The sequence below is a fragment of the Condylura cristata genome, unplaced genomic scaffold (assembly GCF_000260355.1).
Source record: "Condylura cristata isolate star-nosed mole 26May11 unplaced genomic scaffold, ConCri1.0 scaffold00002, whole genome shotgun sequence".
In the NCBI taxonomy this organism is placed as follows: domain Eukaryota; kingdom Metazoa; phylum Chordata; class Mammalia; order Eulipotyphla; family Talpidae; genus Condylura; species Condylura cristata.
Window position 1 is genome coordinate 21129076 of NW_004567103.1, and position 62728 is coordinate 21191803.

Below are 62728 nucleotides of genomic sequence, written 5' to 3' on the forward strand. Positions count from 1 at the left end.
CACTGGTCACTGGGAAGGGCTGTGGTTCGCATTTACAATCACCGAGGGAGATTTGCTTTATTCTTATAAGAACTATCAGTTATCAAGCATCTACTACATGACAGACAGGTATAGTTGCCCTTTGAACAACGTGGGGGTAGGTGCTGACCCCCACCCCAAAACCAAAAATCCACTGTTGACTGCCTGTCTCACCCCCCCCCTCCAAATTTAATAGCCTCTGCTGACCAAAAGTCTTACCCATAACTGAGTCAATTAATAGATACTTTGTATTACTACTCATCAAGTAAAAATGAGCCATCAGTAAGCCTCCCCATTATCATCCTCCTCACACTGATACAGGAGGTGGGAGGAAGAGAATCTGGGTCTTGGTCTCTAGGGTGATGAGGTGGAGCAGTTGGGAAGGGCCTCAGGGGAGAGGTGGGCTTGTTTGGAATAACTTGACGGAAATATATCCAAATTCTGTTTTGCTTTTTTATTATTCTACAAACATTTCGATATGCTGCCATTTCTTCTTTTTGCCTAGTTTCCTTGCCCACATCCTAGAAGGATCCACGTGTGGAAGAAGTCAAAGCAGTGTGAATAATCAGAAACTCCTGCCAGAGCTCTACCATCCATTCGTCTTCTCCTCCACCTTCTTCCTCATCGCCTGGTATGGCTGGGAGGAACTCATTTCCATCACCTTCTGTTAATTCTTCTGGTAGGAGTCTAATCACATATAAGGGATCCACACAGTCCAAACTAGTGGTGTTCGATAGTCATCTACTTACCTCTAATATACACAACAGTCCTTTGAGCTGGATGTTAGTATCCTTGTTTTACTGATGAGTAAAACTAAGGTCTGAGATGCTAATAGGCTTACCAGAACCCCAAACCAGGACCTCTTACTCTTTCAGCTGCAAAATACTCTCTTTATTCTGTGTTAGTGGTGCCCACCTGGCAGTGAAGCTGCTCATTTTAATGATATAGCAGAACATTCAAATTAGCATTCTTTCAGAGAAGTCATTTTGAAGCCTGTGCCTCATTCCAGTGATTGATGCTTAGGACACCTGTCTCTTGTGGGAACAGCCAGCAGAGCGATCTGTGAGGGCACCATGGAGTCTCCTCACCTGAAGTTCATTTGATGAAAATTTGGTGGAAATACCATAACCACAGTGTGGTTTTGTTAGGTCCTCCTGTATGGGTTGTGATTCAGACTATCTGGATGAGACCCAGGCATTTCTATTTTTGTCAAGTGTGTAAATGATTGTAAACACCAGGAAAGTCTTTAAATCCTGGTTTTAATCACATATGCATGAGCTTTGGGGGGAGGACCTAGTTTGCAGACCTAGCTGTCTTTTTTCTAATTGTGAATGCCTCGAAAAGTCATTTAAGGCTCCTGAGTATCAGTTTCCTCATCTATACAATGAATATTAATATTTAAGATACATCAAACAAAGGCTGAATGTGTTTTGAGTGTGCTAATACAAATACCTAGGGTATACAGGATACTTAATGAATGATCATTATTATTGTATTTAATCACTCACTCAGTTCATTAAATTTACCTTGACTTTTTGCTATTTCTGAAAATTTACAGTGAAATTCCACATAACATGTACTACGGTATGTAGTACTTAAACATGAACAACTAAAGATTCTTATAAGAGGTGATGGTAGCTAATAAGTAGAGATCTATATAACTTTTAGGATAAGAAGATGCTGGAAATGAAAAACCAACATTTGAAGTGACTTGACTCTCAATAGATTAACAAGTTTCTGGAAGAAAAGATAGCACATTGATACAAAAGGTGAAAACCACCCAAGAGTCCTGGGGGGTATGAGTAAATAAACAAAATATGACATATACATACAATAGAGCATTATTCAGCCTCAAAAAGGAAGGAATCCTAATGCTACTATATGGAGAAACTGATGGAAGTTGTATGCTAAGGAAATAAGCAATCACACAAAGGACCAAAAATCTAATCCACAGCTTGTGAGGTACTTAAACCAATCAAACTGAGAGACAGAAAGCAAACAGTGGTTTCCAGGGCCTGGTGAGAAGGGGCCTTGGGGAGTTGCAATTTAATGGGTCAGAGCTTCAGTTTTACAGGCTGGAGTGCTGGATGTGGTGTTGAGGATGGCCACAGGGCATAGGGTGGGCACTTAATGCCACTGAGCACACTGTGCATACATATTAAATAGTAAAGAAAAATGGAAATGTTGATGTGCATCTTATCACAACGTTTTAAGATTCTAATAAAAATACTCACCTTGCTATCAAAAAATCACCATGAGACATGAGCTTGAGAAATGCCTTGTTGGGTTTGTGTTCCTAGGACATACTGTGTGACAGATCGTGGATCATTCATCCTTTTTACAAACAAGCAAGTACATTGCAAAGACGTTCACATCCATATTTTTAAAAATGTGAGCACTACTGCCTGGGTTTTCTCAACTTGTCTTTAAAGTGACATATTTGCCCAAGAAATATGGTTAGTGGGCAAAATAGGAGAGCAAGCTTATAAAACTCGTTGTACTTTAACTGCATTGGTCTGGGGAATGCTTTGAGAAAAATGGCTATCGAGTCTGAAAAAATGGCTATGGAACCTGGAGCACCCTGAAAACCCTGAGGGGATGGTAACCTGCTCTCACAAAACACTGTGACCTTGCAGAGCTGGGCAGAGGGTACAGAACTGGCTGATGAATCAGACAATGCAGACCCCACCTCAACCCCAGTCTGAGCAGCAGGGGCAACGGCATCGGCTGCTTTTGAACTCCAAACTCTTGAAGAAGGCATTACCCTTCTTTAACTGATGCTCTTTGAGACTAGCTTTGAAATAAAGTAGATGTAATATTTTCTGATGAAAATAAACCACACCCAAGTATCTCAGTTTCCAAAATAGGATGATAGCATTGACTTATCTCATTGAAATTAAAACTTGCAGCAAAGAGAAATTCTAAATTATATGTATTTTTAAAAATTCCACATCTTCCTCTACTCATTCCATTTCTTTAGCAAAGATAAACAGTGGGTTTCCTGAGACTATGGAACCACATGCGAAGCTACACTCCTTTCCACCTTCAGGATGATGTGTGTGGCCGTGACAGGACTAGCAGAGAAGCAGATGCAAAGTGGGGCAATGGCATGAACACTGGGTGCAAGCGGAGCAAGTAGAAAATAGCGGCACTGGGTTTCACCCTCACTGTGCCAGGGAAGCTTTACTGCTGCCTGGAGAGGGAGCGAGAGGTGCCTCTAACAGCTGGCGGTGTGCATGGATTTTCTGACTGGGTCTCAATAACATGATGAATGTCTCTAACCTTGAATGAAACTCTTCAGAGAAAAATTCAGGAAAGTTTAAAGAGAGACCCTAATTTAGGGCTCCCCAAGGCATATACACACATAATGTAATACTGATTTTTACCAATCAGTACTCAGCTGCTGATAAAGGAAGCCACGCTCTCTGGTTTAAACAGTGTGCTTGGATGCTAGCTTTTGACCATTCACAGAAATCTCTGCTTCCAAATGATGGCAAGGGCTGAAGAAGCAGCTTTTAGTCTAACTTCCAGGAATGACTCTCAGAACACCAGCACAGACTGGCTGTCAAAAAAAATCTGCTCTCTCTACTTATAGCCCGGAAGCTGAGAAATCACGAAGATGTCACATAGTTGCTCGCTCCAGAGCCACAGTACCTCAGCCACAACCTTCCCAGCCAAACGGCTGTCTCATATCCTACCACCATGCACCACAGGGATATTTCCAAAAAATTCAAACACGACTGTTGGCAAAAATTTGTTCTCCATCTCCTCTGGCCCTCTCCATCTTAAGGAGGCACATCTGATTGGAGGTAACTAGGTCATGTCTGGTATTCAAACTGTGAGGAATTTTGAGCACTGTATAGATTTCAGCTTAAGGGGTCCACCCGTGAGCCAAAGTATACCCACAGACCACAGACCAGTTTCATTGTCATTTTCAAGAGGTGTCATCTCCTGAGCCCTCTGCACAGCCACAAAGGAGCGGCCAAAGCCCTCTTGGTCAGGAACCTCCTCACCATCACTGCGGAGCTCTGGAGTATGTCCAGGCACCTGGACGGCTACCTAGGAAGCCTGCTGAGCGGTGCCCTGGCCACCCAGGATAGGAAGGAACATTACAACTGCTGCCTCATGGTCCTGTTAGATGCAGTCAGTTGGGTTTGGGGTAAATACAATTTCAGGCGGATGCCCCAAATCTTTGTCTTAGGTTTAGTTTGGTCCATTTGCTTTGAGATTTCCAAACTCGTTGCAGGATGACTGCTTTAACAACTCTCTTTCTATGTAAGTGTGTATGTAAATAGCTCTGTAAATCAGAACTCCATCATTACTTGGTAATACTTGATAGGGAAGAATTCAATTGCTCTTGAGATTCATTTGCGTTATCACAAAAAAAATAACATCACACATGTCAATTACAGAACAAGAGCTAGACTTTAGATATAATTTTCAATTATCACGTTTTTAAAAATAGCTTATAATTATTTTATCACTTAGGTAAACAATGTTTCTTGTCCATGGTGACCACAAGTTGGAGAACTCATCATTTAAATATCTTGATCAAGAACACATATATCCATATCAAGCATACGCCTTGATATTGAATATTTCTGTGAAGTTTCACATTAAGAAACTTAGCAGTGTATTTGGTATTTTACACACAATTAATTAAAAATGTTCCCAATTCTTTGATTTTACTGATCTTTGTTCTTGTTATTTCATATAAAGAAAATATAATATAGTGTTCTAAGCTTCAATAAATACTCTCCAGTTTAGTGCCAGGAAATATTCATTTTCTGTGTGCACCATAATATAAAATAGGGAAGGGTTGGAATGAAATAGAATGAGTCATTTTGCAATATACACAATATTACATCTACAAGATTTCTTAGTAAATTTAAGAAAATTTTTACTTGCTACTCTAACACTCTAATCAGGATAAAGCTTTGACTCGTCTTTTTTTTAATACTTAGGTATCAGATTTTACATGAACTAAGATCACCATTATTCCCTCTTCTAAAAATCCTAGAAGAAATAATTTTCAGATCATAAATGGCCTCCCTTTCTATGCTGCCGAATCTTGAGAGATCTCCTCTGTCAAGTCAGCACTGAAAACCTCACCCTGACCCCTTTCTCCTCGGATGGCGTCTCCTGTTTTGGGCTTGGGTTTGTCATCTATCAGTTTCTCTTTCAACATGTTAATTATGATCTCTTGTAAGCAACTTGAGGTTTCTGTTTAGCTTCTTTATATCCCCCCCACTGTTCTGGGCACATATTAAAATAGTGATTACCACTAATTGCTAAAATGCTGTTGGGAGGTCAAATATTAAAAATGGACTGTGAGGCATTCCTCGTGGCACAGGGGTTAACGTCTCAGCACTATCAAGCTATCCCCAGCCACTGAAGCATGAGTTCAATCCCAGGCCAGGGAGCTAATCCACATACCTCAGCAGACCTCTCCTGTCTCCCTGCTCCTCCCCTTGGCAGTGTATTTCAGTGGATCTGCCTGCTCTGCTTCCCACTGTCACTGGTGAATCCTCTCACCCCACACACCTCTGGCCTTTACACCAGCTCTTGTATGTACAAATAAAATAAGATTAATCTTTAAAAGAAAATGGATGTACTGGGCCATACCTGGTGGTGTAACAGGTTAAAGTACAGCATTATGATGCTAGTAGCATCCACTTCACGAGTTGATCCCCTGCCAGGGATGTGTCCCACCTGGCACGGCAGACCTCTCCTGACCTGCACACTGCTCCCCTCAGCAGTGTATTTCCTCCATCTGCCTGTTCTGCTCCCCACTCTGTTTCTGGTGAATCCTCTCACCATCCCTGCACCTCTCTCTGGCCTGTACTCCAGTTCTGTATACATAAAGAAATTTTAAGGGGGAAAAAAAGATGTGGCCCACTTTTTTTTCCTGATTTTAAGAGTAATATGTATTTGTTCTTGAAAATATAAAAAATGAAGCATAAGGAAAACCCAAAATTACTCAATTCTATTCAGAAATGCCATTTCAACATGTTTAATCCTTTCCTTCCCATCTCAATGCATTATTTAGTCTACATTTCCTAAGAAATGTTTTTTAATCTCCGGAGAGATGGGTGTTTTTCTATTTACTATATTTAATTGTAAAGTTTATTCCATGTTAGTGTGCAAATTATGGTGCATTCAGATAATATTTACAATATGAAAATAATGTTTTAGAATAGTACTTCTTGAATTTTAATGAGCATAAAATCACCTGGGGTATTGTTAAACCCAAAAGTTTCATTCAGTAGCTCTGAGATGGGTCTTAAAGATTCTGTATTTCTATCAGCCTCCCAGATGATGACACTGGTCTGTGGACCAACTCTGAGTAACAGGGGCTTAGAAGACGAGTGTGTTTATATACACCATATACATAATTTTAATGATTAACTTTTAAAATAGCTTCTAGAGTTTGGTTCATATGCAGTGAAATATCACATCAATGAGTAGTCTAACATCTAACCATTAATACAAATGTTAATAAATTATAAAATAATTATCAAATGTATACTTTGTGTGCAAATAGGCACAAAGATGATTAAAAATCTAGCTACTGGTTAAGGTCAATAGGGAACAATATTTTTTTTTCCTACTAGTCTTTTTTTCTCTAAGATTTATTTATTTATTCATACAGAACTGGGATACAAGCCAGAGGTGCAGGAGCGGTGAGAGGCTTCACCAGAGACAGAGTGGGGAGCAGAACAGGAAGAATGATGAAGTACACTGCTGAGGGGAGCAGAGGGCGGGTCAGGAGAGGTCTGCCGTGCCATGTGGATCACATCCAGGATTGGGGATGGAACTCGCACTGAGGCAGCTTGCAGTGCTGCATCCTAACCTGTTGCACCACCAGTGCCGGCCAGAGAACAATATTTTTAAGGCTCACACAAACAAAGGGCATTCCACAGTGACAGAGAGCAGATCTGCAGTGACCAAAGGGCAAGGGGAAAGAAGGACACAAAGGGGGCGCAACTTTCAGGGCTAGTGACATATTCATTATCTTGACCCTGGTGTTGTTTCCACAGAAATGTAAATATTTATGAATTGCTAATATATATTTTTAAAATTCTCAGGTTGTATTCTTAAGTAGATGCAGTTTACTGATGTCAGTTACACTCGTGTGAAGCTAAGGGGTAGGGGAAGGCGACTAACCTACATTTCATCAGGAGTGTGTTCAAGTGTCCACCCCACTGCACCTCTGTCAGCACTGTAACTCTTAAAAAAAAATCTGCTAATCTGAAAGGCAAAAATATCTGTTTCAATGTGATTACTTGGATTATGATACTTTTTTCATGTGGATCAGCTATTTGCTCAATTTTCTACTGTAATGTTAGTTTGGTTCTTACAGGAACTCTTTATTTAAGTACTTACCATAAACAGAACATGTATTTTCCACTGCACTCAATTTTTACCTTTGTGTATACTTGAGGTAATCAGATGTAGGCATTTTTTTTTTTTAAATCAAGAACTTTAAAAAAGGCATTTAATCTTAACAGTACTCCAAAAAGAAACAGGTAAAAAGCTCAGTCAGGACACAGAATTAGACATTAAAAATTCCTATCATTTTCATTCACCTAATTTCTTTCAAAGTGGCTCACCAACATTACAACAAAAGCATATAGAGCAACAGCTCAAAATACTTGATGTAATAAAATGCTAGTTTATCTTTTCTCTTTCAAAAAAAGGGCACAGTGGTATTAAGCTACTTTTGTGATTTGGTCAAGTGAGGTCAGAATTTGTGTTTCTAATATTACACATTTGTTTATTTATTGACCTTCTCTCATTGTGTGACACATGGATCCATAAAATCAAATGGGTTGTGTTTGGCTTTCCTGACAGTCAATTTAATAAATGCCAGAAAAGGAGACTATCAGCAAATCTGGCTAGAGTGGGTAATAAAATTTTTACATTGAGATACAAATAAAATATAACACTAGTTATAGGTAGACATTATGACTCTATATACCACTAGTTAACTCTAGCTAAAACACTCATAAACACACACTTACAAATTCTGTGTGATGTAAACTTTTAATAACTACTCTTTTAAGAAACTTTCAAATATCTCATACATTAGCCATTTACTACGGCCACCATCCTGCCTGACAGCCCATAACTTGCCTTGTAATGGGGAGAGGGCACCTTTCGAGCACCCCCACCATTTATTTCCACTCCCAAGCCCCACTTCTGGCAACCACCAAGATGTTCTGTGTCTGAGCTGGGCTTTTTTAGATTTGACAGATAAATGAAATCTACAGCATTTGTCTTTCTTGAACTCACTTCACTTGAAATAATGCCCTCAGGGTACCACCCATGATGTTGCAAATGGGAGATCTCATTCTTTTTGTGGCTGAGTAATACTCCATCCTCTGTGCACATACAGATGTACACACACACATTTTCTTCATCTGTTCATCTATAGACAGACACTGTGTGGCTCCCATGTCCTGGTTATTATCAACAGTGCTGCAATGAACATGGGAGGTGTTTCCCAACACTCTTTTAGCTATTCCTATGAATGTTTATAGCTTCCATATATTTCAGGATTATCTACTAAACTTATATGGAAAAATGTCACTGGAATTTGGTAAGGATCACATTGCTTTGGATAGTATGGGCATTTTAAACAGTATTATTCCATGCATAAAGAGTATCTTTGTGTGTCTATTTTCTTTATGTCTTTTAGTATCATGTCCTTGGTTAAATTTATTCCTAGACATTTTAGCCTTTTTGATGTAATTGTATATAGGATTGTCTTTCTCTCCATAGTTCATTATTAGTATAAAGAAATGCAGTAGATTTTTGTAAAGTAGGTGGGAGGGTAGGAAGGAAAGGGGAGAAGGCATGACCTCAGTAGTGGCAAGAATCATGGGTGCCACAATCTATAAGTTTTAGTAAATTTGGGCTCCTTGTCAGGAATTGGCTCAATTACGTTCCTCTTAGTATGGTCCACAAACCACCTCCATCTAGAGTGCAGTTGCTAGGTGCTTGCTCTCACCCATTTTCACATGCTACCTCACTGATTTTTATACATTCCACATTTTGAGTTCCTGGTCAAACTGCTACATGGCCAATGCCTGAAAATATGACCAATGCCTGAGTCCCAGAAGTCTGGAAAGACAATAAATATGCAGAGTCCAAGAAAAAGGACTGCCCACACCAACTTACCTGCAGCCCGTCGCCAGTAACACTCCAACTGCCAAAGCATCACAGCTAATGAGAAGTAAAACCTGTAGCTCTTTAATTCATCAAATATCTGGGTACTACAGAGAATAGAAGTGGTTGGAAAGATGAAACTTCTGGAATATTACATTTCTTCTAATTTTAAAGTTAATTTTAGCAGTGAAGCAAAGTAACAGCTTTCTTAGGTGAGTAGTCAAGTGAATCTTACCAACTGAACTAAGTCTTTTTTAAAGTTATTTGTACAAGTGTATGTCTTCTAAGGTTGCTTTTTACTTTCACATGTGCTTTGCAAATTTGCGTCAACAGTAGGAGAGGTTTTAGATGAATAGATTTCAGTCTTCAAAAATGTGACTGCATCCTTCATCTCTAGCTTTTCCATCTCCCAATTATTGACCTGATCAAAGAAAGAAGAAAACAATCAGTGTGCAACAAGGTGACACAGAAAATAAAAGCTAGCTTTAAGATCCAAAATATGAAAGTGACATCAGACCAACTGCTTTTTTAAAAGCAAATGCTACATTATAATTACTCATATTTTAAAGGCTAAGTAAGATTATTTGTTATGGTTTGAAGCTCTAACAATGAAAATTTTAAAACTTTAGAGGTCTTCTAAAGGGCACAACAATTCTTTTTTTGAATAATCTCCCTTAGAAGTGCCTCAGACAACATGAAAAAAACTCTCAAGTGGCAGCTCATAAAACAAAGGGGCATCTGAATCCATTTTTGGATTTGAATGTATTTTACATATATGCAGAACCAAGTGAGTGGCATTTAGGTAGAGCCCAACATTAACACAAATATGACTTTATTTGTAAGTTGCCTGCTTTATATAAAATATCTGGAAAAGCTGTGTGCTTGGAGTCAAAGTGATATAAAGAGAAATGAGGATGAACCCTGCTTTCATAACCATCTTATTTCCAACGATAAAAATCCTAGAGCAGCTTCACACAGGCTGATGAAATCAAGACTTACATTAACAACTCTTCTTCCCTATTCAAGATAATCTGGAAATTAAATATGGTTTCATGTGCCTTGAATAAGAAAGTATATTATCTACATGTTTCCTCTTCACAAAAGTAACAAGTTCACCAAATATAACATCTACCAAGCCCCTAGTAAATGATCGAAATCAGCTGAGTAGAAGCCAAGTCATGTACTAGACGCAGTCTTTTTCAAATAATACATAAGCTAAAAAACTTATTCTTATACTGTTGACACTTCTTTAGAGTTCCTATAACTAATTTCAATCACAACATTCCTAGCAGATATCAGAAAGTGAAAACTGTTTAATTTGCATTGTTGTCTTACCAAGATCACACGAAAACCCATAACTTTCAAATGCCTCATTTTGAGAGCAAAGAATCCTCGGGGGTGGGTGGAATCCAAACAGTAGACAGATCTAGGAACACATAGTACAGCTACTCTGAAAATGAAAATACACAATACGAGACTAGTTACTAATGAGATTAGCATTTACAATCTTGCTATATCCCTCACCTATCTCTGAAGATGGCCAAATCCCTGATGAGGAATATTTTCAGATATGAAAACACCCATTCGAAGGCTTCCCGTGCAGTGCTAAATCTTAATCTAAATATAATTATCTATGCTACTCAAAGTATTGATGTGGTTATTGCTGAATAGTAAATGCGCTGGTACAGTCTCCCACAGGAGCAGCATTTAAAGTGCAGAATAAGGAGACCGGATATAATAAAGAAAGCTCTAAGAAGGGAAATACTGTCAAAAAGATAAAAATCTGTATGTGTAACATAAATGTAGACGGTGTAATTTATTTTTTCATTTTTCTTAGCCTTTTGCAAATTAAATTCATAGGGGGAAAATGTATACCCTGATTTTCTCAAACTCACTCTGCTTGTTATCTAAGATAATATAGCTTTACATTTTTTAAGGAATGCTCAAATTCCTCATTTTTCAGCACTTTGGGTTATTTTGCTGCTGTTATGCCAGAGCAGTGGAGCACCCGAGTAATAAGAGATCTTTCAACAAGGATGGACAGAAGCCTTCCTTGAGGGCAGCCGGGTAACACGTACAACAGGGAAGACAGCAGCTGAAAGGGAGCCAAGGAAACTAGATGGATCCGAGCCAAAAGTGAATGACGAGGGATGGGTGGACTGGAGTTTGAATTTCCAGATTTTTCTGTGCTTCTTGCCACAGTATTTGTGTGTGTTCAGCAAGGCATGGGGCGGTATGAGTTCCTTGGGTTCTAGACCCACATCTGACTCATCTTTTTGTCTCCCACAGGCCCGGTGGAGCCTCTGCACGCCAGCTGACGGAACATGGGGTGTGCAGGATATTAAGGGACCTGGTACATCTGCATAAAAGGCAGCTCATGCTCACAGGCAGCATCCACCCACCCTCGCCCTTGTTCCTCCTACCCCACCCTACTTGCAGTATGTGAGTTCAAAAAACAACATGTGATTATCAATACCCTCTGACATATATACAATAAAGCTGACTTAAAAACTAAAATTCCTCTACATTTGGAAAGGTCTTAGTGACAAAGCACAGCATTTACTGGGTATTTGATTTTTATATAAGCCTTTATGCTTTATGCTATTTTATTATCTTATCAAAAGCTTACACTGACAGTTTCCATTACTTAACACTTTTTAAAAAATCATTAACTGTCGGCCCTCCCTGGTGGTGCAGCGGGTTAAAGCACAGCACTAAGAAGCTAAAGCCACTTCTGCATGAGTTCGATTCCCGCCTGCCCGGGAGGAGATCCACATGGCGCAGCAGACCTCTCCTGGCCTGCCCGCTGCTCCCCTCAGCAGTGCACTTCATCTATCTGCCTGTTCTGCTCCCCACTCTGTCTCCGGGGAAGCCTCTTGCCGCCCCTGAGCCTCTGGCCTGTACCCCAGTTCGGTATGCACAAATAAATCTTTTTTAAAAAAAAATTATGAACTGTAAAAACCTAACTTGCCTATTTCATTAGATGGCTCAACTTGAGTGGACTGTCTTCAATCACAGTGCCCACACTCACACCGAAAAGTGATACACAGAGAACAGTCTTTTGATGCATATCAAACCCCATTCAAGTATAAGGTCTTAGTACTATCACTACCATTTAATATGAAGTCTCTGAGCACCAAGATTTCAAACTCAGATGATTCAACAAATGAATATATGTAAGCAACCTTTGGATATTTGCAGCAGAAGTGACCACATCCATGTCAGAAAATGAAAGCACTTGATTCTTGTTAGTGTCCATTCTGATTTCAAAATCTGAAAGAAAAGAATTTATATGAATCTCTCAAACACTGCTCACAGATTTTGTTTCAAAATGTATAATTCTACCATCTGAGACATGGGAAGCTTAGAATGGAAGCACTGACCGTACCATGTGCCAGCACTAATCTGAGTTTTGTCACTATAATTTCATGTTTGTCAAGGAACCTTCTGAGGTGGGTCTTTTATTAGTGCCCTCTCGTACAGATGAGGAAACGGGGCTGGTAGGCCTCTAAGTCACAGCACTAACCGCAGCAGCTCTGGCATCCAAGCACCAACAGTGCAGCTCCAAGCAGAAGCTGTACCACAGGAAACTGACTCTGGGAACTCCCGGTCTTCTTCCAGAACAAGAGGGGAAACAAATAAAAGCAAATCACATGAATTCCCGTACCAATGTGGTAACTGTGGGGAAGCTGGACATTCTGTGAGAAGTATCCTTCTCCCAGAAGGTGACTGAGCACACTGGCAACCTTCACATTGAGATGCAGGGGTGAGGCCAGCAGCTGTGGCAGTTCTAGGTCTACGGCTTTGAGATAAGGCACCTCGCCAAGTTTTAGACAATTATCCAATATACGAAGCATCCGAACATTCCTCTCCATGTCATCTAAAAAAAAGGAGGACACATCACTAAGGAAAAATGTTAATGTCACACTTAAGAAATCATGTTAATACAACTGTATTTCTGATTGGTTTTCAGGAGAAAGCTGTCTCCTTAGTTCCCACAGTGCTCAGATCTATGATCTACACCCTTGGTTTAAATTATCTTTTTTTTTTTTAATTTTTATTTATTTATACATATAGAAATGGAATACAAGCCAGAGGTGCAGGGGCAGTGAGCGGATTCACCAGAGACAGAATGGGGAGCAAAACAGGCAGATGGAGTGAAGTCCCCTGCTAAGGGGAGCAGCAGGCAGGTCAAGAGAGGCCTGCCACACCATGTGGATCACCTCCAGGGCCGGGATCGAACTCACACTGAAGCAGTTATGGTTACTTACAGTGCTGCGTCCCTACCCATTGAGCCACCAAGGAGGGACCTAAATTATCTTTTAAGGTGATTTAGTCTAAATTCTTCACTGCCCAGGAATGTTAGTGAAAAAACCTCATGATTAACTAGGCAGAGCCAGGACTGGAATTCAGGTCTGCTGGGTTCATTTTCCCCACACTAGCCTGTTTAAATCAGCATATGGTGTTCCTTCCTCACAGCTCCACTGAAAAATTTCATGACATTAAAAGAGTTTAAACAACTCTGTTCTCACATCATCAAATTTTTTGTCTAGCCTGATACTGTTTTTTCTTTTTTAATAATATAGAACAAAAGTCAATAATAAACCTGATTCCAAGAGTAAATAAATCACTTCTTTGGCAACTATTTGGTGTCCTCATCACACACCATGCTGAAAACGTTGCTATTATTCAGCTTCTAAGTGACATGGAAGCATCAGGAAACAAACATCTCCAAGCAAGGCAGAAAGAACAACTTAACAATTTGAAAACTTGCCCTCTGAATAGGTGGATAAACTGAAAATAAAAGAAACCATTGTTCTTGCATTCTACATATAGCACCCATCATTAAAGGCGTCTCCGCCCGTTTGCAGGTGTGAAGCACCAACTTTTGACTTCACCATTATCAGTCCTTCCCTTAGTGGCATTGACTCTGCATGCTGAAATAATGTGGTCCATCTAAGACCCCGTTCAAAATCACAAAGCAGCCTTATCTTGAGCACCACTGAGCAATGACGTCCTACCTGACATCAGTAGTTCCTTGATGATGTCCTTTTTGAGAAGTTGATTAATAGGAGCCAGGGGGAAATGATTCATTGCGCAAAATGAACACACAGCATTCAACAGGTTTTCAGAAGAGATGTGATGAAGATAACCAGTGAGAGCATTAGTCATAACTTCCAGGAACCTTCAGGGGGACAGAGAAAAGTGACTTTCTAATATAAATAGAAGACAAGATCATGGCAGAGCTAATAAGGTGCCACAGAATCAACAGCTTCATGCATACACCTCCCAGGTCACAAATCTCCTCATAATAAACAATATTTAGTAAAGGTTGCTTTGTATGTGTCTTGTGAAGGGTAATGTTTTACAGGCTTTCACTTATCTAATTCCTATTAAAACTCAATGAGGTAGATATTATCCTCATAATTAAGATGAACAAACAGGCTCAGAGGGGTTGAGAAATCTGTGCAAGAGCAGACAGCTAGAAAGTAGCAGAGCTGGCACTGGAGCCCAAGTTGTCAGACTCCAGAGCCTTTTAGCCACTGTTCTAGATTTCTGTCATGAGTATGCCTGTAAGGTAGGCAGCACTATTACAGTTTCATAATGGTAACATTCTCCAACTATCAATACTCGGAGTTAACAGAACCACGTGCCTAATTCTGCACCAAGAGCTACTGCTATCCAATTAAATATGGATGAAGAGAGGAAAATCAAATTACATGAAGTCACTTAGCCAGGTCGACAGTGCTGACAAAGGGCACAGCCTCTGAATCAGGTCAGTCTGACTTTAGGACACAGTTATCTATCACTGTTATAAGGGGGGAAATGAAGTACCTATAAAGCATTGTACAGTTCAGAGGAAAGAAAGTTGACAGAGCAGCTTTGAGGGTTAGAATTCCAAGAGGTGGACAAAAGGGGAGAAATGATCCTCTGAAGCAGAGAAGAGCATTGGAGTCCTGCAAGTGCAGGCTGTCGGGCGAGTGAGGTCACAGCACTGCCAGGACTGACAGCACCGGGCACGTGTGCCCTGACAGCAGTGGGCATGTGTGCCCTGAGTAAGCCTGATTAGCAAGAAGGCTGCAAAGAAACAGAAGATGCAGCACACTGGGAGGTACCACGGGTAGGAGCAGAGATGCAGCAAAGCTGTGGTAGCTTAGATAGTACTGTAGGAGGGACAGAAAGAATATAGCAGGTTTGAGCGAAAACAGTGACGCAGCACTTGCCAAATGGAAAGCTGACTGAATTTGGAGTAAGAAGCAACAAGAAAGGAGCAGGGCTGCAGATGACTAAGTCTGGAGTTTGGGTGATCATCTCCCCTTAGTCCTCTCCGCTCCCTCTCCAGTGCTGCACCTCACACTTCGGCATACCGACCAACACGTTCCGTGCACATGCTGCAGTTTTTGTCCCTCACTTGAGTCTAGACTCCCTTCTCAGAATGTTCCTTCCTGCTTGTCTTCCCTTTGGTAACTCCGATCTTTTTAAACCTGCTCAGGCATGATCTCCACAGCATCACCTGGCACCCACCCTGACCCTGGTGGTCCACTTCACCACACCGGCATCCTACATATCCCGCCCACATTCCTATACATGCGGTATAAAACTCTACCCACCAATCTTCATGCTGCATTTGGCAATTATGTCTATCTTACCTATGATACAGAATCCTTTGGCAATAAGGACATGTCATATTTTCATCTTTATACTAAGTATCTGGAAAGTTAGTACAGTTAATGTTCATGTGATCAGAACATTAACAGAAAAAGGTGAGTCGAGAACAGCTGGAATCTCACCAAACTGTATACCTAAATATGTACAGCTTTCACTCAATACCTCCATGAGAGTTTCCTACACCTCAATAAAATGGTTTTCTAAAAAATGAAAAACAAAAATAATTTTGTCTGGAGTTTGCTAAACAGTAAATAACTGATTCCAAAAAGAATGACCTGACTTCAGAATCACTGAACTTGAGGCCTTGTGGAAACTTCTAAGCCCACCTGCATTCTGGAGCACTCTAATAACCAGAGATGCAAACATGAGATTATCAACTAGCTAAGTCTAGATCAAGAAGAACAGATACCAACTGACTGAAATGACAGAGTTTAAATGTTAAATGTTTCCTTCCTTGGGTTTTAAACCTAGGAAGACACTGTAAGTTTGACATATACTCTCTCCCAGAGGCCATCAGATAAATGAAATGACTAATGTGCATATCCACACTGCCAACGCCAACTTTGTACCACTCTTCTCCTTCCGAATTTACCTCTTTCCGCTCAACTCACTCCCCATCAAATCCGCCCCCTCACTTCCTCCTCCTTCATAAGGCACTCATTTCCTCCCTACTGTTTACCACTGCCTCTGGACTTTGGAGATCTGGCTCCTTAACTGCACCATCAAAATAACAAGGAGCAAACTTGGTTTTTTTTATTGTTCTCAGAGTACCAACTGAGGCAACTGCACATTTTTTGGGCATTTAAAAAATTCTGACTTATTAATCCTGGACCATCAGCCACACTCTCATTGTCCCATTTCTCCAGAGCAGAAACGTTAAGATGGGCTGCTTAGGGTCTGGGTAGGGTTTTCAGTTCGACACAACTGACTTTTGGGGCTGGTTACTTGTTTATTGTGGGCTATCCTGTGTAAAGGGGGATATTAGCCAACTAGTGTCCTTTGAACCACTGGTACTAGGAAAGTAGTACTCTCCTCTCTCCCCTCCCAGGCATAAAAACCAACGTCTTCAGACTTCCCAAATGTTCTCAGGGTGAAAACCAATGTGTTAGGAGAAAACAGAAAGACAACATTCAGAGCTTCCCGTCCATACTGATTCTCCCTTTGTATTTTTCTGGATGTCTAAGCCTTTATGAGCCCAGGTTATAGTTAGCTTTGTTACTCCTCCTCCACTTCCAGGATAACAAATCTATTGAACAAAATTATCCCCTGAAATACCTACAGTCAGCTGAGAACGCCCACAACCACTGAGTTCTCCCAATCACATAAAGCCTGTGGAGCTGTTTGTGCAGTATTAATCACCACTAAGACTGATGCATCTGTGAAGAAAGTGTAGCAGGTACACAGGAGTCAGCCTCATTTAAAAAACTAGGCCAGGAGAGTAAATTGAAATTGGGGAATACTTTTCAACTTTTATTAATGCTATCTGCCAGTCCTGTGGCACTTTCAGAATTAACAGGAATCTGGGTCTAGTTCCAGAGAATTTTGCAGTTCAGGAGAACAGAATTATGGACAAGTACTTGCAACTAAGTATCAAAAGCCTACTGATCTACAGGGAAAGGAAAGATATTCTGGAGAGAAAACAGGCATGAAAACAGTCTGGCACGTTTGAGGAATTGTTATACATGCTGGTGGAAATGCATGGGTGTGGTTTAAAAACAAAAAAAATAGAAAGTAGTAGTTTAGGGTCAACTGAATACTTAGGGTCAGAAGTGAACAATGAGCTCAAGTGCTAAGGGAATAGCCTGAAGACTATAGATCAAAATGCCTGTGCTGAATCAAAAGCTGTATCATAAAGAACAAAGAAACAAGAAGACACACAACAGCAAAAATAAAAAGAAATTCTGCTTAATTCATAAGTGAATGCTTTATGTCTTGACATGGACGAGGGGCATGAAAATGTTTACTTCTACTCCTAGCAGTGTTTATGATCTGTAATCAGAAAAGGTAAAGTACATACGCCTGGGTTTGGCATTTGTTGAAATGATTGAGAGACGAGTACACATGGAGAAGGGAGACGACATTTTTCATGGTTAGGAAGCCAGGCTCATCTACCACTTTCTTCATGACCAAATCCATCAAAGCAACAGGTCGAAAGCCAAGGTTTTCAAATGAAATGAGGAGAAAAATAACCTTATAAAGAGAATAAAGGGAAAACTTTTTAACAAATACTATATGCTAATGTCTCTTGAGCTCAATATTTTTAAACAGCAAAAGATATGTCCTGAATGAAGCTATTCCCCAAATAGGACAGTTATCTTTTCCTCACAATCTTTTCCATTAATTCTTCAATCAGGTATCTATTTAACAAGCAATCCCTTTTCATAAGCTGAGAATCACTGCCTATGCTGATTTACATATTTTTATTTTATTTAAAAATCAATCCTCCCCTACATGCTTTCCATTTAACAGACCTGAAAATTAAATATAACTTTCTAAGTTTTTCAAAATGACCAATTCAGTTTTGAACTGTTACATCTTCCACACTTAAGACACTTCCTAGAATACAGTATATGAAATAATTCAAAATTTTCTATATACAATGTTAATTTCTACAAACAAAAATAAAGTTGAAATATTATGACTAAACTAAATTTTTCAGTTGTCCTCACATTTGGTCATCATCATCATGATTAGTACTTCTCTTTCAAAACTGAGTTTCCATGGTAAGCTCAATATTCACCCTCACCTCCAAAGCAGCATTGTTACCATTACTTCATTGTAAAAAGAAGTTTCTACTAGCCACTTCACTTAGATCTTTATATTATTAACATGGGCCCTAAATTTGAAGGTTTTACTTTGTAGGAAATAACAGACCACACAGAAACAAAAAATAGATATAACAATTAAGTGTGATATCTTATTTGTCAAAACCATAAGCCTGCCATATCATCCATCTTTATTATTTTACTTCTAACCAAAAAAGTGGAAAAACTGGAAAAAAATACTAATTATTGAACCAACATAAAACCTTTTGAAAAACTAACAGAACCTTTTGAAAAATAAAAGGAACAAACACTAGACAACATAATTTTTATCCCTGATAGGTCAAAGATTTGAAATTATCTTAACAGGTAATCCCCCCACAGAAATAATAAAGAACTAATTTTTCAAGTCAATTTAGTATTGGAATATTTTGGCATATTAAATGCTATAAAGCCAGCAGAGAAATACTTAGAATGCTTATGTATTAATGTGCTTATGAATTAGTGTAAAACTTTCTGAGGTACGTTTTAAATGTGAACATACGTACTTGCTTCAACTTCCAAATGTCAAAAGTTGTAGTCACATAATCTGCTATTCCTCTGAAAAGATGTACATTATAGTATCGGAGGTCTCTGCAAGACTGCAATATGTTGAGAAGTATTTTTAAAGGACACCCATGGATATTACCTTTAAGAATAATTAAGAACAAATTAATGAGTTAAATACACAAAAAATTACCAGAAGGTTTTGAATATATAATCCTATACTCAGTATTTTTGTTTGTTTAGAAAACAAGGCACTATATTTTAATTAATAAATGTTGGACTAAAAGGATATTTTAGAGCTAACTGCATTGAAGATATTTTTCATATAGCAGCAATGTGTTTAGATCAAACAAAACACATGTCATCCCAAACAGTGTATCAGGTACTACAAATCATGAAATTAAAAAAAAAAAAAAAATGCCCCTTACCAATGACCAGTTTACTGCATTCATTCAGAAGTACAACTGAACGGTAGTTCATGGCAGCCAGTACCTCAAACATGCGCTGGCTATTCAAAAAAGAAAATTTGTCTAATTCTCTCAAGGCTTTCATCTAAAGAAAAAATAATAATAATATAGTTTTTGGTAAAATAAATAAAAATTAACACTTTGTTCTTAAAAACTTAATTTTAAATAAAAAAGATAATGTTTGAACAAAATGACCCAGAAATTCATAAATATTTTTATATACAGAAAACTATGAATCTAGTATTGCTTCACTTTAGCAAAGTCAAACCCAGTCCGCAACAATATATCCCTTAAAAAAACTGACTTTAGGAAGTTAGAGCAAGTCAGAAGAAAGATACATATGTATTTTTAAAACATGTATTTACCTTTATTTTTGTTCTGTATTTTTTACTGTGGTAATGTTGGTTTACAACACTGTATATGATGCAGGGGTACAGGACCACACCACATGTGTCTTCCCACACCGCGTGCCCAACGCCCTCTGCATAGTACCTGGGGTCCCCTCCCTTTACCTTACCCCCATTCTATCTCAATTGTAAGGTCAGATTTCTATGATTTGTTTGGTTTAGTTTTGTTTATGCCTTCATTTCTCTTTATGTTCCATGAGAATGATTCTTTTTTCAAATTCCAACAAGCAGAGAAATTTTGGAAAGTATTTACCTCCAGTTTCTTTTTAAGAGCAACTGGTGCATCTTTCCCAATACATTTCATCACAGCTTGTAATGTAAAAACGCGTTCTATATTCCAAACTTGATGATCAACTAGGATCCTGTCATCAAACACAATAAATACCATAATCCCAAGACCTTAAAACAGGATGAAAAATCTTAAAAGTCATTTGTTCTTCCAGTTCCTACGTCTAGGCAAGGAAGATGAAGCCCGTAAAAATGCTCTACCTGCAAACAGTGTAAGTAGTTAGTGAAGGATCCAGGACCAGTTCTGGAACTATTTTCTCTCACATTATTCTGTTCTCTTTACAGATGAGCAAATTACACCAGAAGGCTGTAGTATGATATCCCGATGCATACTCAATGAGAGAGGAAATTAAATATTATTCTCACTACCTGTGACTTTAGACCTCTTGCATCAAGTTTATAAATTGATGTTGTTACTATCAAGCTCCTTTTCAAACTGGCCCAGTATCATGTGTCCACACAGTACCCAAATGATCACTATGAATTGAATACATATTAACACTGTGCGCCCTAGATTACTTTAGATTTCAATTTTACTCACATCTTTTTTTCTGGCAAACACCAAAAGAAGTATTTACAGCATTATCTTATTCAAAGTCAGGATTTAAGTTTAAGATGGTAATAAAGACTGTAGCTACCAACAAAGACTTCTTCCACCCCCCCCCCCAAAAAAAAGCTTAGCCTTCATCTCAGTTTTTATTCAAGATATAAGAACAGAGACAGCCACATGAAGAAAGTGTTTTCTCACCGTAGTCCTGCTCGAAGAACGTCCACATTCTTGCATGGCTCCATTGCCTCTAAAACAGTTGACAGAACTGAAAGACATTTCTCATCACACTCATTGATACGTTCCTATTGAAATATAATTACAAAACACTACAGATGATGAGCCTATAGTTGACTATCTCACCCAACCAATACCACGGGACTGATGCTTTCAGTAAGGATTAAGTATCAAATCAATAATTCATATAGCCAGTGCCCAATAAACAGCATCTTCGGGAAATCAATGTCATATGTAACTAATCTTTCCAAATAACTTGTGAATACTTTTTTAGATACCATTAACATTGAAAAGCCACTTGATATTGATTATATTCCTTTAATACTAAAATTATTCCTACCTCTTCTTAGGACGTAAGGTCATCATGAAGACAAGAAATACTGTGATATAAAAGCTCCAAGGCATATGGGGAAATCTGCCCAAGAATATCTGTGCCCTTTCAATTTCCTGTATTCTTTCCTGGGTATCAAACTGAAACTTCAGCAACTTCACATCTACTATCACATTTTACCCCACTCTCTAGGTCTTATGGGGAGCCCCAGGCTTCCCAGATCCTTGTTTTAGGTCCCTTGGGTTAGGAGGCTAATTTAGATTCCAGAAATGACAGTGGGCATAATTTGGACAGTGAGTAGTTAACAACACAGCTTACCCAGTGTTCTTTAATTTAATCACGACTAGTTTCTACATCTCATGAAGTAAGTTATGATCCCAGTTGAAAAACTTAGGCTGAAAGAGCTATGCTCCTTTGTTAAAATTACATAAAATTACAGTCACAAAGTCTCAATTCAGAATCAGCTAATGTTTAAAATGAATAATCAGATTGGAGGGAGAGGGTCTCATTCCCTTAATATCTGCTATGGAAAGGAAAAACCCCTTCGCTATATATTCAAAAGGCAAATTCAAAGACACATTTTCCTGTCATCTCTAGCTAAAATGTCTTCACCACATGCCAGCAAGTCAATGAGACACAATCACACATACAGATATTTGTACTCCAAATATCCACTACTCAGGCCTCACTGATGCAGCTGCCATGCTAATGTGAAACCTGGTTAAAATCTACTAAGATCATGACTGACCAGGTCTAGTGACTTAGTAGAATCACTTTTAAGTAACTATAGAGAGAACAGTTTACCAAATAGGGGTTGTCTATGGTTTAAACAGAACAAAAATTTTGAAAATCCATTTGTAAAAAGGTTAACAGTTAAAAACTCTCATATACCTACAACCCATTTCTTGAGTTCTACTGGATAGAATATATGTCAGATCATCCTCAGGTAATTCTTGTCTTTTAAAAAGTAAATTTACTGTGATCACACTTCCTGAGGTACCCACTCTTCAGAGGTTATGAGCTATCCTTTCCTCATCACATCAGCATTATTTCAGGGACATCAAACAGAACCCTGAAATTAAGCATGGTCCCTCCAGCCAATTTCATCCTTCTTCCAATACACTTTCCACTCCTACAGTAAAATACAAGTCTTTACATGTTGACCCTTTGCTTAAAATACTTCAGTGGACTGCCAGTGCCAGAGGGATAAATCCAAACTCCTCATACAGGCATAAAAAAGGCTGCTTATGACAGGCTGCCTGTCAGCTTCCGATCTTAACGCTCTACCCCTTCCTGTTCTCCCCAACCACAATACACGCAATTTCTTCCCCAGTTCCTCCAACAGAATCCCATCATTTTGTATTTCAGCCACACTGAACTACTTTCAGCTCCCCAAATTTTCCAGACTTTCACTTTGGGATGCTGATCAAGAAATCTCAGAATAAAACACCACTCTGCTATCCATCCTCTCACAAACTGCTGGTCATTCCCAGAACTGTTTACACAACATCTCCTATTGGGCTTGAATCTTAGTTCTACAATGGATAGCTATTTGTTAACTCACAAGCAAATATTTATAAATGCCTACAACTAAATTAACAGATATATGATCCTGGGCAAATTATTTAGCCTCCAAAAGCTTCCATTTCCTAATTAGTGAATGAGAATAACAATACCTGTTTTAAAAGGCTTAAGATTACAGAAGGCAATTTTGTTTGCAAACTTGTACAGAGATCTACTTCAAACACTGATCCTATCTCCTTCTCCATCATCTCTTCCCATCATGGTGACCTTCTTCTGACTAGCCTTGAAATCCTTTGAAAATTATATTTTTCTTTCATTGAAAGCGCCACATGGTCGCTATTTGTTAACAATTGCATACCCTGTATTCAGCACAGTGCCTGTAACATTTTAAATGCATGCTATGTAGTGAAAATACTGCTGCCTACAAAAGATGTCTTCCCTTCAACATGATAAAGGCAGGAATCAAGTCTTCTATTTACTTATATCCCTAGTGATAAGTTCAACTCTGATAGTTGACACCCAATAAATGTGTACAGTCTGCACAAATCTATTAACTGAGTGTCTTTAGCCATCTTGTTTAATCACTAAGTTCATTTTATCATCTGCAAAACTGAGATAACATCAACCTTGTGGGTTCTAAAGAGGATTAAATACAATTAAGTGAGAAATCTAAGTACTTAATAAATTAGCTCCCTTTCCTTCCCTTTTCTCCTTCCTTCAACTACATATCTTTACCATGTATATTTTTAATCTGTCCTCACTTTCATTTATTCAAGGCCACTCAACCCTGGAGAAAAAAAAAATGGGGCAGGTTTTCACAAATTTCCATAGTTAAAGAAGTAAAACATCTAACTAACATAGTCTCCACATTATATATATGCAGAAACAATTATAAAGGAAACTACCAAACCACTGATCGTCCCTTTGAAGGAGACTACTTCTCTCATTTTTTCAAGATAAGCCAGTTTGAGTTAAAGAGTAGTTAAGTTCCTTTTGATTTTACCTGGGCCACCCTCAGCAAAGTCTGTACCAAGAGAGTGTTCTGAGGGATTCCAAGCCTCACTATAGCATGAAAACTGAACATCAGATGGTCATAGTGCATGATCTTGGCTTCTCTCATCATCTGTTCACACAGCTGTTTAAACGCAGGGTGGTTAAACATCAGTTGTTTTTCAAAGCGCTTCTGGTCATTGGACATCCTTTTGGCAATGGTCCACATTGCTGAGAAATAGTTACTAGTAGGAAATGTAGGTGCTTCTGAAAATGTATCTAACACATCACTAAGGGAATTACAGTCCTGACACAGTTTTGTAATGGTAACAGTGGTTGATCGTGATTCCTTAAGGAGAACATCTTTATCAGCGGTTTCTTGATGCAGATTTATTTTCTTCAATTCTTCATCAGAGACAAGAGAGTGCTTTGAGTCAACCGACAGTTTTCTCGGACAAAGAAGCCTCTCAGCTGAACGGGCTGGTAAAGTTCGTATACCCTTTGTTTGAAAATCATCATCTGTTTCAAATATTAAGGCATACTGAAAAAGATACCTCATAGATGACAGCCTGCTGCTATCCCAGGTATTTAACAGAAGATTTCTTAGATTCCAGCTTGAATTAATGATTTTTTGTCTGCAAAGTCCCAAAGAATACAGTCTCACCGTTTTGCTTTTTGGAACTAAAGTACTAAATTGTCTGAGATTCCATAAAAAGGAACCTGCTCTGTTATTCATTTTGATATCCTCTGTGACTTTCAAACGTTGTCAGTATTTCACAAACGTTGCTTCTACTAGTGAGAGACAACACATACCATCATTTTCCTGTATGGGAAAGGGTTGTGAAAGAAATAAAAATTACAGAAAAACTTCTACTTAAATATGTAACATGCACTTAACGGAGACTAAAATGAGGACCTATGGAAACTTTAAAGATTATATTAAAATTTCTATTTTTAATATGGGCTTCTTCCTCTCCCATCACAATATGTACACTATTTGAAAGAAGACAGGTTACTATAGAAGTAATCTTTACATAAAACAATTTAAAATAAGAGGATTTCTAGTAGGAGTAAGTTTAACAAAGCTTCCTCGGCCAGAGGGAATTTACATTAGCATTGCCTAGGGAATGCCTTTCATGAAAATTAAGGGTTTAAAGTTGATGAATACTTTCAACTTGGGGGTTTAACAAGGGTCGAACCTGACAGTTTTTAAAAAGGTGGGGGGGGGGGAGGAACTGGGCAAGAAAGGCTCGGAGAAAGCAGCAAACGAAAGCGATACGTATTGGCAGGTGGAAACAAAGACCATTCGTCACCGGGACCTATGTAAGGAACCCGTCCTTTCGGAGCTAAGTCGCCCCGTATTAACCCACCTCTCTAAATACGTGTTCCGAAAATAGAAGTCTGAGGAATTACAACAACACCCATTACGACTCTTGCTACCCTTCACTCACCTTACGGCAGAACCCCATGCTTATATACGGGCGCGGCCATACTAACTTCCCCGCGAACTGAGATATCGCGAGAGCTACGGATAGTTTCAGAGGTCAAAAAGTATGCGTTCGCGGCAGCATTTATTCTTGAAGAGCCTGCCTGTCAAGGAAAATGACTTGCTTTCTTACCCGCAGGGAAATAAACGTAAAAGAGTACAGGGCTTTTACAGGGCATGTTCTATATGGTGTACCCCAACTCTTAACCCACCTCTCCCACTAGACAACAGACCCTGTAGACTGCCCCCATCCCCACCCCAAGTTCAACTTCAGCGTACGCCTGCGCGGCGACTTCGGCGTGGTTGCCAGGAGACCGTGAAGCCGCGGTTCTTGCCCAGGTTGCTGTTTCCCCATGGCCAAGTTCGTGCTCGCGGGTGAGTGATCCCGGCATCCACACTCAGATCGCTCAAAACACCGACAGTTGCTCGCCTCCTATATTTCCTCCACAGTGATCTTCTTAATTGAATCTGTTGTAGCAACTCCAACTTCTATAGGAACCACCCCACGCTTTCTTGTGCGCGCATTCAAAGATGTTACCAGGGAGGGATCCAGTGCAAAGCACTGCAGCGGGACAGTGGGGATACAGTGGGAGGAAATACACGCCCTGCCTTGAAGGAGCATGTAAAGAAGTAATTCTGTTACAGTGAGATTTTGGCAATAAGACAATCAAGCATGAAACTTTGGGAGATATTACAGAAACTAATTGTGAAGTTTGGACATATAGACAAAGAGACTAGAAATCTCCTGGCCTAAGGGGAAAGTCTGGTGTGGAGGAAGTGGCTGGGCCTGGGGCTGAACAGGAGCAGACTCCAGATCCTTACCGCTCAAGTACACCAACCAGCAATCTTTGAACTGTATCTTGAAAGTAATAAGGAGTCACTGAAAAATGATCAAGGTGGAGAGTATCCTTAATGGGATTGCATATTAGAAAGTCTACCTTGTCAACAACTGAAGATGTGACTGGCATCTAGAAAACCATTAAAGAGGCTTTTACTACTACAGTTTACTGTCCTTCTTCCTGTCTCAGCAATTCTTTGTAAGCATAGGCTGCTTTTCCCTCTCCGGCTTCTCTTTCCACTCAATCTAGCTTTTATTTCTGCCTCCTTAAAGAAACGACACACCTGAGTTCCCAGTGACCGCTACAGAAGCTATTCGGTCCTTAATCTTATTCCTCTTGTCTCTTAACCACTTTGATACATTAATGGAATTGACAGCTCACATCTGACTGGGACTCCATTTTCCTTTCTGTTTTCATCCTGAGCACTGATTGTCTGTATTCCAGTAAGACAGTGGTAAAGAAACTTACAATGAACATTATGTTTGTAGCTGTGGTAGGGCAGGATTCTGTAGGAGCAGTGGAAGGGGCAAGGGATCTTATTTATAAATTGAGGGTTTCTCGGAAGGAGTGATTTCTAAGCAGAGATCTGAAAGATGATGAAAAGTTACCTAGCAGGAAGGAGGACAATGACATAGGCATAGTTAGTATGGAGGTTAGAATAAGGAGAACTAGTGTGATCATAATGCTTGAGCATACACAATAACCAGACCATTGAATAGATTTAGTGGGGTTGGAGCAAAGAGGATAAGGAAGAGTGTCATAGACTGAAACCAGAGCTAAATGTAGATTCTTGTGATACATATTCAGTATTTTAGACTTTATCCAAAATACATCAAAGGTTCTTGGAAGGAGAGAAAATAATCAAATTTGTATTTTATCTGAGTGTGATCAGTGCAATGTGAAGAGAGAAAGACTGGATGTGAAGAGATTGGATATGAAGAGACTGGTTAGGAAACTGGTACTATGATCCAGGAAGGAAGTAATAGTGCCATGACCTAGCATAGTAAGCAGTGGAAATGGAAAGAAGTAAGTGAATTGGAGAGGCAGAATCTACAAAACTAGATGTCTGAATAGGTGGGGAAAGGCAAGTTAGTGAGAAGAGTAAATTACTCCCATTGGTTTGGATAGCAGGGTAGATGGGGAACCACTGAATAAAAGTAGACTTATACTCTGGAAACTGTTAATACTTGGAAACCTTTCGATAACAGGGTAGAGGGACATAGGAGAGAACATAAGAGAAGAAACAGACTTAGTGAAGCGTGGTGAAATCTGTCATCGACATGCTGAGTGCCTGTGAGACATTCAGGAGACGAAAAAATATAGGAAGTTGTAGGTCTTAAGATAAGGAATTCAGTCTGAACTGGAAATGCAGATTGCTATTTGTACCAACAGAGTAGAGGAGATTCACTAGGAAGAATATGCAGGGTATAAAAATGAGTTACCTTGCAGAATGCTAGCATTTAAGTGGACTGTTAAGGATTAGGAACCTACAACGTATAGTGAGAAATGGCCAGCAAAATAGGAAGAAAATCTGAAGAATGCCCCCACCATAATGGTATTTCAAAAAGGCAAAAGGGGGGGCCAAGAAAATAAGGATCAAAAGTTTTGATTGGATTTTGTGGGATGAAAGTCTAGATCTTCGAGAGAATTTTGGAAAAGCCAGATTGCAGAATGAAAAATAAATGAAAGTAAAGAAGGAAGGGCCAATGTAGGAAATGCTTTTTAGTAGCAAAAGGCAAGTGGAAGTTCACAATTAGAAGGGGGTATGGTCTTTGGGTTTTAAAGACAAAAGAAACTGAAATAACGAGTGTATTTCAATACGATGGAAAGAGCCTCTAGAAATAGAGAAAAGATGCTGGAAGAGGGATCATCAATGGAGCAGCATTGGTGGCAATTCTAGAGTCAGATGGGTGACAGGCAGAGCATAAATTGTGAGATGAAACCTAGCCTGAAATAGGATCTCACTTCTGTTGAATAAGAAAAAGAAGGAAAGGATAATACAAAAGCAGGTGTGGTGGCAAGAGATTAGGGGATTCCCAGCTAGTGCTTTCTGTATCTATTTTTTGTTTGTGTGTAAAAAGAAAACTTGCCTATTGTCTTTTGATAGTGAGGGGATGTTGGAGAGAAGGAAGAAGTTTGAAGGAAGTGGACACGGTTTAGAACCATAATTGTGTCGAAGAGCTGTGAGTGCTAATAAGAGAAACGGGTCTATGGCAGAGTTGATGCACCAGTAAAATTGTAATGGTGCCTTTCTGCTTGGTTCTACCATGTTTTCCCATGATGTCTAGCAGATAGGACTCAGAAATAGAGAAGTCAGATAATTAGGTTCTTCTAGTGGGAGTTTCTTTACCAAACTGATTTCCCAGCAGTATTGTGGGGTATGATAATTTTAGAGATAATTTAAGACATGGTGTGAATTCATGATCCATGGGTTCAAATTATCCTGGGAGACAAATAGGTGCAGGTTGAAGTGGCTGATGACCTAGAGGTCACCATGTTGCTGAAGAATTGGTGATGGGAGTACCTTGGGAAGCCCGCAGGGTCTTTGCACTTGGGCCTTGCTTCTCCACTCTACCAGAAATCTAGTCCCATCCACTTCGGTGGCTTTAACGTCCTGTGTGTTGATGGCTGCAAAATCTGCATCTTGAGCCTTTACCTGGAGCCTGCACTTCAGACTTAGGTTTTCTAGATACCTCCAGCAGCGCATGTCTGTAATTAAACTTCTCACCCATGATTTCGCTCTAATAAAGTTAGCATCAGATGGAGCAGGAAGGGATCATCCTCGGTGCAATAAGCCAGAAAGAAAAATAAAAATGCTGGATGGTTTCACTCATAGCAGGAGAGTAAGGAACCAGGGCGAGGGCAAAGAGAGAGACAAGCAAATGTAATAAAGTAAAAATGAAAATAATGAACAACTTTAAACCAGAGACATGTTATGGTGTGGAGAGGGGAATGGGATCAGAACTGGGGTGGGAAGAGTGCGCAGGACTGTGATGACAGCACATGGGTGAATTAGTGGTGGGAGCCCTTAGGGATTGCAACTGAGATGAAAAAATGCACAAGATGAAGAATGATGTAAAAAATGGGTAAAGTAAAATAAAAAAAAAGTCAGGATCATCTGCCCAAGCCAGAAAGCACAAGTTGTCCCAGATGCTTTCTCACCCTCAACTTCTTCCCCCCATACGCCCGCCACACATTTCAAGTCCACGTGTGATTCTACCACCACTCCTCACTTCACACTGTCTTTAGTGGCCACTAATAACAGTGCCTTGCTAGGAGTTCATGCTAAATCAGTAACAGGACAGCCTTGCAGAGGAAGTGAGGTCTAGCATGGTATTGGAGGACAGTAAATACTCAATAGTCTTTTTCTTGTCTTTCTCTATTTTATTACCAGAGATTGAGCCCCTAGAAAATTTATTTTATTTCTATCAGTGTAATAAAAATCAGAAGTGCATGTGGTGTCAACTAATACTGTAAATTTATGTAACAAAGTATGTAGCATAACTGTATGATTAATTCTACAAGCATGCGACAAATTCTTTAAAAAATTACTAATTTGAACTCTTTTAGGTAGCGCAGACTGCCCATATTATGCTAAAGCAGAACTTCTGGCAGACTATTTACACATGAATCTTCCTGATTTTCGGGTACATAAAATTATACAACATCCTCATGTTTGGGAGGTAAGAAGACTTTACACATTTTAAATTCACACATGTACAAAAATATGGTGTAACGTTATTAAATAGTAGCTAATGTATCAGATAGGCTTGTAATAACCAATGTTCACATGCTGCAGATATGTTAATACTAATAAAATATATCTCTACTATCAGTCTGGAAATATTATTTCTTCCTAAAACCTAGCAGAACAAATGAGAACCTGAGCAAGTGGAAATTTGATTCCCCTTCTCCCACCTGAACTTACAATGCACTTTAGCTTTTCGTTCTCCTTCAGGATTGATTTCTAAAGACATGAGGCACTGGTTTCATTGGAGTTCCCTTCCTTGGGACTCTGCACAGAAACAGACTGAAATGGAGATGTGGGTGAAGGGGTTTTCTTTACTATGAAATGCTCTTGGGAACAACATCCTGGAAAGGAATAAGAGCAGCAGGACTGAGCCACAGAGCCACCAAGCTGAATGGGAGAACAGTTGTGCCAGACCCCTCAGCCCATCCTCCAGGGAACTCAAGCTGACATGGCCTTTCAGAGATACCCCAAACACAGAGATCCCCACAGTTAACAGTAGAAGATGCAGGCTGCTCCTGGGGAAGAGATTTAGCCTTGGGCAACGGAAACTCCTTTGAGGTAAGTTCCTGCAGAGACACTCAGCCCGGGCCCTGAGGAGCCAGTACACCCAGAGTCATGTGAGTGCCTTAGTCACCAAGGGGAACTGGAACTATTTGTCAGAAAAGTCATAACGCGGTTTTGCATAGAAAAATTATGTCATTACATTTCCAACAACCCAATACATGTGACAGGATCTGCTGGGTTCACCAATTGTGTTTTTTGGATGCACATGCTCCCTATAATAAATTCATTCATCTTGGAACAACTCCTCCAGGATTTCAGTTGGCATCCTTCCCTGCTTGATTTACAAAAAGTTAATCAGATGCACATCATTTCAGAACCTGAACTGGCACTCATCACCTTTCTTCTCTACCTTCCAATATACAGTCCCCTCCCCTTCTACTGAGCTGACTTACTTGATGGGGTGACTGCACCTGCATCCTTGTAGGTCTCAGAGCTAATCTCTACACCTTTTTCAGGATGCTACTTTTGTCCATTTACTAACAAAATTAAGCAGTCCCCAAAGTGCCCTGATGGGTCACCTAGATGCCAAGTGGTGTCTCCTGCTCACATTGGGAAGTAGTTGACCTTATGATCCTCGGGGCCAATTCGTTCACTCAGTGTAGTAACCCCAGTGACTCCTTGCCTCCTCGTTTCTTGGCACAGGAGAACAACATGACTAAGTGGCAGTCACAGTTTAAGGTTTGATATTTCTTCCTTCTAGAACCCCCCTCCACCCAGCCACCCCTGCCCTTCTACCCACACCCCCTCCCATGCAGGTGTAAGCTCATACAAACACACACACACACACACACACACACACACACATTTAGAACCTTCAGACCCACAGTCTAGAGTGAGGGAATTTTCAGGAGCACACATTTCCCCATGTAGGTTACAAGAGTGATGATAAACTGAATCACTCTTAATTCCACCCCTTGCTTTCTGGATTTATGTTTTGAGGTGAAACATTATATTGGTTTATGGTGTATTTTGCATTGATGTTCTATCAAGACGTCACTCTCTGAGCAGGTGCCTGGGCCTTCAGTGGGCTCTCTCCTCCATAGGGCTGTTAAGTGGTGCAATAGGTCATGAGGCCAGTGGCATCCATGGTTATGTGCCCAGTGCTTCTGCCCAAAGTGGCCCCCTTGAAGTGATGTTAAACAGTCCTGTAGATATTCTTGAACAGGGTACTTGAGCACTCTATGAAAACAGGAAAGGCGATTCTTTACCCAGGATATAAACTGGTATATTTATATTATGCAATTATATATATTCTATGATATCTAATTATAAATTATATATAATATAAATATTTATTTATGCACGCACACACACATCAGTGCAATCCTCATCACTTTGCTGAACACAGTATTTTCTGGACTCAGGTTTCCAGCCCTCCACAGCAACACATCTGCTCCAGCTGCCATTTTACCAGCTTTTGGTGCCTTCTTCCATGGAAGTTCCCACATTGTTCTTTCATTTAACGTGTTCCATCACTTTCTCCAGGCTTTTGAACATCGTCCTAACAACATGATGTCACTGTATTCTGAGGTCCTTCCAAAGGTTGCTCTCTGGAGCTGCAGAAGTGATTCATATCAATAATTCTCTTTTACCCAACTTTCTGGACCCTCAGAGTCTAACCCTAAATTATTTTCCCTGCTCCCGCCAGGACATAGCACACCCACATAATTTGTGCTGAAGGTCCTTGGGGGTAGAGTCCCTTTTCTCCACAGGCCAACATCATCACCTGTGACCACAGGTATGTGGTGACACCTCACAGCAACCCCCACTGCCTTGTGGTGTTTAACATCACTTCAAGGGGGCCACTTTGGACAGAAGCACTGGGCAACCATGAATGCCACTGGCCTTATCATCTGCTGCACCACTTAACAGCCTTACGGAGGAGAGAGCCCACTGAAGGTACAGGCGCCTGCTTGGAGAGTGACATCTCGATAGAGCATCAAGGCTTAGGGACCTTCCAGTGCAGTCAGGGAAATTCCTTACCATGATTTTATTTGTAAGGCAGCCTCATTACATATGCCCTCAAAGACAAGAATGTTATTATGTACAGCACCCCGAAGAAGAATGTTTCTCTGTGTCTTGTGTCATTGGAAAGCCCCATTTCCACAAGCCAGGTAATCATCATTTGAACTTTTTCTAATTAACATGATCAGAAATCTCCCAATAACTCCTAGCACATTGATTCAGTCAGAAATAAGTTACTGTATACACGCACATTTGGAGAGCAGTATCAAATGTATAAAAGCCAAGCACGGAAATATCTCATACACAAGGAAGTTGAATTAAGTTGAATAGTTTGGGTATCAGTTGAGATGGAAGATTTGGGGCCAAGTATCCTCAGCTAGGGAGAAAATTTCAGTACTTTTATTTGATCAAGGAATTTGAAGAATATTCTTTCTTATTTGTTTAATTTACTATTTAATATATTTCTATTTTCTATATTTCATTTTACAGCTTAAAATACCTAATTTTTTAAATTGTATATACACAATGGAATTAAAAACACGCTAGTATTTTTGTGTTTGTTTTCTTGACATTTGAACTGAATCCTGAGGGAGATTTCATGTATGACTTCCTTTGGAATTATCATTGACTAGGATTGGCTGAAAGATCTGTGTGAAAAGAACAAGTGGAATCACAAAAATTCCCCCATCATCTGGAGAGAGCTGTTGGATCGTGGTGGAAAGGGTTTGCTTTTGGGAGGATACAATGAATTCCTGGAGCATGCCCAGGTATGTATATGAACTGATCTGTTCAAAATATTATCATTTTCTCACATTAGTTTATTTTTCAAATGCCTTACTTTCTAAGGTATTCTCTTAGCTTGCTTTTCACGCTATTCTTAAATAAGAACTTTCATTATAGCCATTGTCAGTTAATTATTTCATCCCTTGTATTGTCTTTTTTCTTTCCAATAACTTAGCTCTACTATAGTGTCACCTCTGGCATGACGACTGAGCTGATGAAAAAAATTGCTAAAGAGAACCTTGTAACGTATAAAGAACTAGAGCTGGAGAAAGAAGCCCTGAAATGTCTTGTCAGCCCCTTGCGGGTCTGGATCACCAGGTGGGACAGTTCAACCTGGGACATAAAGTCTCTTGTATGTAGAAAGTACAATGAGATATGATTTCATGATGGAAAAATATGCATGTATGTTTGTGTATATGTGTTTATGGTTAGACAGTGATAACTTTGTGTGTGTGTGGAGAGATAGATAGTAGATAAAAAGATAATAGATAGATAGATAGAAGATAGATTATTAGATAGATCCCAATATAGCTCCATATATGGGTTTTAAGTCATATATTGATTTAATACAATGTGTGTGTATATATGCATATATATATATATACATGTACATATATGCACATGTTAAAATTATACACATATGAAATCTAAGAGTAATTTTATAACAAAGATATTTGCTTTGCATAACTGTTTCCAGCTCTGGTTCCATCTGTCTCTTGTGTCATTGGCTACTTTTATTCTTGCTCTGTCCTTCCCTCCCACCTACTCCCCAACCTTACAGATTCTTAACCACTTGCTAGAACTGTCCCTGCTCTTCCTGAAGCGCACAACCCTACTCTCTGCGCACAACCCCATTCCCTTGCTCTGTACACTTTTTCTCCTCGCTTTGCCCCTCATTGCTCTCGCTCCCGGCACCTGCGGGCTTCCACATCACTTTTTCTCCTGTCTTACTCTCTCTCACTCTCGCCACCACCTGCTTCTTGCCCTGCTCTATTTCTTCTTCCTCCTTGTCTTTCCCTACCCTGCACAATCTGTCCTTCACACTGTTCTCACTTGACTTGTGTGCGTCCTGATATACACACACCTTTGAAAATTTATTTATTATTATGAAATATTCTAAATACAGAGGAAAAACTGAGAATGATGTAACAAACATATTTGAATCTAACACCCAGATTTAGTAAATATGACACCTGCTTGAGTTTTTTTTTTTTTTTTTGTAAAGGATTAAACTCATAGATACTGTTGAAACTCCTAGTTACCACTACCCAAACCTATGAAAATTAAAAATGCCCGTTTGCTTTTCTGAACTCCCCTCAAGGGTCATTAAAGCTGTCAGCTGATGACCACAGTTCTGGACTCTGTAACCACACCTATAAGGACAGAGTACCAGCTTGTGCTGATCCTGAGATTCTTTGTAAAGCTTTGAAAAAGCTTTTTTAAATGTCATTTCTTTACAGATAAGCGTATGAAGTAAGAAAAGGCTATGGTTAAGTAGAATTTTTAAAATATTTTAAGAGAAAATATAAATATGTAACTAGAGTAATATGACACTATTTTTTTAAATTTGGCTTTCTTCATATTCAACTTGAAAAATCATAAACAATTAACATCTCTTGTTTGAGGATTGCTTTCAGGTCAGGCTAATGGGGTTAGAAATGAGGATTTCTTGTTCTGCTTTTTTTCCTCTGTGCTCTTGAGTCAAATGCCTTGGGATTTGTTAGAGGTTGATTGCATAGGATATGTATGTTGTTTTAGCTAAAACAGCATTTAAAAACATTCATTCTCCCCCTCTCTTTGTGTCTTCTTCTATTTCTCTTAACAGTGTCTTGTAGTGTTCATTATGCTGGTCTTTCACTTCCTTTGTTAAATGTATTCTTTTTGATAAACTTGTGAATGGGATTGTTTTCTTTATTTTCCTTCTAGTTTTTTTGAGTATAAGAATGATACAGATCTTTGTGTATCAATCTTTTGGCATGTCATTTGATTTACTTATTTATGGTTCCTAATAGTTTTTAGTGGAATCTTTAAGGTATTTTATGTATACCAGCGTGCCATCTGCAAATATTATTAGTTTCACTCCTTTTCCAACCTGGATTCCTTTTAAATCTTGTGCAATGAACTGGCTAAGAACTCTAACACTAAATTAAATGGAAGTGTCAAGAGTGAGCAACTTTGTCTTGTTCCTGATCTTAAAGTTGAGTATGTTCTTACTCAACATAATATCTTACACTGAATATATTAGCTATGGGTTTATTATGCTGTGGTGTATTCCTTTTACCCCCCATTTATTGAAAGTTTTATCATAAATGGGTGCTGAATCTAGTGAAATGTTTTCTCTGCATCTATTCAAAATAATCATGATTTTTAAGCTTCCTTTCATTGATGTGGTATATTATTAGTTGACTTGCATATGTTGTATAAACCTCTTATTAAATCCCACTTGGTCATGGCATGCCATTCTTTGTACATATTGTTGAAATAGGTTTGTTACTATTTTGTTGACAATTTTTGCATCTGGTTCAATAGAGATATTGGCCTATATTTTTTGTGATGTTCTTCTTTGTTCTGCTTCTGATTTCTAGCCTTAAAAATGTCTTTACAGCTATGTATGTCTATTTAAGATATTAAATCATTCCACTAAATTCACATGCAGATATGCCTGTTTGGAATAAAAGCTCACTCAAAAAAGGCAAAAGATTTAACCATTCATAATTCACGTTTACATTTTTACTAGTGCATCTACCCCTGCCTGCTACAACCTAATTCCCATCTTAACAAGCGGTGACGTGTTTGGGATGGATACGGAAATTAGCATAACTCTATTGGACAATAAGCAGGCGGAAGAAGATCTCAACATCCTTATGACAGAGATGAGGAACCTGGTGTCACCCCTCCTCCAGAGTGTCACCATCTGCACCCAAGTGGAGGAAGCCTTCCACCAGGCTCATGTGGTCATCATTCTGGAAGACAGCATTGACAAGGAGATGTATACTTTAGAAGACTACATCCGAAGCAGGGTTCCTCTGTGCAGGCTCTATGGATACCTGATTGAGAAGAATGCTCATGAGTCTGTCAGAGTTATTGTAGGAGGAAAGTCCTTTGTGAATCTTAAGGCAGTTCTGCTTATAAGATATGCCCCCACCTTGGCACACAACATTGTCGCTGTGGCACTGGGAGTGGAAGGTGAAGCCAAAGCTGTGCTGGCCAGAAAACTAAAAACAGCACCCACATGTAAGTGAACTATTACCATTTCTGTTTTTGTTCTGAAACAACATGATTGCAAAGCACTAGGAAGAACATTTACCCTCTCGGAACATTCCAGATAATTGGAATACCAAGCAAACGTCTCACTTTGTGACTAAACCACCGTGAAAATTTTTTACAGGTTTTCATGGCTAACTAATGTGTCCATCATTAACAAAAATTAATAAATACTTGACATAATCAGTCTCATATTGATTTCAAGTATTAATTTGAAAACTAACACTATAAATTTTCCATAATAGGTAAATTGATCACTGTTATTAAAAAGTTAACCAGATCCATGCTAAAGTGGCTTCCCCCAATTTCCCATGTAGGGGAACTCAAGCTTTCACAAAATATTGCTTTTTTTAAAGATCCATTTATTTGTGCATATGAGAACTGGGGTACAGGCTAGAGGCATGGAGTTAGGATTCACCTAGAGACAGAATGGGGAGCAGAACAGTCAGAGTAAAATACACTGCTGAGGGGAGCAGCTGTGAGACAGGAGAGGTCTGCCACGCCATCTGGGTCAGCTCCCTGGCTGGGGGTCGAACTCTTGCTGCAGTGGCTTTGGAAAGCCCCAGAGTGCTACACTCCAACCCACTACACCTTCACAAAATATTTCTAAAGTGCTTAGAAGAGCACCTGCTAAGTGATAAACATCTGCAAGGCCATTAAGCCTACCATTAGGACTGTAATCTTTGATGGTCTTCTGCTCCTACTAATCAACAAATTGATGGATAGAAGAATCAAATGAGGGTAACACTGGATCAGAAAAATGGGTCATCCTATTTAAAAGGGAGTGCTGTATATAAAATATTTGTCAGGTGTGACAAATCTAAGCTACGTGTGCCTTTCCAGGCAGCAGGTGCAACCGTATTTGTTGAGAATATAAGGAAGTAAAGGACTTTGCTGATCCCCTCGCACATTGTAGGAAGAACTGTATTATCCATTTCCTTACAATTCAGCCCAAGAAACACAGCCTCACGTATGGCTGTGTACAAACCAGTAGTGGCTTAACCCCAACACGAGTGCATGCCTCAGCCAAACTGATACCAGTGATTCAATAGGGAAGGAAAACGTCTTCTAATTATTTCATCTCTGTTGTCAACCTTCTATTTATGTGCAGACACGGATTGTCACAAAAGGTCTATGATACCCGATGAAAGTGTCAAAAAGAGGCAGTGTTTCAAATCTTAAAACAAGGAGGGCAGAATCATGTCAAGGGCTTTCAGCCAGAAAGTTGCTCTCCTACAGGTTGCTGATGCTATAAATTCTAAGCCCTCTGTAGGCAAAGCCCATAAATTAGTGAAAAGCAGAAAGAAGGAAAATGAAGAAGAAATGGAAAAAGGAAAAAAGAAATGTCAGATGCACAGTAACCCATGGAGCCTCGTCAGTGGGGTAGGAAGGAGAAATCAGAGCAATGGAGAGGGCTAAATAAAATGAGCTGAAATACAGAAACCAGCAGCGAGAATCATTCAGGGAAAATTCCAGATGCCAAGAGGATATTCTCAGCACATTCCCCGGGGATAGTTCATATACAACCCTGCTTCTAGGGGCAGGTTTCCTGACTTCGCTGGGAGTCTTCCCTCCCTCCCTCCTACAACATGCAGCTTATAGGGGCCAAGTGGCACCATTAGCTCTCATAGGAGTTGGGAGATGTAGGATGGACTCATCCTACTGATGAGCCATTTTTATGAACACAATAATCTCAGAGGAAGATAACTGATTACCCAAGATATATTTGGGTAACTGCCCAGTCTCTTCTCACCCTAGGCTGTCTCCTACTGTAGAGGTAAAGAAGTCATTAATTTTCACAACCCTTCTTGTAGCTAGAAGGAATTGAGACATGTTGTCTACTTGAAGTCCCTTAGGAAAGGTATTTTAATACCTAAAAAGGGAAAAGACAAAAAGAAGAAGGCTATCTGTTTTTTTCCCCTTCTGCCTACCTGTGAACACAACCCTGTGAAAGTGTGGCCTATGGTGCTATGGCAGCCACCTTAGAGCCATGAGGAGAAGACCAAAAGCATCACCCTCTGAGCTACTGAACAAGCACCAGTGTCACTGCCTATCTCAAATTGTTCTCTGAGAAAAGAAAACACTTCTAGTTAATCCAATACAGTGGGATAGCCAACAGTAATCTTACATTAGAAAGAATACGGAAAAAAATTAATCTCCACAATAGGAAGTGGTATGGCCCTCTCACTATTAATTTTTAAACCAACAAATAAGTTAATAAATCAATACAATTATTTATTTTCAATTTGGATACAACATTTCTAGAAAATCCATAATGAGAGACTCACATTCAATACCAATTACCCTTTACTTTGCTCCACTAGCATGTATTAATTTGCCCAGCAGTTGTTTACTCAGCCATTCCCCTCTAGCCTCAGAATCTTTCAAGAACTTGGGCTGATTTTCTTCTAAATCTGCCACCTACAAGTGCCTCACACAGAAGCTAATTCAATAATCTTTTGTTGACTGAGATGTTCCTTGGGGTCTTTTTATTACAACACCCTCATTCTGCAGAAAATGAAATCCACCCAGGGAGTTAAATGATTTGCTCAAATTTCGATTCCAGTATAGACTCAAGGACCCCTGTCAGAATCAAGGTAAATAAAAAGTTCTCTTCGAGGCAGAGTAATGGAGTTAGGACCAATGTAGTAACAGCATCTGAAGTAGCAGGTGGCTTCAGGGGCATTCAGGTATTTCTTGACTTGCATCAATTATATCCATGCCATTCATCAAGCACTTTGGGATTCGGCAATTAGGGATTGCTGAACCCTGATGATTAAGGCATTGGGGGTGGGCCACATCATTTGCACATTTTGCATAACTTAGGGGGAACATAAACTTAGGCTCATTTTCTAGAAGAGCATCTATCCTAAAACAAACACACAAAAACTTAGGTTGCAAGAAATTTTTTATACTAATTTTCATCATTATGCTCATTTTTAATTTCTTTTCTTCACAGGCATCAAAGATGTGATAATTTGGGGTAATATTAGTGGAAATAACTATGTTGATCTGAGAAAAGCCAGGATTTACAGATATGAAAGTGCCATTTGGGGACCTCCCCACTATTCACGCCCTATTTTAAGCTTGATTTTTGATAGGTACAGTACATTTTTGTTTATTTACTTATTTATGCATCTAAGAACTGGGGTGGAGGGGTGGAAGGGAGGTGAGAGGAGTCAGCAGAGACAGAGTGGGGAGAAGAACAGTTGGATCTACTTAGATCTATTGAAAATACACTACTGAGGGGAGCAGTGGGTGAGACAGGAGAGGTCTGCTGTGCCATGTGGGTCATCTCCCTGGCCAGAGTGGCTGATCACCCCAGTGGCTGACGACCCCTTGTGCCACCAGGGAGGCCCTGGTATGGCATATTTTTAAAGCAACGTATACTAGCAATGCTGAATAAATACATAATAGTTGTTATCTTTAAATCGTTTTAGAAATCTTTGTATAAAAATAACTTGAGATTTGTTCATACTCCTCTTTGCTTATGCTCACTACTGAAGAAACAAAACTACAGCATTTTCAACCAGTCAATCCCCATCCTAGTTGTTTGATGTTGAAATTATGAATATCCATATTTCTGATTAACTGTAAGGGGCTTACATTGAGGTTATCTGTAAAGCAAGTAAATATAAAGTGAATCTTTTTTAAAAAAAAATATTTATTTATGCATACAGAACTGGAGTACAGGCCAGAGGTGCAGGGGCAGTGAGAGGATTCACCAGAGATAGAGTGGGGAGCACAATAGGCAGGTCGACAAAGTACACTGCTGAAGGGAGCAGCGGGCAAGACAGGAGAAATCTACTGTGTCATGTGGGTCACCTCCAGGGCCTGAGCTCAAACTCGCACTGAAGTTGGTGGGGCTAGGGTCCCACAGCTTTGCAGTGCTGCACTCCAACCCACTGAACCACCAGGGAAGACCATCAAGTGAATCTTACTGAAAGGAAAGAAGAGCTGTGTACCCAAGTTGATATTAGCTGAAAGGTTTCTGACAATCAAGAATGAGGATGGCAAGCAGGCCCAGGCCCTGCTGGATGTCCTGCCCCCAAGAGGCAGAATGGAGAAGGAGTGAGGAACAGAGGCTCCCAGACCAAACCAACTGGTGGTGCTCTCCACGAGCTGTCGAGTGGGCATAGGGTCCCAGGAGCTGTCTCACCAGGGCCAGCGTGTCACCCGCTGGACTATTCCCTGACTTTAGACTTCAGTCTGTGACACCATTGTTATTCCCTAAGCCTGCCTGAATAAGTCAACATTCCATGCTACTATTTTCTTTCAAATGAAAGATACCACCAGTTTCAAAACAGCATCTAGCTTGAATAAACTCTTTGTAATGAAAGGCACTGTTCTTGCAGCCTCAGATGACTTCTCTGTGTTCCATTTTATATTAATAGTGTTCTTTAGTTTGAAACACGATAATACAAATTTCTTCTGCATTTCACTGTTTTCCAATTGGCTTTTATGAAATTGAAGAAACTGGAAGAAAGGGCACAGGAAGTCATATTTCTATTTTGTGGAGATGATTTCTTGTACTGAAATCCATAGACCCTGGTAACAGACTATTTCATTTCCATATCTTCCTCCATTGTCAAATGGTTTCTTCTTCTCCTTACAGTGAATGGGTAAACAGGGAATTTGTGGCAAATCTGAAAGAACTGACCAGCACGGGAAGACAGTTTGGAGGCATCTTAGCTGCACATAGTATAAGCACTACCCTGAAATACTGGTACCACGGCTCACCTCCTGGGGAGATTGTGTCCTTAGGAGTCTTCAGCGAAGGTAAGTCTGAATGTTCACATCCGGTAACATCTAAAGACCTCCGTCTATGCCATGTGTTCCAGCCTCCTCTGCGTCACCCCCTTGTCTACTACCTAACGCACCAGTGGTCTGGGTTTCCCACTTCCACAATCACCCGTTCACTCTCACGCCCACTCCAGCTTGCACTCAGAAATTCAACAATGTTTTGAATGTTGTGGTCTCATTGACTTATCCCCACTGTACCCCAGCTGAGAAAGCAAGGTCTTAGGTGGGCAACGGATAGAATTAGGACAGGCTTCATAAAGAAGGTAACATCCCAAGAAGCTTAGAGTTCAGGAGATCAAGTGGTGTGTAACTAGCAGACAAGGGCAGGAAAGTCCTCCTGGCCACAGAAACAAAGACAGAGGCTCGAAGAAAAGGTGTGTTAGGAGCCCAGATGTTAGGGGAGAAGGCAGCAGCTGGAATTTGGGAAACACCTATCTGTGGATATTCTCCATCCACCAGCATCAAACATACTTTTTTACAGCCTTAATGTTTTAATCAGAGGAAATTGACCATTTTTGAAAAAATGGGATGAGAGAATAGCTGATGTCCTGGGCCCTGTCAGTTCTAGCTAACGCATCCCTTCCCTTTGTGCTTCGCGTCTCCCTGTGCAAGTTCGTTTGCTCACAGATTTCAGGCCCAGCCTCTGCTGAGCTCTAGCCTGTGAGACTTCGCCACCTGGATGTCATGCTGTCACTTCAAGCCAGCATACACCACAGGAATTTACCATTTTCCTTCTCAATCTGATGCACTTAAATATCCCTTATGTTAATAAAACACCATCCTTCAGTTTGTTCCAGTGATTATTGTATAGCTTAAAGGAATCTCCTCAACCTGCAAGTCATAATTAACCTGTTTCCCCTCTGTTTACAGAGCTTAGTCCCCCATCAGAAACTATATTGTCACCTGCCTTTAGTGACGTGGTTAGTGGCACTGTGCCCTCATTAGAACAGGAAGAGCTCTGCCTGGGTGGTCTTGCTTCTCTTCACACACAAAGACTTACTGAACTGAAGTTAAGCTGCATGAACATCTCCATCATGTGAATTCAAGTCAATATAATACCTATGTCAAGGAAATAGCCTTATCTTTATTTGTAGAGACTTTAATTAATCTGTATAGGAATTCATCAATAAATAATGCAGTTCTGCGGGTGAAGGACAAGTGATCTTTACCTCCCTGAAACTACCATGTAGGTAAACCTCCACAGGTTGTCTGCCCACCAGTCTGGCTCTTTACAGATAAAGCAAACAGAGCCTCAAAAGAAGGCCTAGGACTCCCTCTGAGGAACAATCTTTCACATCCTGGTTTCTTGACTATCCTCGATTGTTTTGCCAGATTGACAACGTTTTTGGCATTAGGGTGGCAAGAATATTTTTCTTATTTGATCAAAGTACTTTAAGGGGAGGGGTCATTTATCTGACTATGGCCCAGTTAGAAATAATTATTACTAATCTTCTTATTCAGAGCACACCTATATTAGACTAGGAGCAGCAAGAAAATCACCAGCTCTCTTGTCCCCTTTCCCTTCTTGTCCTCATTCCCTAGCTGTGGAACAGCCACACTAAGCTAAGAGTAGAAGGCTAGATTAAACAGACGCCTTCAACTCTTGGCTTATCTAGGGAGGGACAAGAAAAAGTCAAGGACAGCAAACGGAATCCAGATGTGTGGAAGTGAAACTGTTAGTTTGCAAGGCAAAGCAAGAGGATCTGAACCTAGTGGGGCCGAAAGGGGGGTTGACAGGGAATAATGGTTCTTCTGTCTGAGAGGAACTGCTGACCTTGGGGAGATGCTCCATCAATGCTTCTAGAGTATTCAAGAAGGAATGCCCACAACTTCCCTCCATTGTCATCAAAGCCAGACACATGTCTATCCTTCTCCACAGTGTCACAACAGGAAGGGGTTGTTTTCTGAATGCTTTTTTTTTTAAAGATTTATTTATTCATGCATACAGAACTGGGGTACAGGCCAGAGGTGCAGGGTCAGTGAGAGGATTCACTAGAGACAGAGTGAGGAGCAGAATAGGCAGATCAATGAAGTACACTGCTGAGAGGAGCAGTGGGTGGGTCAGGAGAGGTCTGCGGTGCCATGTGGGTCACCTCCGGGATGGGGATCGAACTCATGCTGAAGTGGCCTTAGCTTCTTAGTGCTGTGCTTTAATCCACTGTGCCACCAGAGAGGGCCCTGGTTTCTGAATGCTTTTGTTTGGCTGTGCTTTGTGTCTGCTCCCTGTAGGTCAGTTTGGTATTCCTGAAGGGATCGTCTTTTCTATGCCTGTGAAATTTGAGAATGGAACCTGGGTGGTTCGTACAGATCTTGAAGACATTAAAATAAATGAACAAAAAATGACTGGAATGACAAGTGACCTGATTCAGGTACTATAAGATAAACAAGGTACTTCTATAATATCTTAACTAGATTCCCGTAGGCCCAAGGCACACGTTGGCTTTCCATGGGTTCACTCTGCAACTTATTTCTATTAGTGAGAAGGAGACAATATAAATTCGAGGAAATCAGCAGAATATTCAGTTGGTATATTAAAAGTATTTCTTGGCTATTTTAAAATCAAGAGTCAAAGTGTGTTTCTATTAAAAAAAGTAATTAAGTTAGTGATTGTGGTCATTTAATTCTCTGATTGTAAAATTTTCAACAGGAGAAACTCATTGCACTTGGAGAGATGACAGATTTTCAGGCCTATCAATCAGGTAATCTCTCAGATGTGATGTTTTAAAAAAAGAGTGTTAAGCTATTTTTTTATAGCTGAATCACTGATATAGATAACTCTAATCCATATCTTATCACTTTGAAACTAAATTACTGGCAAAATAAACTGCCAAGTTCATTGTTTCCTCTGAAATGAAATACCTCATGAATGCTAAAGTCACATCTTTGTAATGCATTTGTTAATTACCTTTATTGCAATTATTGGTTTACAGCACTGTATATTATTCAGAGGAATAGACTCCTACCACCAAAGTCTCTTGGACTTTGGGCTGAAATCAAATGTAATAGGTTCCTACCTCCCCAGATGTACACCACACCACCCCTCTACAAGGCACACATAGCCCTTCATCAGATATCACTGGCTTACTTCCCTACTTTGTTCACACCCCCACCTTGCCCTCTAGAAGTCTCAGATCCAGTCATGTGTCTAGGGTTTGTTTTGGTTTAATTTTGTCACTTGCTTTGTTTTGTTTTTCTATATTCCACATATAAGTGAAGTCATCTGGTTTTCTCCTTCTGGCTTATTTCACTTAGCATAATTCCCTCCCATTCCATCCATGTTGTTGCAAATGGCAAGAGTTGATCTTCTTTTCCAGCTGAATAGTACTCCCTCATAGATTGGTTCCAATATCCTAATTCACTCCTGTGTCATTCAGTGGCTAGGTTGCTCCCATCACTCAGCAATTGTAAGTAGCAAAGCACTAGGTTCTTGTAAATGTTGTGCATAGCATGTTTCAGCTTCCTGGGACTTTCATAACAAATTATACATACTGAATAGTTTAAAACAAAAGAAGTCAATGCTCTCATGGTCCTGGAGACTAGAAGGCTTAAATCAAAGGTCAGCATGCTGTGTGCCCTTTAAAGGCTCTAGAGAAGAATCCTTTACCTCTTCGATTCCAGGGGCAATGCTTAGTGTATCTGCAGCACTCCAATCTCTGCCTCTGTCTTCACTTATATCTTCCCTCTGGGTGTATTCATGTTTCCCGATCTCTCCTGTTAAAACACCAGTTTTAAATGCAGTTTCATTGTATTTAAGGCCTACCATATCCCATTATAACCCCATCACAACTGGATTCTATCTGCTCATATCATTCAAAATTAGGTTATATTCTCAAGTGCAAGGCTTATGCTTTTGTTGTATTTTGGGGGGGAATACAACTCAACCCAAAATACTATATATTTTAGCAACATTATTTTTCTTATTGGCATTTGTTCTAATCATAAATTTACAGGGATCTGCTATCATCTTTCTTTTGCCATAAAGAAGCCTCATCTTAAATATAAAAATAGAAACACAGAAATAAATTCATTTATGCAGAGAGCTTTAACCAAGTTTATATCCTAATGCATAAGATCTTCAATGAAAAGAACTTCAATACAATTAGTGTGCAATAGAAAGAAAAGAAGGGAAAGAATATACTTAAAATAGCTTCCAATTAGACACCCAAAGTTACACATCATCCCCTCTTCGTGAGCAAGTGCCTAGCCAAACAGCGTTTGCCAAAGCAGCACTGCTGAGGCCCAAAAGCCTGCCACAAGTGTAAGGCACCTTCTGTTGGAAAACTACAGGAAAGAGGCAGAAGAGGCCAGGCACATCTAGAAGGAAAAGAGCAAAATAAACTCAAGATAAAAGCTGCCATTGTCAGCCACCCTGTAGGTCTTTCATGTCTCTTTAAAGTGTCTCCTCCCAGGTCCTCCAACCCCCATGCATAAGTTCAAGGCTGCAAAGCAAGTGCAGCTTCTTCACGTGTGTCTTTGTTCCAGATGTCTCCTCCAGGTCTTTTTCCTTCCTCCTTCCTCTTCCTTCTTTTTTCCAGTTTTCTTTAGTTTCTCCTTACAGCTCGGCTCCACCCTTCCTTGGGTGGCACAGGGAAACTGGGCCCCTTCCTATGGATATCACATTATTACATTTAAATATCAGAATTTAGAGATCCTCTGTATGGCTTTAGGCATTTGGCAGGGAACAGCTACAAGTTCCCTTCAAGAAAATGGGCTATAAATCAGTCATTCTAAATTGGACTCCACTGGCTAGGAGTTAGTCCTAAATTTCTTGTAATATTTGCATTATAGAGGACTTCATGAAGGAAAATGACCTAATGTTATGCATATTAAGCTGTTTTCATTAACAAAGGTCAAGGTGTCTGTGTGTGTATATTTATATATGATTAATCTTCACCTTTGGATCTTGCCCCAAACACAAGAGACCAGGACGTGATCATTGAAAACAGTCAGGGAATAGAGAACTCTGCTTACTGTAATACCGATATCATCTATCACATACAAGATTTATGGAACCTTTTCTAACTTAATACTTAATTTGACTTTTAGAAAATGATGAAAAAGAAGAAAGTAACACCACACTCACCACAATTGATAACCAAGAAGATCAAAGAGCTTCAGATGGTATGTCTATCAATTGAAAGTAACGTTCCTTTTCTCCAAGACCTAACACTAAACGCTTTTCAAAAAAAAAAAAAGTTTCCTATCCCTATCTATTAGCCATAAAATGAGCAAAAAGTCTTTCATCGCCCTCATCCTGTACTGAAAAGTATAATCCTATTTAACGTCTTTTGAAGTCTTCAGAGGAAATGGCCAGGTATCTGTGGCACACCTTCCTCATGTGGTCACTGTGAGGCGGCAGGACAATAAGGAAGCTGTGGCCACCCACGTGTGTGGGCACCGAGAGAATATGGGAATGGACCGCTGAGATATGCCATGAGTGATAAAGTGCCACACAAAACAGAGCAAGACACATGGAAAAGAAAGTATTTAACAAGTAATCCAGAAATTCACAAGGGGAGGAAAGTCCTTGTTTTGTAGGAAGGAGGAAATTTAATCATAACTGGAAATTTATTTGAGGCTACAGGTAATAAAATAGGTGTTTATTTAGTCAGAAATTATGCTAGTTCATGCCCACAAGACAAAACGTTCTAGAGATCTGCTCTTAAAACAAGCATGGTTTTTTTTATTTTTTAAGATTTATTTATTCATACAGAACTGGGGTATAGGCCAGAGCACAGGGGCAATGAGAGGATTCACCAGAGACAGAGTGGGGAGCAGAACAGGCAGATCAATGAAGTCCACTGCTGAGGGGAGCAGCGGGCAGGTCAGGACAGGTCTGCCATGCCATGTGGGTCACCTCTGGGGCCAGGGATCAAACTCTCACTGAAGCAGCTGCAGCTGGCTTGCAGTGATGCACTTTAACGTGCTGCACCACCAGGGAGGGCCCACAAGCATGTTCTTAAGACTGCATTGCACACAAAAGTTTGTTAGAGTCATACTATATTTTTACTACATTTAACAAAAAAAGAACCAATGACATAAAAATAAATCAAATATTCTTACCTCGAAGCTCTCACCATCTGGAGTAGGAAATAGAAGAACAGGTTAGTCCCTGTTGAGAGGTTAAGTGATGAGATAAGAGAGGTGCAGGCTCTCACAAGGCTGCTGGAGACAGGTTTCCTGACATGCTCTGGGAGTCTAAAAGGAGGAGTAGGAATTACTCGTGTGGTTAGAGAAAAGGAGAGGTATGTAGGAACGAGATGGTAAAACTTGGACAAAGAAGACATTTGAGGCTATGAAGCCATGACCAGAAGTGTGAGCCTCAGGCAGTAGAACACTGCAGTCAGAAGACAAGAGGAGAGCTGGCCTGGAGCATGGCACCCCAACAATGGGTAAGGCTGAAAAAAACAACAGCCATCTGTCTCAGCTGAATGAGTGGTTGGGAGCTCAGCAGTGGAATTGGTAGATGGCCGGAGAAAGCGTGTGATGGAGGGGGTCAAACTCATAAACCAGATATGGTTTATCATTGATGCTATAAAGGCAAGTAAGGTTGCCTCAATTGCTGTCCAGGTGAGCATGGTGAGCTCAGTCCCTGTCACAAGGGACACGTGAGAGACTTGATGAGGTGGTATCTGTGGATGTCTGCACGGCGGCACTGCTACTCCAGGTGACCCACTGGTGTTAACAGCACTCCAGGGAGCTACTTGGACACGAGGACCCTTGTGACAGAGCAAAGTCAAAAAGGAGCAGGAGGGACCGCTCGCTTTCAGGACGGAGGAGGGAGCCCCATCACAGAGAATGCACCCCCACGTCTTCCGTCAGAGTGATTTATGTTGTCAATGAAAATTTTAGGTTCTTACAGCCTCATCTAAGTCATACTCATATGCAAACTAAAGAACTTTAGTGGTGTAAGGTAGAGAAAATGGGGTTGCTCTCAGGTTATTTGAGGGCCTATTTGCTAAATGAGTGTCAGTATCAAATAGAACATAGTGCTTTCACTGGTATGGGTTGGATGAGTCAGGAAGAAAATTGGTGGGCATGAGATCCATTTAATTACTGGCATTTTTTCCCTTGAACTAGAAGAAACTTGATAAGGAAGGTAAATAAGGTCAGATGATTTTCACCCATGAACTGGAATAGAATACAAAGGGAAAAATTAAGAAACGGATATGTAATTTTGTTGAGTTCGTTTACCTAAATATTTTCTCATCTATAAAAGGGGGATACAAATTCCACTTACTTTGAAAAGAAAGACAAGAAAATTTTATGTAAGATAAGTCAGAAAAGGGTAATTATTGTTTCATTATATATATGCACAAGAGGACATCACAGGCCACAATGTAAAATGCTTTTTTCTACTGCTAGCTTTAGTCAATATGTTTTTAAAACACTAACTTAAAGCATCTCACAGATTTTTTTTAAAAGATTTATTTATTTATGCATACAGAACTGGGGTACAGGCCAGAGGTGCAGGGGTGGTGAGAGGCTTCACCAGAGACAGAGTGGGGAGCAGAACAGGCAGATCAACAAAGTCCACTGCTGAGGGGAGCAGCGGGCAGGTCAGGAGAGGTCTGCCTCGCCATGTGGTCACCTCCGGGGCAGGCAGGGATCGAACTCATGCGAAAGTGGCTTAAGCCTCTTAGTGCTGTGCTTTAACCCGCTGCGCCACCAGGGAGGGCCTCACAGATTTATTTTTAACACAGCATGTTTTACTTAATTTTGGTTCCAGAATTTAATGAAAAGATTCCACTCAGATCTACTACAAATTGAAGAAAAGATCAACCAGGTGGTTGTGCAAGCTGGTGAGTTTACCTGACTGTAAACAATTCAGGGATTGATGCTGTGGGCAAAAGGACATAGTCTACAGCCCAACTCTGAAATAGTGTCTTTTATTTACTTACTTATTTATTTTTTAAAGATTTATTTATTTATGCATACAGAACTGTACAGGCCAGAGGTGCAGAGGGAATTCACCAGAGACAGAGTGGGGAGCAAAACAGGCAGGTTGATTGAAACACACTGCTGAGCAGCAGTCTAGACAGGAGGTCAGTTGCGCCCTGTGGGTCACCTCCTGGCCTGGGATCAAACTCATGCAAAAGCGGCCGCAGCAAGCGTCACAGGGCTGTGCTTTAACCCACTGCGCCACCAGGGAGGGCCCAATAACTCTTTTTACTTACCTGTAGTTGGTAAACACTTTGAAGGAGCGATTTAAAAGTCACCAACAAATCTTTGACGCTGCTTCCACTCCTTCCTCAAAGCCTCCTCACATCCTTTCACCTTGGCTTTAGCACCTGGTGTTTCAAATTTTCCACCCTACCCTTTCCTTTCCTTCTAAATTCTTCTTTACAAACCCCCAGTGGTTGACAAGGCAGGGCTGACCCTCCTCAGAAGGTAGGTAAAAGGAGGAGAATGAGCAGGCAGAGTTTATTCTCTGTAACAGAAATCTGGAAACTTTTGCCTCTTCTCATGAGAGAGAGAGTGGGTGTGTGTATGTGTGTGTGCATGCTTAGAAATATGTATGTAGAAGCTTTAGTGTTGTCTGAATGTGCCTATACACCACAAGTCACATTTCTAAAAAATTGTGTCTCCATGTTTACCACTTCTTTACCTGAAACTCCTTGTATGGAGGAGGCAGGCAAGCACTGAGAAGTTACCCAGTGATTTGTGTTGTGGGGTCAAGGTTAGACATCTGTTTGCTGATTCTGCCCACAGGGCCATCAACTCTCCCTGGCATAGGTTGACACACTGTCTGAAAGTGATCTAGCATCATGCAATTCGGAAAGAAAGCAAAGCACTCAGAGAAACTTGGAATGGAAGGAACAAACTAGGTGAAAACTGCAAAAATCAATGTGCTTGAAATACTAAAAACTCTGTTCTTTTAATTGCTTGCGGTAGTGAATTTTTCAGATTTGATTCCTCAAACCATTTCTTAGAAACAACCCAGTAAAGAACCCCTAAGTCACAGGTAGTAGACAAAATGTTAACTTGTCTTTCCTTCATCTGTAAATGTAATGAGACAGCACAGGGTCAGGTATCCCTGTAACACAGTTGTTTTAAATTCTCCCTGCACTCATCTCCCGAGTCACTAAGTCTTGCTCACTTACTGTCCTAGGACCTGGCTTCCTACTTTATAACTAAGGCTATAACAGTGATAACCTAATCCTTTCCTCAGAATGAATCAGTCAGGGGATGTCACATATGCATCGGTGACTCCAGACTTTCAAAGAATATAACTGACTTATTCCAATAGTTTATGAAAGCAAGAGTGGTATAGATTTCTATGGTTGACCACTCTGGATATTTACCTAAGCCTTTACAATTTTATTTGTAAAATGACTAATAAAATGAACATGATCCACCACAACTTCCGTTCAGAAATGCAAACTATAATAGCGCTGGAGATGGCCTAACAACTGGAGAATTAGAGCCAGTGCATAGAAGAGCAGTAAGGCCACGAGAAGAGATGGAAATGACTATATAACGGCAAATAAAATTCAGACTGAGAAGCAAAGAGCGAAGAAAGACTGTACATAGAAAAAGATTAAGATCTGGAAAGAAGCCAGAGTTTACTTTTTGCTATATGAAAATATCTATTGATAGTCTTGTGGTTTTATTTCCCCTAGAGAACTCCTCTCATACGTGCTCAGCTTTGTATCAGGTTGAGTACAGGGATCCAGAAAACAGAAGGAAGAAAGGAGCAAAGGAAAGGCCAATACAAACTAAGTTACTAGTGTATTTATAAAATCATCATATCTTTTCATTTTTCTTTTACAGAATCTGAAGGAAAAACTGTCGAACATTACGGATTGAATTATACCAACTATAAAAAGGCTTGGTAGTGTCATAAATATAGAATGACTCATGCATATCTCTATTTAGAAAAGAATAACTTGAAATATTTACTTCCATCTAAGTTAATATTATGCTCGACTATTAAATAGCAGTGACATAAATACATAAATGTCATTTAATCATTTCATGTTACCAATATTCACTCACTAATTAATGCATTTCTCATAAATAGTTATCAATTGCTGTGTTTTTATTTTTTTTTAAAGATTTGTTTATTTATGCACTAGAAGAACTAGAGTATAGGCCAGAGGGGTAAGGGTTGAGAGGATTCACCAGAAACAGAGTGAGGAACAGAACAGGCAGATGTACTGAAATACACTGCTGAGGGGAACAGCAGGTGAGACAGGCAAGGTCTGCTGTGCCATGTGGGTCAGCTCTCTGGCTGGGAATCAAACTCAAGCTGTGGTAGCCATAGCATGATAGTGATGAGACTTAACCTGTAGGCCACCTACAAGGCCCCTCAATTGCTGGTTTTTAAACTACTTTAAAACAGAGACGTCTTCATTGCATCCTTACCATACATTTTCAAGATGGCTCCAAGTGCTCAGATGTCTTTAACACTTGGCCTCCAATCACTGGACCAGAATAGACACATCTTACTCCAGGAGAATCCATCAGATTTTCTCTCATTTTCTCAAAAGGTGTGTACTGAGAAAATGGCTAAGTAAGGTGGTATCTGAGATGGTAATGGTAGCAAACTAGAGAAGAGCACAAAAGTTTTTTATGTCTGAGGTAAAAACTTTTCACGGCCTTCCTAAGATCTGACTGTGGTTGTTTTTCCTTGTGTTTATTTTATATAGTAAATCTCAATTTTTTCTTTAGCTTAGATTCAATAGTTTTCTGTTTCATGACACCAGACATGGCCTGAGTAAATTTTGAATTGTGAAAACAGTAAATTTTGACTTTTGAAAAAAATCATAATTTTTTCCACCACAGAATTGCAAGCTCTATCTAAAAATAGTCTTTTATTAAAGGAGTTGCAGTCAAACCAATAGGCTCATATATTTTGAAGCTAATAGGAACCTTTACAAATGCCAATTTAGAAAGTTTTAAAAGCCCAGGAGTCATATTAAAAACTGCTGATCTCTTTACCTGAGGTTTTAAAGAGCTCTTAATGTGCAAAATTCAGGGGAATTTCAGATGCTTCCACAATACTTCCACACCACCATAATGACATGGATAATTTCAAAACCGTGGCTAATTTTTGCTTGGTTCCAAAGTCAGCATCTTAGCTGATGTTATTATGAAGAAAACTTAGTGTCTGTGTGGAGGCTTTGTGCCTCACACTACCACTTTCCTGCCTCCTCGCTTGGGGACCAGCACACATGACAGGATAGAATGGGATACTGGGGGTTGCTTTACAGGCAGCTGACTGCCTGGGAGATGCCGCTCAATCTGTTTGGCTTCTTTGTGGCTACCCTAACCCTAAATGTATGGCATTTGTGAAAGATGTGACTCAGACCCAGGCACTCTGTCCTCCACACAGACACTAAGTTTCCTTCAAAATAACATCAGCTGAGATGCTGACTTTGTAGGCGATGATCCTGCCCCTTAGTGATAGTATTCCAAGTGGGGATCAAGCTTCAAACAATTACATAATCAGCTGCTTCTCCAGTGGGTAGACATCTAGAAGGAGCCAGTAGGAGATGTGGGCAGTTTGTCCTCTTTAGAACAATGTAGCAAACATTCAGCCCCATTCCTAACAAGCTGTACTTGCCAACAGGAATATGAACTGTCGTATGTTCGAACCACTACAGGGTGGCCAGGATGCTCTGGGACAGGCTTCTCATAGGACAAGAGGACAATTAGATCACCATACCTACTACCATGTTTGCCTCAAATTAATGTAAGATATGGAATCACACTTGGAGAAAAGTGGTAGTGTTTGGTTTTTGTTTAAAAATAATGGTGGTGTCATTCCAACAATATTTTTCAGAGTGTTTTTTTTTTTTTTCCAGCTGATGCTCTAGCTCTCAATAGCCTATTACATGTAATAAACCAACCTGGGAAATCTCAATTCTCAGACCAACTCTGATCTTCACATTAGGAGTAATTTTAATGTGAGGTTATTAAAAATAATTTCTCTGTGTTATTAAAACTGTCATGGTGAAGACATGAGGGAGAAATATTCAGTAGAAAATGTGGACTATCGCTCAGATAAAGGCATCATGTGAACAGAGTAATTACCTTATTGGTCACTAGCAAGGGGGTAAGTACACGTATCCTCAAAGCTGCAGCACACACTGGTAGGTGCCCTCCCATCAGCCCTGCCTCCCTTCTCTTGATTAACAGAACGCTGATTTCCTTGGGATGGGCAATGGTTCCAATCTTGATAGAACTAATCTAGTCCCGAGTTATGCTGAAATAACTCAGTGTTCAGTCTATGAGCAAGAATGTGACCCAGTTTTGTGTAATGATACATAAGAAGAAGTCTTCTAGAGGGGAGAAAGAGAGATAGAAAGAGAAAGGATGGTCTGAAAAGAGAAGGTATTTCAATCTGAAGAAAAAGGAACCCTTTACACTACCTCTATGGAGGACAGTATGGACGTTTGTCGAAAGATTAAAAGTGGATCTGCCATGTAAGCCAGCAATTCCACTCCCAAGAATACAAAAACACCAGTTCAAAGGGCAACACACTCCTCTGCTCATTGCAGTGCTATTAACAATAGCCACACAATAGAGACAACCTAAGTGCCCAAGCAGATAAGTGGATCAGGATGATGTGGTACATACACAGTGAAAGAATACTCAGCTTTCAAAAAAGATACTCTTGCCATTGTGGCAACACGGATATAGCTGGAGGGGATGATGCTAAGTGCAATATATTGAAGTAGAAAGCTAAATATCAGATGCTGTCACTTATAAGTGGAATGCAGAGAAACTCAACAAAGGGTCAGTGAAAGCCAAACGCTAGAAAACTAACTATAAAACTAAGGTTACCTGAAGGGGAGCTGGAAGGGCAAGAACAAAGTGAGGAGAGAACACAATGGACTATAGTGGTGGACCATGGGTGTAGTGTGGTAACAACACCTGAAGGGATGATCCTATACTTCTAAAACGCAATGATATAAATCGATGTCACGTCAACAAATGCGGGAAAGAGAAAAAGTACTTCAGCTTCCATCTATTTCCTACTTAATATGCTGTTCTACAAGGATGCAATGCATGCTGCTTTGGCAGCCATTTTGTGGCCATGAGGAGAGACATAACCAGCAAAATGCCACAAGAAGGTCGCAGTTCAGAAAGATGGAAAAAGTCTGGCACCTGAGTCTGAAACCTCAGTGACTCCAAAGAGGCTTGAACCAACCCTAGACCAACTTAAGAATTTCTGCAAGATAAACAAACTACTGTATAGTTAAGCCCCTACAAACTAGTTTCTGTCACTTATAGTCAATGACTAGTTAAATGATTATACAGTTGACTATTGAACAACGCAGATTTGAACTAGGGAGGTCCATTTATACATGGGTTTTCCCATAACTAAATGAGATAAACATTTGACATAGATAAACATAGAATCATGCCATGAATGCATTTTCTCTTATGATTAAACATTTTCTTTGCTCTAGCTCACTTAATCATGAGTGTATAGTATGTAAAACATGTAATAAAAATATGTCTTACTCAACTGTATGTTATGTTTAAGGCTTCTAGTCAATAGCATGCTACTAGAAGTTAACTCTTTAGGGAGTCAAGTCCTATGAAGATTTTCACCTCTTCCAGGTTTGGGGCCATTAGCCCCCCACTGTTTAAGGCTCAAGTGTTCACTAGTGGCCAGGAACCATAGAACTTGAGCATAAATTATCTTTCACATTGCCATTGTTAATTCGATTCAGAGAAGTGAATAAGAAATACATTTAGATAATTTAAATAACTGACTTCTCCACAGTCAAGATCCAAATCCTTATGGACATCTACATTTTTAATATTTCCCCAATTCCAGTTAGTAAAGGCTATCAACCCAGTTCAGTCCTAGCCCAGTGATCTTCACCATTCGTAGTTATGAATCAGATTCATTTGTTAAGGAAACAACTGCTAGGCTCCATCTCTAAGGCATCTGACTCAATAGATCTTAGGTGGAGGGATCTCAGAATTTTCATTCTTAATAAGTCTCAGGTGGCACAGATCCTGCTGATGGCGGGGGAAGGGTATGTGCTTTGACACTACTGTCCTCCACCTAGACAGCCCCTCCCTCAGAAAGCCAGCGTCTAAACTCCCTTTCAGCACACCTATAGCCCAGATACTTTAGTCTGAATTCCACTCTGTGGATTCCTCTCCAAATTTGCCAGTTAATTGTTTTAGGATATGTGCATGCTATTTGCCCTGCCTACAGTGTCCTCCAGCCTTATTTCACTGAAACCTCTTTAGGGTGACACAGTGGGGTAACTTCCCTCTCTTGGCCAAATGATTATTTAGTGAGATGAAAATTACGGAATTCCAACAGGCAGAAATAAGTTAAAGAGCCTTCCCACCTGCTGCTCTCTCCCAGGCAACTGGGAAATAATGTTATATATAACCTTCATGTGCTCTTTTGCCAGGCGTCATGTGAGCCTCTTTAACTCTAAAATGGCCTCGAGTGCACGCTTACTCATTCAGTGAAGGACACAGGTCCCAGCTTAGAGTAGAACCGCTGAAGGCGCCTCTGGAAACGCTCCCAGGAGTGAGCAGGTGCTCTGCTCCATATATTTATTTCTCTGGGCAGAAATTATGAGCCCACGCAGACATCTAATCACAGCTTTCTCGTTTCACTGGTCCAAAAAATAGTTTCAATGCGGGAGGACAGTACACAAGAGTTTTGCGGTACCGGCTCAGTCTTCTTCCTTCTTGAGGGGACACCACCCAATTCTGGAAAAACGGTTTTATCCGAGAACAAATCAGTCACATAATGCTCGCAAATCTAGTTTCCATCCATGACCCGCTCCTCAAATTACCTCAGTGTTTAAAAACTGCCTTGGAAAGAGCTCCGGTTCTCGTGCACCCGACCTGTCAGCGTTCTCTGACGAGGTGGGTCGTTTCCTTACCTAGGGCGCTTTTTCCACTTGCTTCCAGGGCACGGTACGCTCATGTTTTCTTCCCACCAAGTGCCCCACTTCTCTTCAGCATCTTTTGCTAGTTCCTGCTCTTTCCTCATCAGGTTTGAGTGCCTCGAGAGTCTTTGTCTTCACTGGCCTATCAGTGCTCCCATCGGGTCACGTGGCCTCACAGACCGCCTACTTGTAGGTCACTTTAGCTCTCTGGGTAGTCCTTCCTGCCAAGCCTCAGACTCCAGCATCCTTCTGGAGATTTCTAGTTAAATAGCTAACAGGCCAGTTAAGCCTCAAATTTGTCTCTTCATTACATCTCCTACAATGGGCCTGCTCGTCCCACAGAATCTCAGTAAAAGGGCTCTTCATCTTCCCCTTTACTCACACAAAGCCATTGGAGTTCCCTTTGACTTCTTTTCTCTCACTTTCTGCACCCAATCTCATTGGAAGTCTTGTTGACTCTGCCCTCACGATATTCTTCTGGATTTGCAGAAGTCTATCTACAGCACTTATAAATAATTTACTTCAGAGTTAAAAGTCAAAATCCTCCAATGGCCTAAAGTGTCCTGTATAATCTGTTCCTCCTTCCACCTTTCATCTTTCTGATCTCCAATACTGCTACTCCCTGAAAAGCTAATTCCACTCTGTTCTGGTCACACTGGTATCCTGGCTTTCTGTTACACCTGCCAGGCCCACTCCCATCTCAGACTTCCTACCTGGGACACTTTTACTTGGCCAACACCTTCGCTTCAAGTCTTTGCTCAAATCTCACTGTCTTAATGAAATCCAGATATTCTATTCTATTTAATAATGTGAGCTGCTCTCTCAACAAACTTCCTATTCTTGTTTTTTTTATTTTATCCCATACTACTTAGAATAATCCAACATTGTTGCTGTTCTGATATTGTACTGATTAAAATGTCTATCTCCCACATTGTGATGGCAGAGATATTTACCAGTTGTCCAATGTTTTCTATACCCAGAACAATGTCCAACCCACAATTGTAATCACCAAGTGCTTTTGATCACTCTCTTCTAAATTTTGACAATACTTTTTTTTTTTTTGGAGTATAAGAGAAAAGGAAAACCAGTAAATCTCCAAAGTAGTCAAAGCTTGCTCACTACGTTGCTATTACCACAGTAGATTTCCCACCAAAGCTGACTGATCATCTTTGCAGGATTAGACACATACTTTTCAGGAGCCATTTATGATTCTCACACAACCAAGCCAATAAGACTAAAGATAGAATAGGGATGCTAAGTTATTTTAGATTTAAAATAGAACTACAAAGGGGACCAGATATCCACAGCCATAAAAATGTATTCATTTTCTGTGCAAGCTACATGGAGATGCAGGTTACAAACGGAAGACTTGGAGTCCAAACAAGCATTTAGACTTTGGATATCTGATAGTCTCTGACTCTAACTTACCTTTCTCTATTAAAATATATTTTCTACAATGTAGGCTGATTGAGAGCATGGGTAGGGCACTCTCAGTCTTAGTGGAGAGACTGAGCAGAGTGTCCTGGAACCCCTAAACTTTCATGTTCTATAGGAATTCTGCCATCCACCACATAAAGAATGATTGTGCACAGAGAGGGAAGAAGACAAAGAAATATTTCCCCAGTGAAACACTTGGCTACCCATGCCCTCATGGTCAAATGCCCAGCCAAGTAGGTTGGTCCAAAGCAGGACTACTAAGGCCCAAAAGCTTGTCAGAAGTCTAAGGCACCTTTTGGTGGTAGCCCATAGAAAAGGCATAGAAGTGGTGAGGCAAGTCTGGGACAAAAGGAGCAAAATCAAATTATAAATCAAGATAATAGCTGCCATTGTCAGTCTCCCCACGTGTCTCCCACGCTTGTCTCTCCCAAATGTCTCTATATGTCTCAACTCCCTGTGTAGGACAAAGTTGAGAAGCAAGTGTGCACTCTTTCACATGTCTCTCTGCTCCATGGTCTCCCCTCATGTAACTCCTCCAAAATCTTCTGTCCTTTCACCTGGCCACTCAGTTCCACCCCTCATTATATGGGTGGAGACCTGGAACCTCCTCTAGTTTTAGAGATTTCTCTGCTACATCTCTACACAATGTTTATCGGTCTCTCCAGAACTATTCATTCACTACATTTTTTGAACATTTCCATGGGTCATGTCAGAAGTAATCTCTGAAGATGCAAGTCATACTTTGTCATCTATTTCCAATGTATGGGTTTTTTCTCCCCACCACAAAGCAATCATCCAATGCCAGTTGGATGTCCTGCAACTCAAACCTGCCACTAGTTACCTAGCAATCTTGCCAGATCCCATAGGTTAAGTCCCACAAGACTATACCACTCACCCCACTTGAGTCAACTGTACATGACCCCCCATCAATCAAAACATCCTTGCTTTCAGTTAATTTGCTAGAGTTAGTCACAGAGAGGAAACTTTTTTTTAAAAGATTTATTTATTTATGCATACAGAACTGGGGTGAAGGCCAGAGGAGCAGAGGCGGTAAGAGGATTCACCAGAGACAGAGTGGGGAACAGACAGGCAGATCGACGAAGTACACTGCTGAGGGAAGCAGTGGGTGGGTCAGGAGAGGTCTGCTGCACCATGTGGGTCAGCTCCCTGGCGGGGATCAAACTTGTGCTGAAGCAGCTAAGGCTAGCTTCATTGTGCTGTGCTTAACTCTTCATTGTGCTGTGCTTAACTCCTTGCACCACTGGGGAGGGCCGGCAACTTTTACTTACTAGGTTACCAGTATACTTCAAAAGGATGTAACGAACAGAAGGAAAAGATGTACAGGGCAAGGTATGGGGTAGGGAAGGAGCTTTCTGAGCTTTGCTGGCACCACCCTCCCCCAGGCTCCCTATATCCACCAACCTGGAAGCCCTTTGAAGCTTGTTCTTTTGGATTTTTGAGGCAGCTTCAATGCACAAGCCCTTGGTGATTGATTCAACCTCCACTCTTCTCCCCTCACCAGAGGTCTGGGATTAGAACCAAAAGTCCCAACCTTATGATCACAGGCTTGGTTACCCTGGCAACCAGTCTCCAGTCTAGGTGCTTCCAAAGGGCACAGCGTTAACATAACAAAAAACATCTTTTTCTAATAAAGTCTAAGGGTTTTAAGAGCTCCTTGCCTGAAAGTTGTGACTGTGTCAGCAGATTGAACCCTCTTCTCGAACCTGCTTCCCCAGAGTTGGCTGCTCTATTTCAGAAGGTAAAGACTGTCAACTATCGATCCCAAATACAGAAACGACTGCCACACTAGCAATATAACTCATGGGTTATCTATGATAGTATAAAATTGTGATAACTGGTTTTGATTTATCAAAACATTCTAAGGGAGAAAAAGAATGTCTTTCGTGACTAAGCCTGTCTGAGTTTGAAACAGTAACCAAAATTTCCAGTTAACACAAGTAAGTGAAACCAAAACAGCCCTCAGATCTTCTGTCCTTGCCTTTCCAAAGCCAGCCAGACTGAAAGCCCAGCTATATCAGTTGTCAATTTGCTCAAATTACTTTCCAATGCGCTTAACTCACTCTTATGTACTTAAACACTTGTCTATTTTAATTTTGTCATTTTGACTGGAACTTTGGACTTGGGGTCTGGGGGTGGGGTGAGGTAACTAAGATTCGTGGTCCAGGTAATCAATCAGTACCAGAATTCTGCTCAGACCTCAAAGAGACTGCATCTAGGAATGTACTCAGCCTTTCTCTATGGCCAATACTCAGAAACTATGACATGTCTTGATGGAGATATAATGGACTATAAAACCTCTAAATATTATTTCAACTTTGATCCTGCTGCACTCAGATGCAGGTTTCATGTGAGGTAGGCTTATTCTTTTCCTACATGGTCTTTTATCAGTTTCCAGAAAATCAATATAATTTATGTTGGAAAAAAGCTAATAATAGATTGTTTCCCTCCTCTTCTTGATCCCATTTTTGCCCCCTTCCTAATCAATTTTCATTTTTTCTAATGTCAAGTTGCAGCTTTTAAGGACCCAGTAGTGTGATAATAATACTTTTCAAAAAGAAAGGAGTAAATTGGCTAATCTTGGATATCATGCTTTTTTCAAACTGATTTTTAGTGTGGGACATTCTGGAATGGATTAGTGACCATTTATCATAATTGTCTTAAGTGCTTCAGTTGGGCCATGGGTGCCCAGATATTCTGGCTCTCCAGGTACAGCTCAAGTAGTAAGAGGCCTGTGCTTCAGTTTCTGATCCTTTTGAAAGAGACTTTAAAACTGACTCCCTAGAGGGGCCCTCCCTGGTGGCTCAGCGGGTTAAAGCACAGCACTGAGAAGCTAAAGCCACTTCCACATGAGTTCTATTCCCGCCTGCCCCAGAGGTGACCAGATGGTGTGGCAGACCTCTCCTGACCCGCCCGCTGCTCCCCTCAGCAGTGTACTTCGTCTATCTGCCTGTTCTGTTCCCCATTCTGTCTCTGGTGAAGCCTCTCACCACCCCTGAGCCTCTGGCCTGTACCCCAGCTCTGTATGCACAAATAAATAAATCTTAAAAAAAAAAAAAAAACTGACTCCCTAGAGGGCCCTCCCTGGTGGCACAGCGGGCTAAAGCACAGCACTAAGAAGCTTAAGCCACTTCGCATGAGTTCGATCCCCGCCTGCCCTGAGGAGATCCACATGGTGTGGCAGACCTCTCCTGAACTGCCTGCTGCTGCCCTCAGCAGTGAACCTCGTCGATCTGCCTGTTCTGCTCCCCACTCTGTCCCTGGTGAATCCTCTCACCCTCCACATCTCTGGCCTGTACCCCAGTTCTGTATGAATAAATAAATAAATCTTAAAAAAAAACCAAAAAACTGGCTCCCTAGATCCTTAGCAGCCCAGAAGACATTAGTGGTCAAGTTCTAATACATTTGTCTTATATGTCATTTTTCTTTTTAAAAAAAAAAATATTAATAGGACTGGAAAGGGCTTTGGGTTTGTTTTCCCCTAAAAATAGTTTATTTTTGAGAAATTTGCTGAAAATTCTTTTAGTTTTGTTATGGAAGCTCCATTATGTTTTTGTTTCCTTAGAGCTTTATTTTGGTGTTTTCTTTTTAGTTAACTTTTTCATATTTTACATGTTGTTCACTTGTGAACAGTATTTGATTTCTCCCCTCAGATGTAATCCCCATAAGCACCCCACCATCACATCACTGAGAACAGATTTGTTTATAATCAGAATTTCTTAAAAAACAAAGGTGTTTTCATATCATACTTAAAACTTAAGAAGAAATGTGAACTCCTTGCATATTGTTGTTGTACTTCTGAAGACTTGCATTTTATTTGATGCCCTTTTAAAAATATGTAGTCATACATGTTAAAAAGAAAAAAATCAAATGAATTAGAATCCAGTCCTAGGTCACTCTTACCTTCTATGATTAGTAAGGTGGCTGTTACCTGGGACAGGGGCCCCTCCCCTCTCACTGTTTCCTAATCCCTGTGGTGACCCCACTGTCCACACCACCCAGGATATGGTGGTGCCTTTCTAAACACGAAATTAAAGTGGAACCAGCCCTTTGAAACAGAGATGTAGACGAGACCTTAATTATTCAAGATCCCTATTATTAATGAATGCACTTTTGAGAGCCCTTAAAACCAGTGGGGGCTTAGGCATCACAGTTTGGCATGCTGTTGCTGGGCAGTCCGAACATACCTCACATCGCCACCGAGTGCCACGTCTGGAGCTGTTCTCATGCAATGTCTCCCTGTTCCAAAACTACCAAGTAACTTCAGTATTTGACTAAACTCCTTCTCCAAGGAAACGAGGAAAGGTAATGAGCTTCTGAGGTACACAGTATCTCCAGCTGGCACAGCGTGGGGGGTGGGCATAGGGGTGAGTGTGAGTGGGCGTGGGAGGGCATGGGGCAGTTTGTGGGGGGGATGTGGGGTGAGTGTGTATGGGTGTAGGGGTGTGGGGCACATAGGGGTGAGTATGGGAGCATGGGGGGGCGAATGTGAGTGGGCGTGGGGGGGTGTGGGGGTGGGTGTCTTGTCCTACATCCAGCTAAGGTGTCCCAGAGGCTTCAGAAGAGCTCGCAGGAGCATTTGTACAAAGAAGAATTCTGACCTGATGTTCCTTGTACAAAACAAATCTTACTTTGAATTTTGGGGGAACTTTCGAGTTTTTAGTTAGTCTGGGATTATCATCATTACTATATTTTTAAATAATTTGTGTAATCAGTTTTTGCTTTAGTTTCTTTGTGAAACGTTACCATACGTGCCTTCATTAATTTAAATTTAATTATTTTATGACTTTTTCAAAACAATTTTCAATTGCTCTTAAGAAATGTCTTTCTGGAAAAGATGTGTAAGGTTTTCTTACAGGATAACCCATTCTTTTTATTGAGGGTGTGTGTGCGTTTGAACAATAATTACAGCATAAAAAAGGTAGCTGATTACTTTTTTTTTTAAAGATTTATTTATTTGTTCATACAGAACTGGGGTACAG

At 40.3% G+C, this 62728-nt stretch overlaps 3 protein-coding genes across 4 annotated transcripts in view; 2 read left to right on the top strand and 1 right to left on the bottom strand.

The window, feature by feature from the left end:
* Positions 1-9250: 9250 nt before the first annotated feature.
* Positions 9251-25444, bottom strand: FASTKD2 (FAST kinase domains 2). 2 transcript variants are annotated; one of them, XM_012724604.1, is made up of 12 exons: positions 25409-25444; positions 23971-24780; positions 21077-21180; positions 20294-20402; positions 19595-19718; positions 19169-19308; positions 17876-18048; positions 14211-14374; positions 12857-13069; positions 12375-12462; positions 10525-10639; positions 9251-9610 (listed from the first exon to the last, which is right to left on the bottom strand). In XM_012724604.1, exons 2-12 carry the CDS (start codon positions 24691-24693, stop codon positions 9473-9475), a joined length of 2091 nt encoding a protein of 696 aa, XP_012580058.1. In that variant the 5' UTR covers positions 24694-24780; positions 25409-25444; the 3' UTR covers positions 9251-9472. The 2 variants fall into 2 exon arrangements, with proteins under 2 accessions (XP_012580058.1, XP_012580067.1); XM_012724613.1 differs by lacking the exon at positions 25409-25444 and having other exon boundaries at positions 21077-21143; positions 23971-24035.
* A 352-nt stretch (positions 25445-25796) lies between these two features.
* MDH1B (malate dehydrogenase 1B, NAD (soluble)) lies at positions 25797-44137 on the top strand. The gene is made up of 9 exons (XM_012725282.1): positions 25797-25818; positions 29853-29965; positions 33195-33329; positions 33521-33663; positions 36083-36579; positions 39569-39710; positions 41225-41388; positions 43642-43781; positions 44060-44137. The coding sequence occupies exons 1-9, from the start codon at positions 25797-25799 to the stop codon at positions 44135-44137; spliced, it is 1434 nt and encodes a 477-aa protein (XP_012580736.1).
* A 17790-nt stretch (positions 44138-61927) lies between these two features.
* DYTN (dystrotelin) overlaps positions 61928-62728 on the top strand; it is a 39929-nt gene continuing 39128 nt past the window's right edge. Inside the window, exon 1 of the mRNA XM_012725899.1 lies at positions 61928-62051. The gene's annotated coding sequence lies outside the window, so the exon portion shown is untranslated. The remainder of the gene's footprint in view (positions 62052-62728) is intronic.

Excerpts from the sequence above, each read along its gene's own strand:
- FASTKD2 (XM_012724604.1), bottom strand. The coding sequence starts at position 24,693 with ATGAATAACAGAGCAGGTTCCTTTTTATGGAATCTCAGACAATTTAGT. Across the intron at positions 21,181-23,970 it reads CTTTGCTGAGGGTGGCCCAG|GAACGTATCAATGAGTGTGA; the intron begins GTAAAATCAAAA and ends ATATTTCAATAG. Across the intron at positions 18,049-19,168 it reads ACATTTGGAAGTTGAAGCAA|GTTATTTTTCTCCTCATTTC; the intron begins GTACGTATGTTC and ends TCTCTTTATAAG.
- MDH1B (XM_012725282.1), top strand. The coding sequence starts at position 25,797 with ATGGCCAAGTTCGTGCTCGCGG. Across the intron at positions 33,330-33,520 it reads AATTCCTGGAGCATGCCCAG|CTCTACTATAGTGTCACCTC; the intron begins GTATGTATATGA and ends CCAATAACTTAG. Across the intron at positions 33,664-36,082 it reads TTGCGGGTCTGGATCACCAG|TGCATCTACCCCTGCCTGCT; the intron begins GTGGGACAGTTC and ends CATTTTTACTAG.